Source organism: Manis pentadactyla, chromosome 8, assembly GCF_030020395.1.
Source record: "Manis pentadactyla isolate mManPen7 chromosome 8, mManPen7.hap1, whole genome shotgun sequence".
NCBI classification, from domain to species: Eukaryota; Metazoa; Chordata; class Mammalia; order Pholidota; family Manidae; genus Manis; species Manis pentadactyla.
This window is the reverse complement of record NC_080026.1, coordinates 84442612-84514700: the sequence shown is the minus strand read 5'-3', so window position 1 is coordinate 84514700 and position 72089 is coordinate 84442612. Positions and strand designations below refer to the sequence as shown.

The following is a 72089-nucleotide window of genomic DNA, read 5'->3' as shown; positions in this document are numbered from 1 at the left end:
ACCACCTCCCACACATCAAACCCAGGCACTTGGGCTGCTTGTGTCAGGCCAGGCCAGAGCAGGGAAACACAGTTCCAGATCCAGCCAGGCCTTCTACCCAGGCTGGTGCTGAAGCCCAGAACTACACCAAGTGACCAGCAACTAGGGAATCGGCCACACCAGCTTGTTTGAATGGCTCTGTCCCCACCCCCCACCCCTGCCCCACAGACTTGACAGCCATTAATTTCTGCAAGATCTATAGCAGTAGTTCTCTAATTTTATTATGATTTTTAAAAATCCCTGGACGCTCTCTGTCTGAAGTTACTGCTATGTTTCCTTCTGTCTCATCCTCCACAGTTATACACATAAATTTAAATAGCAACAATGATAACGGCTTCAGCATCCACTTACATGGAACTTATTATACGCCAGGTACCACACTGCTCCCTTTAGTAGCTTGTCAAGCAATGATGGGGTAATGATTAATATTTCCACTCTACAGATGAAAGACTTGTGGAATAATACAGAAGTTAAGCAACTTGTCCTAAGTCACATGGCTAGGAAGTGGCAGAATGATGATTAAAACCCAGAATTAACGCCTTTAACTACTATGCTGTGCAAGAAACCAAAGACATTGAAAAGGTAAGTCTCTTGCCTGAGTTCACATGGGAGCAGAGACTGAGAACCTGAATGTGTTACTCAAAATTCTGGGTTCTTTTCTGGTGTGGCACAAATACCAGAACTGTGGGACTTTGGAGAAATTTCTCATAAAGAAGGGACAGGGGAGAGAGCCACACCAGAGTGGAGCAGCTTGGATTTTCCAGTTCCATACTGACAGAATTTGGCTAGAGGTCACAATGTGACTGGGAACTGTTTGCAAAGGACCCGGGATGTGGCCACATCGGCTCAGCCCTAACCTACAGAGGAGGCATCTGTGAGGTACGGATCAGACTGGTACCAATGCTTGGCTCCAGTAGACGGAAGGTGCTGGATGTCTTTGTCCCATCCCAACTGTTAGACAGAGGAAGACCTTAACATGGCGTGATGGACGCCAGTGGACACAGGGAATAACAAGATTAGTAAAACACATTTCAGAACTCTACTCTGAACTGATGGTTCCCAACTAAGATCCTTATGTATCTGATTCTTTTTTATAATGAAAATTTTCAAACATACACCAAAGTAGAGAAAACGATATAATAAACCCCATGTACTCATCACCCAACTTGAATAATTATCACTATTTTGTTTCGTGGATCTTTTTAAAAGTAGAAATTGTAAGGCCTTGTCCCCAGCAAGTCTCATTTAATAGTGGGGCTCCAGAATCTGTCTTTTTCAGAGCTTTCCAGGTGATTCTGAGGAGCTGGCAGGCTGGGACTGCCCAGTTCCAGTCCTGAGACTGTGGATTGCACCTGCCTGGAGGAGGTAAGAAAGCTTTGCTTCTAAGAAGGTGCTGAGGGAGTGGTGCCACAATTCACAGAAGAGATGGACATCCAGGGGTTCAACTGTCAGGGGCCCAGACAGGAAATAGTTCATTCTGGATGGTTTGAATAAGAGTAATGATGGGTCAGAGGTAAGGGCAGGGTTAAGGAAAAGTTAGGGAGGTTGAGGCACCCAGAGACCAGCATCAGCCTGGGATGCAGACCCAGGGGAGGACAAGGCATTCCTAGTGCCTAGAGAGCTAGAGCCCTAGGTTAGGAATGCTTGGTAGAGGTGGTGATTTGAAGTAATTGGACACAGCCACTTCTAGAGGCAGGCTACTGAAGCACAAGACTTGGAAGATATACAGTGACCTTACTCTCTTCCCACCCTCTTACCTGGATATTTCACTGGTCAAACTGAAGCCAGCTGGCAAACCAGGAGATACACCTGATGAGACCAGCCTGCTGGGGTCAAGAGCAGGCAGACAAATGCAGAGAACACATCCAAATAGCAGAACAAGGTGGTATATGGGAGCAGAGAATAATTCAGGCAGGAGAACAAGTCATCCTTCCTAAGAGGAAATGTTTACACTTCCCGGAGGGAATCTGATGGTTTTCAGCCCTAGAAGCCAAGTCTAAGAGCAGAGGGATTGCCTGACCCTTGGTAATATCAGCCACAAGCCCTCTGTATGGGTGGCACTGAGTGTGTTTTGGCATAACAGCCTGGCCCCCAGATTCATGTGCCCCTTCCCTCAAAGTCAAGCTGTACCCACTGGGGAGGCAGGAGGGCCGCAAAAGTTCAAGGACTGTAATCACTGCCCATTTAAGTTGTCAACAGTGAAGAACCCTGGCTTAATGTTTTTGTAAGTTAACATTATTTACTAGTCAGAGGGGCATTAGTTCTCAGTGAAAGAAAGTTAGAGGCGATTACTTTCTGGTTCCATTTATTCTTAATTTACCAACTAAAAGGACAATGTAGGGGTTCCTATCACATAATTTTTATGGAACCTGATTTTCTCTTGAAGCCTTGAACTCTATTATTTGCACGTTGCTTAAAAGCTAGCATTTCAGTGTTCAAAGCTACAATTGCATTTATTTTCCTGGTTAAAATGCAGAAGAAAAACAACTCCCTAGGTCGAAGTTAATCTTTTCAACTCCTTCTCCCCAACGGACTTATACATATGCAAGCTTGCACCTCTACACTTGGGAAATATGTCATGCAATGTAACTCCACAGATTTAGGCAACTGTAATAAGACCTGGGCATCCAAACATGGGTGGAAAAGGCCAGGAGATAGAAATTCTGAGCATCCTCCCTTAAGAAGGGCCATTGACCAAACAGAGCACACCTACAGGAAGGGGTGACCAGAGAAACAATGGGCTTTGACCCCAAGTTTCTGAAGGAATGGCCTGGCTAACTATCTGGTTTCAATGGGCAGAACTAGAGCCAGTCAGTATACGGAAACCACTTTTACTCTATAAGGAAGAAGCTGATAATTGTCCAATTGATTCACTGCTCCTGTGCCTAGCTCAGAGTTTGACATATAAAGGGCACCCAATAATATTTGTTAAATGAATGGTAATCCCTGGTACTGGACAGTGGTGAACCTTGCCACTGTCAAGCTAGTGAGCTGTTGCTAATCAAAGTCTTGTAGGGATGAGCACTTGTAGGGAACACTGTAGAGGGTATTCCTGTATCAGATAGAAAACTGTATCTATTCTATTTCTGGAATCAATTCTTAAGCTAATGCTGTTGAATTAGATTAGGACTTAGTTGGAAATGGAGAGTAAGAAAGTTATCAAGGAAAGTCCATTGCCATTCTTGAAGACAATTAGGAGTAGAAGGTAAATCACTTAAATCCCTCTAATTTGGAGTGTCAAGGTGGTCTCTGAGAACAGAGAAATAAAAAAAATCTGATGTAACTCAACAATAAGAAAACAAATAACCAAATTAAAAATACATACAGATGTCAAATTATAGTGTACACCTGAAACTTGTGTAATGTTATATTCCAACTTTACTTCAATAAAAATTGTGTTTAAATGGGCCACAGACCTTAACAGATCACTCATCAAAGAAGATGTACAGATGGCAAATAAACATATGAAATGATTCTCCCTACCATATGTCACCAGAGAAATGCACATTTAAAAAGCAACAAGTTACCACTAAAAAACTATTAAAGTGGCCCAAATCCAGAACACTGATGACACCAAATGCTGACATGGATGTGAAGCAGTAGGAACTCTCGTCTATTGCTGGTGGCAATGCAGAATGACAGAGCCATACTGGAAGACAGTTTGACCATTCCTTACAAGATTAAGCATACTCTTACCATAGAACCCAGCAGATCCAGCATTTTCGTTCCTTGGTATTTACCCAAAGGAGATGAAAATGTATGTCTACACAGAAACCTGCACACAAATGTTTATAACAAATGTATCCATAGTTTTAAAACTTGGAAGCAACCAAAATGTCCTTCAGTAGATGAGTGGATAAGTCAACTGTGGTACATCCAGATGATGGAATATTATTTAGCCCTAAAATGAAATAAGCTATCAAGCTGTGAACAGGCATGGTAGAACCTTACACATGTATTATTAAGTGATTAAAGTCAATCTGAAAAGACTATATGACTCCAACTATATGACATTCTGGAAAAGGCAAAATATGGAGACAGTACAAAGATGAGGGGTTGGGAAGTTGGGGGAAGATGAATACATGGAACACAGGATGTTGGGGGCCATGACTGTATGATACCATAATGATGGGTTCATATCCATATAGATTTGTCCAAACCCAGAGCAGGTACCCCACCAGGAATGAACTATAATGTACACTATGGGCTTTGGGTGATTGTGATGTGTCCATGTAGGTTCACTGATTCTAATAAATGTACCACTCTGGTGTGGTATTTTTATAATGGGAAAGGCTATGCACATGTGGAGACAGGAGTATACGGGAAATCTCTATACCTTCCTCTCAATTTGTGAACTTAAACCTGCTCTAAAAATAAATCCTTAATTTAAAAAAAAATGTGGAGGCTCCCTGAAAAGGCATCTGAACATTTTCATTTTGTGGAAAAGAGGAAATCAAGAATTGAGGCCACTTCAGTCCTTCCTGGGACTCAGATTTCATGAGGCAAGGCAAAAGGTGCCTTTGCAAGGTACAGGCACAGGAAAGCCAAGAGGATTATTCAGAAGTTGGTTTTTGAGCCACCAAAAACAATCGGTTCCCCAAACCTCCAAGGGTAACACACAAGAACATGAATCCATCATTGCAGCAGCAGTAATCACAACATGTGACTATAACATATCTCCCTCCACACTATACCACCCAGTCAACACCCTTAAATATCCCCCTGATTTTGCACAAAGATAATTGAAGAATGCAGTTTGATTGCTCATCTCATCTGTTCTGTAGTTGTGACTCAACGTACGGAATTTATACTCTGGCTTTGGTTCATCTCTGAGCATTCAATTTAGCAGGGAAATTTTCCTTTTCTCTTCTACTCGAGGTCCTAGCTCTTTAAATTCTATCCTTATTGGCAGGCTGTTGTCATGGAGAAAAATAACTTTAAGTAGCTCTTTGAAAAGCTTTCAGTTGCTGTTCCTTGCTATTTAAAGATCCTCCAGTACAGCAAAAAGTACACTCTGCTTCCATATAAGGCTCTGCCACTCCAAGACAAGAGTGTCACCAGGGCTTGGTTCCATGTGCTCACAGCAGAACAAGACATGTCCTGAGCATCTGGGGATCACATTTACTAAACATGTCTACCCAGCGAGGGGAGGCAAAAGAAAATCGGAAATCAGAACGCTGCTATCTGAAATCTTGGGCCAACCGGGCTCCTGAGTCACTATGAGCTGAAGAAAATGACACAAAGCAAATTCTTATAATCACTGCCTATTTTGCCTCCCACATAGAGTTTGCTCTAGGTGGCCTTGTAACTAATTGCCATAATCCAGTTCCCTGCCATCTCCTGGTCAAATGCTCAGTATCTAAAACTTCCTTCATTTCAGTATACAAGCATTGACTGGACACTTAAAATATGTCTAGCTCCTGGTCAGGCAGTGTAGGGGATACTGAAATATAGAACAAGGTATCAGTAGAGTAAGGTTTGGGAGATAAGACAACACAGAAGAAATGGATGGAACGCTAAGGGATATTGACTATTAGTGAATCCTAACTTTCCCTGAAGTTATTTTTTAAATATATATTCCCAGGTCCCTGCACTTGGCCTACTGAATCAGAAATTCTAGGATGAGGCTCCCAGAATCAGCAATGTCCTGCCTCAAGTACATGACTGAGTTCTGGAAGACCTCTGACAAGAACAGTCTCTCTGCTCTTCAATGCTCTCATCTGTAGAAGGAGGGAGGTGATCTAGGTGGCCTCTGAAATCCTTTCTGTGATACCCTATGATTTTGTTATTTAAAGCACCAATATGCATAGTTCAGATAATAATTAATATCAAAAGTCAAGTCAAAAAATTCATGGACAATGTGGGACTTGGACAAGCAAAAAGAATCCCAGTGTGTACACAGTGGTTCTAAGCATAAACTTTAGAATCCTTGGATTTGAATCTCAGTTCTGCAACATACTGGCTGGATGAACTTAGCCAAGTGCTTTAATCCCTCTGATTATCTATAAAATGGGGATAATAATACTACCCACTTTGGGAGTTGTTATGAAGATTCAAAGAGACAATGTATATAAAGCAGGTAGTAACCTCTCAATGGTTCTTATGAGGATTATTCTCCTTACTATTGGTGAAGAAAAGAGAATAAGGAATTCCAGTTGGAGCAAAATACTAGGCAAATGTATATAGGCTGTAAAGAGTGTGGTATGTTGGGCAGAGGGAAAGAACTGGCTTGACTCTGTGGGAGGAGAGAAAGAAATTTGGATAGCTAGGGTGGGGTTAAATTATCCAGTTGGTTGTGCAAACTACTTGGCTAGAGAAGACCTCTTCACTCCCTCCAAACAGATGATTCCTCACTTCCCTGAAACCACACACTATCAAAACAGATTCCCCCAACATCAACTATTCAAATAAGAGCTTTCTCTCTTCCTGCCCAGAAAGAATCCAGATGATGCTTCCTTACAGAGCTGATCTGGTGATGCCAGGGTGGATCATATGCAGCAAAACCACCCCGCAGCAGAGCAGGAAAACACAAGCCTCTGTAACCACAGTTTTAAGAGAAGCGGTGCTGTGGCTGACGTGGAGATGATCTGGACTTCCACTGGAGTCAGAAGAGCTGGGTTATAACCAGACCACCACTTCGAAGAAGAGTCTGTGCTCTCCATTTTGTTCATTGCATATGTTCTCTCCCTGTCTAGAATGTGAGTTCATTTTCACTGAATCTGTGGCCAAATCTCATTATGCCCCAGGTTCTGGGAGGAGTATGTAGGAATAAGTATCACAGAGGAGTCAGGGAATTTAAGGGGTTGGGGGCCTAGAAGGCTTTGTCTGCCTTTCTAAGTTCCCAAGTATTTTAAAAGAAATCTTGTTATTAGTTTCAATTTATTTACATTTGAGACCAAGTGAACCATTTAAATAGTTTTTCTTCTTAGTCATCAAAGAAAATATTTTGCCCACTTAAAAGGGAGGCTTTTCTACTTTTCAATAAAATATTCTGTCTCATCAAATAAATACTAAGTTAAAAAAATAAATAAATAAATACTAAGTTTTAAAGGAATGATTTTAAAGATTAGATCTGAGTTTGCGAGATTGTTCTATCTTTGCATCACTCATTTATTCTTTCTATTATTTACTAAGTATCTAACAGATATAAAGCACTTTACCAGACATTTTGCTATTCACAAGTGAGTGAAGTCATGAATTCCTGGGCCTGCTTTCAGAGATTTTCCTTCTGTAGCGGAGTGGTGCCCAGGAGTGTGAAGTTCAGCAAAGCTATCGTTGATTCTGAATGATCAGGCTATGCTTTTAGAAACACTGGTACAGAAGATGCAAAGATAAATAAGGAAATACTTCTACTTCAAGGAATTTACAGTGATCTCTCTCATACCCTTCAAGTAGTCAAATACATTTTTCTGCCTCCAATTTCCTTCCCTCCCCTCTCATCCCCCTTATTGACCCATGTCTGCATAGTCTGTTCAAGGCACAGGGTTGGCCCTGCTAGACAGAAAGATGAAAAAGAAAGATCTTTGTTCTCTAAAAGCATGTATTTATAAAGATCATAATCACCAAAATTGGCTGTGGCAAAGTGAGCATTCACTATCCTCTGACATAAATGCATCTTATATAACAGACCCATTTAGGGAAAGTTCCTTCTCCCAATTCAGCAGTCTCTTAAATAAACATATGAGATTAATTTCCAGAAATTCATTTAGTGGGAGAGAAAGTGGAGAGATGACAAAGGAAAAACATGTAGATTGCACACAGTTATTTTACCACTACTCTGTCTCTGGGTCAAGTTCTCAGGGGCATCAAAATTAAAAGTGAAATGATGTTTTTGGGGGATTTTAATATTCAGATTGTGTTGTTTAGGATCCCTTCAGCTCCCAGGAACAAAATAACAAATTAATAGTAGCATAAGTAATGAAGGCATTAAATCAAATGATAGAACAAGAACTGGAGGATGGTCACTCCACAACTGGTTCACCAGCTCCACATTTGTCAGGACTGGCTGGGTTGGCATCTCCACGAGTCTCCTGGGTTTTCCATTCTGTTCACAAGATGGTTCTGTAGATCCAGACATTACATCCCTCTTAACCTCACCCAAAGGAAGGGCAAGGGACGAGCTAGGGCCATGAAAGGGCCTCTGCATATACCATTTCCTTTTGTCATGGAGCATATATCTTTCTCACAAGATACCAGTATTTTTCCCCTTACATCTTATGGGCTAGACCTGGGTCACTGTCTCATCCCTAGCTGCAAGGAAGGCTGGGAAAGGAAGGGATTTTGGGTTAACCAAACATCACTTTTTCAACAGAAATGAAATGATTATAAAATCCTAAGAATATATATTACTTAACCAATTGCTCAATTACATGAGTGCTTCTAGAATTTTTTTTTAAAAGGAAGAAATAAACATGGCCTATAGAGTAATTTAAAGAGAAAAAGAGAAACACATTAGAAATGTGAAAGATGAGGCAGACCTAACTGACAGAGAATAAAGGCAGAGGGTCTTTCAAGCAAGAAAATAGCAAATAGCATTAAAGAGTCTGCAATGACTAGAAAACATGTGCAATATCAAGAGCACCAAGGTTATAGTCTTATCAATATGTATATCAACACTAGGATTTTCTTATATTCCATGCTAGAAAATTTAACTTTAACTGAACAATATCTTTTCTTTGCAATGTGTGTGTGTGATAATTTTGAAGAAGTGTTCTGACTATTTAGACAAAACAAATGCAAGTTAGCCAGTTACATTACAGAAGTTCCCATTCTGAAATGCAGAAAGAAAAGAGACAGGTATATTCTTTCCATTTGATGCATCTCCTAATAAAGTTTTCCAAGTATCCATGGAGGTATACTAAGGAGGGATGTTAGTGCTAGATATCAACCATTACTGATATTCCAAGCTTCAAAGGCACCAAAATGTTTAGTTATCAGAATTTTGCCAGAAACTATGCAAGTGGAAAACTGCCAAATCAAGGTATATTGTCTCTGAAATCCACTGGTTAGATAGAGAATAGCAAATCCTTAAGTAAAGTAATATTTGATCTGATGTAGTATTTCTTTTCTAACTCCAGTTGTTCCCTATCTCACTCTCATATTTTTTTTCCTTAATGTGTTTATAAGAGCTCACAATTATTTTATTGATATGTTTACCTGTTTTTTTTAAGTTTCCCCCACAGTAAACCTCCATCAGGACAGATACTACATACATGTTCATGATTGTATACCCAGTGACTGTCACAGGGCCTGTGGACTCTCAATATTTATTAAATAAATGTGTGAGTGAATAAATGTTCTGTTAACTAATTTCCCAGTTCAAATCTAAAAAGCTATGCACTAGCTGTCCTTCCACCAGACCCATGTTGTGTATCACAACAGGAATGATAGTGGGTTTGAGCATGTTCGGCAGACAAAATGCCTCAAACCAAACATTGCCAAGCAATCAATAAAAGAAGATAATTGGTCCAATACTTAACCAAACCAAGCCAGTGGTTTGTCTCCTGGTAAGGGAAGCTGATTCATTATCAGCTATCACCCCCTAGTGGTAAAGAACATACTTGTCAGGGGTCCACATGTCTGGTTTGTTTCAAAAGAATCCAGAGGTGTTTGAAGAAAAGAGCTTTTGCTACCAATCTCACAACCTTTGAATTGCATATAATGCATTCACACACACGTATACAGAGGTAAAACTAGAAGGACAAAGGTTTATGAGTTACACCTTACCTTAATGATCTGGCTGTTTGTTAACTTACTGGAAAACATAACAAGAGATGAAAATACCTTGCTTAAAATTCCCTTTGAACCTTGTTTGCTTTTGTTGTTTCACTTGCTTATAGAACCTTTTTCTAAAAAAGATTTAAAATAGCTATTTATTCTCAAAGCCTTTTAGAAAAGAATATTGACTTCCTGCTTAAAATTTGACACTTATTCTGTGACATAAGCAGACTTCCAGTAAGAACACCATGATGAAGTTATCCTAAAGCTTGATATAGATCAACTATTTTCTATGAATGTCAGCAAACCACATGTTTTTAAAAAAAATTTAAATTCAGCCAAACCGCTACTTACAAATCATTAGTTGCAAAACAGCTAGATTTCCCTGCCTCCACCCAATCCTAGCCCCCAAAACACCCACAGAGGCCTATATTTGTACCTATGGGTATAGATTGAGGATGGCTTTTAAAAATAAACCATCCAAAATGATCTCTAAAATTCTGAAAGCAAAGTGAGAGCAGAGAACAAATTTTTTTCATACATATATTTCAATTTGGTATTTGACTTTCTGTCTTGACTAGAGTTTATGATGAGTTTATAAGAGAGTTTAAACTGAGAAGATCAGCTTATAGGACTTGTTTGAAATGCTTGGTGTATCTTTCATGTACCATGCTTTGAACTCGGCATATAACCCTCCTAACTAGCCTATGAAATAGACACTATCATTTTACAGATTCACCTGCTCAGATATATTAAATTCCTGGCCAAGATTACCAACCATGGGACTAGATTTTACTGGATTCCAATTAGCTATCCTTTTAGCAATGACTTTCTTTTATTGGCACTACTCAACAAGTAGGAACTTAGTGAATGCAGTGTCACTGAGGGTGCTAGGCAGGATTCAAAAGGCTTCAGGAAATTTCTATCTCCTACCAACTAGAAACTGATGAAAATCATTCTGCCTTAAGAAGTAGTGAGCCAAACTGAAAAAAAAAGTATGTTTTTTACATGCTATTGTTGGTAAGCTGTACATATTCTAGAGTTTTCATATTTACTCAAATCTCTATTATTATTTATTTTCTTGTCAGCTACTTTTATTTCCCCTAAATACAAAGTATACTGCCCTGTACCTTCTTTCAATCACCAAAAAGGAAAGATGATTTAATTAGGGATTTTAGTTACGTTAGCACCAGTTAACCAAGATTTTACTCTATTAAATTGGTGTGGCCTCTGACACTTTCCCATCTGTCTAGAAGAAAATTCCCATGGTCTGGAAAATTAGTGGCTTGCCTGGTGGGACTGGAAGTAACATGCTAACTGTAGTATCTTCTCTAGCACACCAGATGGCGGTGGCTCCTTTATATATATATATCTAAATAATCTCACAAAGATGTTTAGACTAGTGCATCAGTTAGGCTGGTAAAGAAAGGAAAGCTATAATCTTAAAGTATTACAGTATAGAAAACCAAACACCAAAAAAAGTAAGAATTAACATGAGACTCAGCTGTCAAATTCTCCCTTCCAAGCATCAGGGGAATAAAAGCACAAAATGCTGTAAGACTGTTAGGATGTGTGTAGCTTGTCTTGGACCAAAACTGAAATCATTTTGATGCAATTAATCTTAAATAGTTTAGAAATGGCATCATACTTGAGTATGCCATTTATCCACTTGGCTTATGGGAAACAAAATAGTAGATTTTTTTTGTTTTAAAAAATAAGTTTTAAAGGAAATGAGTTTGTTTGCAGTGGAAGGATTTAATCATTGCCAGGAGTCTGGATGGATAAGTGGTAAAACCACAGTAAAAATCACTTTCATGCTATTTACAGAATGGATGAAAATTGGGACTGGTTTCACTTCTGGTGATCAAACTGAGACAGGGACCATGGGTGTAGTCAGAGTAGGGTGACGGCCTCCAGAAAAAGCAAGGCAGGATCATTACAGTCAGAGAAGTGTAACTACATGCAAGGAAACCCTCTACCAAGACTCTGTGTTAAACATTAAGCTCTAGAATCATTCTTCAGTGAGATCAGTTGATACTCCCCAGATAAAGGAAAGTAGCCCATGTTTTTAATATGCTAATTGTTTGTAATCACGTGTAAGATTCACTTTAGCATGCTAAAATGGATTTAATATCTCATCAAGGACAAACATCCTAAGGCCACTTTTAACAAGTCCACACCCTAAGCCCTTTGTTAGTTCCTCCAAATCCTCAACTGCCTATAAATCCCCTAGACAACGCACCACCCTGGACTCTCTTGTCCCCTCCTGGCCTGAGTCGGGAGCTCTCTTCTCTCACTGTATATCTAAATAAAAGCCTCTCCCCTGGCTCTCCTACCTTGGGTGTTTGCTAAATTCATTCTTCCACTCCACAAACAAGAACCCTGGCGTCAAAACCATTCCATATCTCCCATGACTGGGAACAAACCATTTTCCTATAGTCTCCGTCAGGTGAGGTTAAAAGTCCATATTGCCTCAGTATTTCTGGTCACTGTTGTTCTTTAATCTTTTGAAAACAGGGGCCACTAACTGTCCTCAGCACTTAAGCTGGAGAGCCTCGCACTGCTCCAGAACTCTAAACCCATTTCAGCACTGAACCCAATGAGCAACGTGTACAACAGGACTCATAGAAATACATCCAAGGCATTTGTGAGGCAAAAATAAAACTTCTTCATTGGAAGTAACATTCAGAAGGTTAAATTTATCAGGAAAAAATTTACCTGTGAACATTAGGGAAACTGGGCTCTGAGTAAGTCTAGGTAAATCCCTGGGTAACTCCTTTGTCCTCTCTGACCTTAGTTATTTCACCCACCAGACACAGAGATGCCTACTCATCTGAGGGTGGGGAAAGTAATTTCTAATGGTCCTTCCCAAATCTCCTCAGCAAGACCTGGAGTGGACTCCACACCTCACCACTCCCTCAGCAGTCACTCTTTAAGACCATTTATCTGTTGTGTTTAGATGATACCACTTATACCTTTTGAAATAGTCTTATTTACTTGTTCACTTATTTATTGTCTCTCTCCCCTTTGTAGAAGAAAAATAAATTCTTCACCTGCCCTCAGATTTTGTACCTGGGGTCCTGAAAATTAAACTGAGAAAAGACAGATAAACAAGAGAAGGTTTATTTAATATGCATAAGAGAGGGCCTCAAGAAATGAAGTGAAAATCCCAACGAAGTAGTTAGACTCAAGAACATATATAACATTTTAACAAAGAGCAATAAATTTGTGAAACAGTGACAAAACAAGGAAAAAGGCTCCAGACATTTAGGTGTGAGAAGACAGACCTATGTGGGGAACTAATGGAGATAAGGATTACTTTGTTGAGGTTTACTTGTACAGGTTCATCTTAGTATTGTCTGCATTTCAGGTGATAAAAGCTGTTTTTCTCCTCCTGGTATGGGAGAGGGGAAAGGGGAAACTTCTACAAAAGGAATTTTATACCCTGCCTTTTGGACAGATGGGAGAGGACAGAGAGCTTTTAACTGTATCTACTGTTCCTTATTGAGTTCAAAATAATTCTTATGCCAAAGTGGCATATTTGGGGGCACCATATTCTGATCCCCTTCACCTTCTAGAATAGAAGCTATGGAACATCTAGAATGCATTCAGGAACCCAGTTTGTTCACTGTTATATCCTGAGGACCTAGACCAGTGCCTGGTGCTCAGGGGGATCTCAATAAGTAATGTTGAATACAGAAACAAATGATTTTCCTCAATAAATATTGTTCAATACATGAAAGAATGAATTTATCGTTTATGGATTTTTGCTCTTCTAAACAATTTTTTTCCAATATCTCTTGTTAACAGATTAGTTTGTGAGAAGAGATTAAAACTGTTCAAGAAGGCTATCCAGAGTTTGTGCTCTGCAGTGGTGATATTAATGTTGTTTTGGTTTCTGGTATGCTTCCTTGCTGGGGTGATTCATGTCTTACTCCGCCATCCTTGAAGTGATGCAGACTCACCTGCTTCATGTGAGACTAGTTCAGTCAGTTTTGTGAGTGGGTGAGGTCACTGACTACTTGTGGTGCTTGCCCTGCTTGCTAACATTCTCACTGCCTCCTTTCTGTTGGCTTCAGATCTTATCACTAAGCCAGAGAGGAAATGCAAGGAGGCTCTTGAGCTCTTTCAACCCCAGAGTGAATGAATGGATCAGACCCTTCCAGGGAGGAGGTGTTAATTTGGAGCAGGAACAACATGCAGTCTTTGAGTATCAAAGGTTGAGTGCCCCCAAGACAATCTTCATAAGCATTATGACTTAGTGGCAGACCAGCCCCACCAATTCCTCTCCACCCACAACCTAACTTGATTTTGTTATCCATTTGACTCTTACCTCTCCAATTCAGAGGGAGGGGAAAAAAGTGGTTGGTGTTTTGAAGGATAGTTGAGAGATCTTAAAGCTGAAAGATATCTCACTAATCATCTAACACAGTGTTTCCCAAACTTGTGTAAACATAAGAATCACCCAAGGTGCTGATTAGAAAATCAGTTCTCAGGCCTCACCCTGCTGATTTGTATGCATTAAGCTTGGGTGAGGCAATGGATATTTGTATTTTTAACAAGTACCCCAGGTGATTCTGATAGTCAAACAAGTTTGGGAAACACCATCTCACACAACCTTTTCATGTATTAGATGAAGAAAGTGATGCTTAGAAAGGCTTGACTGTTCAGGTGGGCCACGTGCCTCAAGTTTCCACGTGGCTCATGTTCTTTGACCTGTATTCTTTCTCTAATACCAACCTGCCTCCACTAAATCTCTAACCCCTAAAAAAAAAAGTGATTAAACACACTAACAACATAACAGGAGAGCACCTAAAAATGCTTCCTCAGCATTTCCAATGAAGGTGTTACCTGACTTTCATATTCCATCATTGTGAAACATCTTTTTTCAAAAGCTCTCTTCTCATGATGTATCTATGTGGTCCCGATTAGCGCCTAGACTTTAAAAACCACCTCTGCAAATGACATCTCAGTTTGTTCTCTGCACTGGTCTTAAGGCTCTGTGGAGTTAGCCATTAGTCTCTTAAATCCCAATCTGGATCTTCAAGAATTACTTGGTTTATTTGATGAGTAAAGAATCTAGTGAGGTAGGTGTTCAGAGCAGTTTTTCATCATCAGGAACTAAAAACAATTACTAATCTGCTTTCACTAATGCAGTCCATCTGTGCATGAGCAATTTGTGTGGTTTTTCTGAAGAAGGACATCATATTCTACATATATTTAAATGCTTAATACTTGCAATCAAAGGGACAGAAATATCCACCCAGTCCCAATTCTTAATTCTTATAAAATAGAGCTGAAAGCAGGTGATTCAGCTGACTTTAGATGACTCAACCTTGCTTGATGGCCAGAGTTGGTGAGTCAACTGTCTACTCTCTAAGGGAATTCATTTTAGGAACTCAAATTCCAGAGACTTCCAAAAGCTCATTAAATTCAATAGTACCTAACTCATTTGTTGCACTTCAGTTATCCTGACCTTTTCCTTAACCCTCAATTTTTATCCCTCTTCAAATAAATCCAAACTGAACTTAGATATACCAAGCAGTAGGTCCTATAAGGAACATCCCATATTTAGCATGAATTCGTACTTCCTTTTGCTTTGATTTCCTTAGTAATCTGGTATTTCAGGGGAAACCCAAAGTGTGGAGTGATTTTACTGAGAACAGATCCTTAGATTTGCTAAGCCTCATGATGAATGAAAAGTGAGTAGAAATAAGTGCCTAGATTAATGGGAGAGCTCAATGCAAATTTTAGAACTTAAAATAAAATATTCTTAGGAATGAAAATTTTTTTGTACTATTTGAGATAAAGAAGTTATGTTTCTATTTAGATTCTCTTCCATCTTATTGAGATATTTGAAAGTCTTTCAAGTCCTGTACCTTATCTTAATAAGCTATTACAAAATCGCTCACCTTCTCTCATTATAACAGTAATAGTTGCTATTGTTTATAGAACTTTTCTTTTTTACCCAGAATTGGACTAAATTAAAAATAGGGAGGTACTAATTTATTCACAGTGGTCTAAAACAACAGTGGCCTTTCAAGGCATTTTTAACTATTAATTATTTAAGTGAGGGATTTAGAAAAGGAACCCAGAAAATATCAATGGTCAAGCTTTCTGTGTTAGACCTATGAATACCAAGGCACCTATTTCAGTGAAATATTTTATGGAACCAGACTCCAAGATAGGAGACCAAAGTTACTCAAACTATAGGAGCAACATTGACTTGAGAGCTCATTACTATGGAAGATTCTGAGGGTTGAGTCAAGCAGAGTATTGGCTTAAATTCTTCCTGGAGCTGATGAGCATGTGTCTGTGGCCAAATGACAAAGACAATACAGGAAACATGAAAAATATTCTCCTGAAATATCTTATTGCTGCCTCTCAGCACCCAGCAGAGCTAATCTAGGCAAAGGTTGAACCCCTCAACAACAAAGCCCACATTCAGAGGGCCATAGCTTCCAGGCTTGACCAGCACCTGCTCATGAGCAGTAATACTAGAAGTCCTAAATAGCAGACAAATGACAGGAAACTATTCTAAAGGATAGTTTAAAGGTCTTCTACCACTTTCTTCTTACCCATGGGAAAGCTGAAATTCCAAGAGGTGATTTGCTGAAGATCACACCGTATTTGCAGCAACTATAATATGGCATCGGGACTCCTATTCTTTCCTCTGTATTGAATCTTTATAAGTGTTGTCTTTGGATCTCAATATCATTACTGGAGTCCCTGTATGGAGTTTTCTTAAAAAAAAAACAAAGTACACTACTTATGCTTCTCTAGTTGAAATGCAGGATGGAAAATTTATCAGGTGGTTCTTTTTATGACATTCTCCTTAAAATATTTCCCATTCTTATTTCATTCTCACATCCAAAAGCTTGCAATCTGATTTGTTTTTCCTTATCATTGAATGACAGTTTTGTTGCACATACCTGTTGACCTTGAAATTCATCATAGCTAGCATTCCCAAAAGTCTATGGGGATCTACATTGTGGCAATGATTGGAACCATTAAAAACAGGATATAGTCATCACTAGGAAACTGGTTCAAAATTACATTAGAGAGATACATACAAACTATGTTGCTGTTAAAAAAAAAAGAGAGAGAGAAGATCTCTACTTACTGATATAAAGAGATGTTCAGGACATGAGGTAGTGAGCCAAGAACAATATACCAGTATACAGATGATTCCATGTGGGTTTTTTGTTAAGTGTGCATACCTTTTTATACATAGAAAATTCTGGAAGGATATCCAAGAGCCATACTATTTTCACTATTGGCATTATTACTTGATAGTAATTTCATAGGCATTAAAGAAAAACAGGTTGAGGGAAAGCAATTGTGTTTTCTAGCTCTGAAGCTGTTGGCCAAAAATCAATGGATTTGACTGATCTGTAAGAAGAGGTTAGTTAGTCCCTTCCAGGCAGGGCTGCTGGAACTGAAAGGAGAGAAACAGGATAGAAACAAATGGTAAAACACTTGACTTCTAACAACTGCTTTGTTTTTTCCCCTTTGGCCAAATGCATTAAGAGCCATTTAAGAAGGAAACACTATAATTACACCCTACATGGTAAATAAAAACAGCAGCAAAATGATAGGATTAGACTCTTAAGCCTTATTACCACCTCCTTAGAAGATGGGTGTGACAGCTACTCATTCAGGAATATACCTGAGGCCACACCTTGCCTGTCATATTACATCTTATTTGTCAGATACCTTATGCTTGGTGTTACAGCTGAAAGGAAAATAACCAAAGAAATCCCACCCAACAAGCTATCCAGGTTAGCTGAGCATTTCCATAGGCCCAGAAACTTTGCTGGCATTTTTTTTCTCCTCCCTATTTTGGCACCTTGCACTTTGGTGTTGAGTGATGAATGATTGTAAAGTCACCAAACTAGCATTTCCTGTTTTCTCCAGAATTTTAGCTTATGGCAGGTAAAACTTAAGGTAAACACTTTGTAAGTGTCCATTCCATTCTATTATATTATACTACTTATCTGAAAATGAGGAGGGCTTTTGCCCCCCTCTTTTTAGGAAAATAGGAATTTCATGGAAATACAAGTTTTTTAAACCTTTCTCAAGAGCAATTTCCAGTCTATTAAACAAGAACCTTAAAAAAAGTCTCTACTTTTCTTTTCTAACAATTATACATCTATAATTCCATCCTAACCTCATAATCAAAGAAGTAAACAGGATTTAGGCACAAATATGTTCTTCAAATTACCATTATCATAGTGGAATTATGCTTATGTTGAATAATAAGAGTTAAATCATCTATGGTATATTCATATAATAGAATAGTACAGTGTCATTAAGGATATTAAGGACAAAATTCATATAAATTGTGCATATATAATATAATTCTAATTTTACTATCTATAATCTTACGTGATGCCCTGAGATTTGGGTGATTTTATGCTTTTCTTTACTTTCTAAGCTTCCTGCAATGACTATTTCTTTCATTACTAGAAAAACATACATGTAAAAATGTCATAGATCTTCATAAGCACTCACTCAATGTACAGTAACTGCCACCTGCCCAGTGAGAACTGGTGACCAGCTCCCATCAGCCCTTTCCCCAGGAGCCGGCCCACACATCCCACAGCGCCAGTATCACTGCCATCGTTGCTAGTAGGCTACCAGAGCTGGGATGGGCCTGAGTGGGCTTCTGGGGTGAGCAGTGCTTGTGCGAGAAAACCAGAGCTTTTACTTTTCCCCAGTTCCAGCTGTGACTCCCAGGGACAGGCAAACATTGGTCTGTTTTAGCTTTGATAAGCAAAAGAGAGACAGGATCTCCAAGCCCATCACAAAGAAAGAAGCTCATTTTGCCTCAATATTATAAGCCAATTACATACACTTGTAATTGAAATTAAAAGAATGACACATTTGATGTTACTATGTCCTCAATAAAGTGAACTGTGGAAAAGTAAATTATGGGCATCCAGGGAGTTCTGTGGCACACACACAGAGCTTAAGAGTAATAGATTGATTCCACTATCAGGTTAATTTATTCATCCTCTAGTTAATCTGAAAGGTCAAAATCTATTTCTACTTGGAGCTGAAAGTAGTTGACCCTAAAGCAGATGTGAAGGGAGACTCAGCAATCTCTTTAAATGGCAAACATACTTGTAACAACAATTCAGCCTTCAATATCACCAAGGTGACTTTGAGTTCCTCAAGGCGAGGTGCTAACAGCAATCAGGACTCACTCTGTCAACACCAACATTAGGGGAAAGGGATTTCTCAAGTGGGCTGCAGTTGAGACGGGGACACATGCCATGGACAGGCATGATAGGCAGCAATGCCCACTGCTCCCACTTCTCACGTTTCGCACCCACTGGTGTATATGGAGGCTGGGGAACATCCTGGGTGTTCATTTTACACTATGAACTCAGTGTCCATAATTAGAGTTGACACACAGAGGCATTTCCAGTTAGAGAAATAATCATTCTCACAGGGAGATGGAGAACACAGAGGTGTGCTAGAGCTGCTTCCTACCAGCTAGAGCGAGCACCCTGGGCACCTCTCTTCCCAGCTCTGTGTTCAGTGACTGCACATTGGCAGCTTGAATGTGCCCACGGTGTTAACACTGACACCACGGAAAGCAGCAAATGCTGCAAAGAAGGGAACTTCTGCACCCCACACCCTAATCCAGGTGTTAAACACTTCCTAGCACACCACTGGGAGAGTCTCTCAAAGAGAACACATCTAAGCAATGAGGTGTCTGGAGGGACAAGCTACATTCCGCAACATGATGTGAGGCTATTACTTGAATGAGTTGCACCCCACCAATCCTGGAGGCCACCGTGTGTCCTGGGAGGGCATCTCTAATGTTGGGCTGTAAAGACAGGGCATAAGATCCAGCAGGTGTCTCTGAGTACATCTCTACCTCCCCAAGGCTTTAAAAATCTATTATTTCTAACCTTACAGTACTCTTGCTGAAGAGCTGTGGGAGGAAAGGCCACATGACGTGAGTATCATAATATTCAGGTCCTGAAATGTTGCTGTTAAGTCCTACCTCCAGAAAGACCAAGCAGGGAACTGATCTCATAGGACCAATCACAGAGGAAGCCAGGTGAGGGAAGGTTTGAACTGGTTTTCTGTCTTAACCTGTGGTTGAATCCACAGAGTTTCTATACCACTCTTGCTTTTCCACCACACTGGCCTCTGTTATATTCAAATAATGTGAATACAGAATTTTCCTATTCATTTAAATTCCCATGGCTATTTCTCTGCAACTCTGAAGACTGTCTTGCAAGAGGCAGGCAGCTCCAATCTACAGCTCTGGCTCCTACTGCAGCACCAGGACCAAAGATCCCCAGAACAGGAGCTGCCTTCTAGCTTCTGTAAGAATGTTAACAGAGAGGGACAGGAGCCATGTCCTTCTCCATTTCATAGACTGGACATTAGTAAAGGTAGAGGGTGATGAGTAGGGGTCAGCACTGCTCTGGGTTAATACTGAGAAGTGAAGTGACCAAGTATACTCATTACCAAGGCAGAATGTAAAAGGAAAATCACAAAGTGTTATGGGAGCACACTGGGAAATAGTATTTCCTGCTGGGAGAAATCAGAAAACTTCCCAGGGAAAAACTTACATTTGAAACTGGGACTTAAAGTCTAAGTAGGCTTTCAGTAATAGATATGGAGGAAGGGGTGTGTTTGGCAAAATGTACCCTAGGTTATGAAAACAGCATAGGCAGAAATATTGTATTGTTCATATTGTTTATTTTTGGTGTATTATATTTTCACATCTTAAAAACATTTTGGCTAGGGAGAGACTGCCCCTCCTGGGTCAAATCGGTTCTTAGAGATAGCAAGTGGCCCAGCCGGAGCATGCTCTTGATATGTAAACCAATCAGTCCAGAACCCCACCACCACTATCTGGTCTGTGTAACCCAGGAGGCAATACTCCTCTACCTTAATCATCCAAGGGTGAGATGCCAGGCAACTAGGGACCACCCCAAAGGCTTAGAGCCTTCTGTCTCTAAGACTTGTGATTATAACACACTTCATTTACCTGAACTTTTCCTGTGTTCCCTCTTGCGGCCACACCTGATTGACCATCTCATAAGAGAACACAAAACAACTATAAAGGAAGAAAGTTCTGGTATATTAAGGAGATTGGAACTTGGGCTGAACATGGATAGATGGGGAAACTGAAGGGCGGTTGACAGGCTCATGGAGGACCTGGAAGGCCATGGTAAGAAACAGACCACAGAGCCTTCTGAACAAGGGAGTAGCAGGTGCAGAGCTGAGTTTTCAGTTAATGTGCCACTGGGTGAGGCTGCAGGTGGGGAACCAAAAGATGTTGCTGGAGCCAGCCAGATGAGCTGGCATCAAGACACTGAGAGGAAGAGGAGGAGTCAAGGACAAGAAGACGGTGACATCGTTAATAAAGAAAGTAAGCCACATAATGAGGTTTGGAGGTAAAGATGAAGAGTTTGGTTCTTGAGTTACAAGAATAAAATCTCTGGTATAGGCTTGAGCATAAAAAGAAGGATTCATAACATTTTGACTAATTGTTGACAAGTTACCATTATAGAGTCAAAATGAAAACGTGTTATAACACAGTTGTTTTGACTTGCATGTCTTGAATTATGACAGATTTTGACCATCTTTTCATTCATTCATCCTTTGGTGAATTCCTGCGATGTGTCAGGTACCAGTCTAAGTCTGAGGGATAGAGCAATAAGCACAAGAAACAAAATTCCCTGACCTCGTGGACCTTGCCCCTGAGTGGAGAGACATGAACAATAACAAAATAAAGAAGAAAATACGCAGTAAATTTAACGGCGATAAATGCAATGAAGAAAAGTGAGGTAGGAAAGAGGAGTAGGAAAAGCTGGCAGTTTGTAGTCCAGTTTTAAATAGAAAAGGCCTCATAAGAAAGTAACTTTTGAGCAAAAACTTCACAGGTAAGGGTGTGGGGCAAGAGGATATCTGAGGAAAGAGTGATTTAGTCAGTAATAACAGTACACGTAAAGGTCTTCCACTGGACCAGATCGGGCTCCCTCTTTTCAAATATCTATTGGGAATTTGTTGTTAGTACTCTGTGAACTATCTGTCTTTTCTTTATTGAATTATAGGAGAGTTCTTTGCATGTTAACGAAATCAGCCCTTGCCTAGCATATATGTTATAAATATTTTCTTCATTTGTATTGTGAGTCTATCACCATAGATATACACATATGAGTGTGTCATATTAAGATATAATTGCTGTTCAGATGCAATACATTTTAATAAATGTATGTAACTCTGGGGGGAAAATCCTGGGGCAAAACACCTTTGAAACTGAAATCAGTCAAAGGGAGAAATAAAGTTTAAGAAACCTATTTCTTACAAGCAGTTGCCCTGTCTCTCTCTTGACCTGGCTGCAGCAGAAGAGAGCTCCATCCAACCTCTCTGGTCCAGATAAGCCCTCCCATACCCTAAAAAAAATTGCCTATTGATATGAGATGGACCACTTCTTTCCACCTTTTGGAAACACCTATTGATATGCAGATGCACTAATACCAGGGAGAGATTCTGGAAATATTGCAATTTTACCCACAATGTATTAACCCTTTACTAATGTACTTAATACATTAATAAATGAATTAAATAAAATATATCAACCCTTTATTTATTGTTTCTAGGTTTTATGTCTTATGTAGGAAGGTCATCTCCACTCCAAGAATAAAGAAAATTTTATTCCTTTATTTCTTCTTTTAATTTTATGGTTAAATAAAAAGAAAAACATTTAGAACTTAAGTTCTTTGGAACTTATTTTTTGATAAATAAGGTAGGGTTTACTGTTTAAAAAAGAAGGGACTCTTGAAATTGAGTAACTTCCAAAATTCAAAAGAATGGGTTTCTAAATGGGATATAATAGGAAGGTTGGTTTGAAATTAATTGGAAATATCCTTCTATATCTGACATTCTCAAATCCCACCAGCAGTCAAGTCTAGTGTCTTATTTCTTAAAACGCTTCTGTGGGCACTCAAGATGACTACCAGTGTTCAGCAAAAAGTTCTCCATGTTAAAATAAGTTTGGAAAATCTGGTAAAATTATTTTTTAACTAGTGGACAATTGAGAGTCTTTAATAGGTTAATATCATCGGGAGTCTTAACAGAAGTATTTTTGGCCATGGAACCCTTGTTCCAAAAGGCATTTTGAGAACCAATGTTCTCTATCTGAAGTAGGGTTCCTAGACTTGGTTCCATCAGAAATGCCTACAGAGGTTTTTATAACACAGACTGTTGCATCTCATTCCTAATCAACTGAATCAGAATCAGTAAGGATGACTTGCTGGAATTTTTAAAGCCCTCATTGACTGGTGTTTTGGAATCAATAGTCCAGAACAGCCTCTACAGCCTCTATGGAATGAACAAGGTCCCACTAGAGAATTAGCCCTATAGAAAATCATTTGAATGAATGACTATTTTCTCAGTTTTCCCAAGAATGGCACATAGTTATCACTGTTCTTGATGCATAGGAGGGAAGTTAATTCATTGCATACAATGGATTCCTCAGGGCATTATGGTTTAATTCTCTCCCCAAACCCTGGTTGATAGCTGGCCTAAAATATCATGTGATAGCTGCAGTAGAACTAGATAGGATGCTTTCAAAAAGAAAAAAATCTACCCCCTATACCTCAGCACCTCTTCATCTCATCTCCCGTACAAATAACATTAAATGGTGCATTTGGAACCAAGGATAGGTAATAGGAGCAAAGTTAAATTAAGCTTCATTGGACAGGCACATTCACTGTGGGCTGCTCAAATTAATTGAGTTCTCAGAAATTTGGCCTGATCAAACATTTTTTTGTTCTTCCTACACATAATAATGTTTGATATGGTCTGTAATGAAAGCTCATTAGTAACACAAAATCATTTGTAATGAGATCTAACTTTCATCTTTATCCTAACCTCATGCCTCTATCTTGTTTACAATTCTTTCCTCCACCAGAATCTCAAAAGAAAGTGTGATATACTTCGGACTCCATGAACTTCTATGCAATGTGTAAAACTAGGTACATTCAATTTTGAAAGTAAGAATGATTTTAACAATTTGAATGACCTAACGTGTAACCATAGTGCCAAATATCATGCTTATTATTATAACTATTTCTATTTCTTAATCAATTGGTTTGTAAGCTCAAAGAGTGCATTTCATTATATCTTAATTGGATTCACAGAGCTGTGATCTCCTAACCCTAATCCCTACTATAAAATGGAAAAACTGTCATTAAATTTGATTTATACATTCCTTTTGAGTAGTGCCACTTACCCTCATGGCAAGGATTTTCTATTAAAATCTCTTTCTGAACTAATAATTCTAGTCATTCAGAACAACCAAGATGAGCACATCTTACATTCTAGTCAGTTAGTATAAAAATTTAACACTTTTGTTCCTGGCTATCAAAAACTAATATTCTGTCAAAGCCTGAATCATTGAAAACCACAAGTACCAAAGCAATTCTGAAAGGCATAATTCCTGCTTAATGCTCTGTGAAGAAGGGGCTTAGGGTCAAATTGGTTTAGGATACGCTGAAATTCAAAATATATTTCAGTATCTTATCTCCTTTAGAACTCCTGCAGGCTTTTTTTAAGTTTCTATTTAAAATTTTTCACTTATTAGGCCAGAAATTCCTTTTGAGTATCTGATTTAGTGCCATCCCACAGAACGTAGTTTGGAAATTGTTAAGCTAGACTAACACTTATGGAACATCTATTATATATGTTAATTCTCAACAATAAATTAATTTAACATTTCAATAAACCTCTTCATAGACAGCTCTTTCATTTCTTGTGATCACGGAGTGCTCTATGAACACTCAATTTTGTGATTTGGTGGGTGTAGCAACATCTAATGCCTCGTGGACTACTTACACTGCATGATCATAAGCTGACCTGTTTCAGCTCCCAATCTTCACTAGGACCCAGAGGGCCACTAAGAATTATTTGATAAATGGAGAATGATTATTTTCAGAAGAGGGCAGACTGTATTCTAAAATCTTAGGGATCTGCTCTGTGATTCTACAACTGGGTTTCTCAAAGCCCCGTATAGTATCCGAAGCTGCTGGGTCTGCTGGGTCATATGGCTCAAACAGAGCTGCTTGCATAGCAGTTACACAAGCTGCTGGGCCTCTTTTAGTCCAGGTCCATTCAAAATTGGAAAACTGATATGTCATTACCTGGTAAATGGGTCAGAGCAGCACATTCAGATGTGGTATATGTTGCCTTTAAAATCCAAAGAAACCCACCAAATGTTGCACCCCCCCTAGTGATAAGGGCGTAAGATACAGCAACTTGTTTTCCATTTTTTAGTTGATACTACACTTCCCAGGTCACCCAACCCCTAGACATTTCACCAAGAAGACATGCCTTGAATCTTCATGTGGTGTTTCTCCCACCTCCAGTGCTCAAGTATTTTACCAAGACATGTCAAGTACTTGTCACTTCCTACTCACTTGGTCCAATCAGCGTGGACTAACATCCTGTAGTGTAGAATGGGGAGACAATCTTGGTCTCTATGGACTAGATCATTGCCAAAAACCAGAATGTGACATAGCTCTGAACAAAGATGATGAAGGTATACTGCAGTCCCTGGCAGGTAAGAATGAAACTCCTTTTGATGTTGCTATTAAAGAGGGGAAAAAACATTATCCAGATCAATGGCTGAGTACCAGCATTTGTTCCAGCAAGGAGTCCATGCCTGTAAATCCGCAGTTGTAATTGCAATAGTCTACTGTCATTATTCCAGGCTCACCTGTACTCTGCATGGACTGAGCAGATGAGTTAACGTTGATGTGAAATCAATCAAAAGTCCTGTAGCTTTCAAGAGTTTGATGGCAATACTGATCTTTGTCACTCTCTCAGGGAAGTAGTATTAATTATTGTTTGCTATTTGTGAGAAGCAAAAAGTAAAGAAGGACTTCCCCTTGGCCTTTCCTAGCATAAAAGCCCATACTTCAGTAGTGAGGAGGTCAATGTGGGGATGTTGCCAATAGCTAATTAAATCTATTTCAACCATGCTTTCAGAGATTAGTGCAGTATGATTTTATAGACCTTCTAGGCTGTGATATGGGCTTAGGTTAATATTCCATTTTCTACCTAAACTCCGAAACCCCCACTCTAGCTGATGGACCACAGGGGCATTCTGGGTCTGCAGGGAATTGTATCAGCTCTGGGCCAGTGATAAGCAATTCCTGAAAATCTTGGATACTTTACTTTATGTAATATGGGAAAGGCTAGGTATGGCATATAACTGTGTCAACACTGTAGGATCCTTCACCAAGTTGACTAAACTCCCCTCCATTCACAGGGCCTTATGAACTGGCTTAGGTTGCAAATGGGATGAGAATGTGATTGTCTATGACTTAGGTTTCTTGTTTTCAAAGCAAAGGCTACCTATCTATTTCAGTTCAGGGGACATAATAATTAGGTGCTACCCAAGATGTCTGCAGGTAAAACCATTCTGAGCACTGCTCTGGCCCACTTACCACAGTAAACCACATCTACTTAGTCTCTGGAACTTAACTGTTACCACTTGATTGCTGCCATTCCAGGGCCCCATCATCTTTGTTACAATTGAAGAGCCCTTTTCAGTGATGGCATTTCCCACCATCATCTCTGAATTGCAGAGGACAGCTACTGCAGAGCTTTCCAAGGATACTTATTCTTTTTCTGATTGCTTTGGTCATGAAAGTATCCAGTGGACCTCCTGAGAGAATACAGTGAAAGTGTGGGAAACAGGACACACATGATGTATCCACTCTTATTTCCTATCCTCCCAAACCTCTGTATTATATCAAGAATGTTCTACCAACTAAACTTCCTTTGTTGATTCCAATTTCAGTTAAGTGAATAAATTGTAAGGCCACTCCCAGTTGCTTGAATTAAAACAATGAAACAGATTTTTGTTCAGTACCTCATTAGAAAATGTTTGCCTATTCCTAACTGGTTTAAGACACTTGTAACCCATTCCCACACATATTTTCCAAGTTTCTGCCAATATATATCAGCCACATCATGCAATTCTTTTGTTATTTAACTATCCCCAATGGGCTAGACTTGGTAGTTTTCCCTTATAGCATGTTAGGGAATCTCACTCTGGTTACCAGTCTAGAGACAGTGTGGGTTTTAAGAAAAATCAGCATCCCTTTTCAAAGTAACTTCTTAATGTAAAGTAAGAGTAGAGTCATTAAACAAGGAGAAACCAGCCTCTTCCAACAGCAAGAAGGAACACTCAGTGGATTTGAGGAACTTACCCAAATTGCCCTATTCCAAATCTCAGAATCACAATGTAAGCTCTAATTTTTATAAAAGATATCTATACTCACACTACAATTCAGCAGCCTGCATAATCAAACTTTGTAGTTTTAAGATATATAAACCCCATAACTATAAAATAATGTATTCTTTTAGGACAGTCATAATTATGATTTTTCAACCATGTCCAAAACCAAGATTTAAAACTGAATTTTTAAGTTCAGTTAGAATTTGCCATAGTCCTTTTTATCATCATTCCTACCATAATAATTGATTGTAGCAGCCAGTTGATTTCCCAAAGACTTCCGATCAGTAAACATTTCTTTCCAAATGAAAATATATAAACAGATATTTTGCCACTTTATGTCATGAACACTACTATCAGTTATCAATGCCTTTAAACCTAAGTAGGTTAGATTCCCATCTTTCAGAGTTCATTTCCTGGCACTGCTCCTGGTACAAAATGCTTTCCAAATAAGAGTTCAATATGAAAAACAGAAGCCACTGTAGAAGGGATTAGGTGCTTACAAAACCTAATGAGGGAATTAGCTCTTATAAAAACCAGTGGAAGAGCTGGAAGAGAAAAAGTCAGGGAAGGCCATCACTTGTTTCCAAGTTCACTGCCAACTTGCAGAGAATCAAGATATTACTTCTGCACTGCAGGCCAAGAACTCAAAAAGCTGCCAAAGACAGAAAAGGTTGCCAAGTGTTCTATTTGTTTTCCCTTATTTCTCAGCTTCCTTGCAGTTATGTGGGGCCATTAAAATGTGAAAAGTTATGTGCATCATTTCTGGGTTAAAAAAGAGAAAAATCCCACATGCAGTTCTCTAGTCTCTTATTTTTGTAGCACGTTTATCTAGAATGATCAAGTTTCAGTTTGTGCAATTATGAAGATGGTGGAGGCTCACCAGCCTGTCCTTAAGTGACTATGTGGAGCAGAGTACCTATCAACCACAGTGGACATCAAGTATTCAAAAGAAAAAAGTCCTTTTGTGTTAGGCTGGTTAGATTGTGGGGTTAATTTATTGCTGAAGAATAACCTAAGTTTGCTGACTAAGAGAAAGGCCAGTGGTCACAGCTGCTTGTAAGACTAAAGTAACAGATTGCAGGTAATCTGGAGGTTGCTACAAAATTCTGTATCTGCAAAAACTAATGCACCTGCTTACTGTTACAAAAAGGATAACAGCTTCTGCTTCCCTTTGCCTTCCAAACTGTATATGAGTGCCTCTCACTGGCAGATCTAAATCAGATTTGATTGGTAAAGGATTCTGGGAAATAGTTTCAAGGCTTCCAGTCCCTGATGTATGGGAATAATAAAGAAGGTAGGCAAGGTTGTGCTGACTGCCAATAGACAATCCAAAAAAATATATAAGGAAAAAACCCCAGAAACTTAAAGATATAAATGTGAAACGAATAAAGAATGACAAAGATATTCAAAGTAAGAAAAACAAGTAAAATGTGGAAAAATTTAAAAATATAAGAATTTAAATGTGAAATTCCCAGGTAGATTAAATAGCAGATTAGATACAGCTGAAGGAATTGTTATTGAATGGGAATACAGTAACAGAGAGTTTATCCAAAGCCTAACTCAGAGACACAAAGAGATGGAATATATGAATGTTAAGAAGAAAAGAAAACAGAGAAGGGCTAACATACGTTTATTCAAGTTTCCAGAAATAGATCATTTTTTTTAAAAAAGAAAGTCAATTCTAAAGGTAATATTTGTTGATATTTTCCAAGAATTGTTGAAAGAAGCCAGTTCTCAAATTCAAGAAGCCCAATAAGCCCCCAAATATATAAAATACAAGGAAATCTGTAACTAGAACGATTGTTGTAATATTTCAGAATGCTATATCAAAAGCAAAACAAAACAAAAAGATCTTAAAAACAGCCTTAGAGAAAAGGAAGATCATCTACAAAGAAAGAAAAATCACGGTGACAACAAGCTTCTCAACAGTAACAATGTAAACTAGAAAAGAATGGAATATCTTCAAAAAAGCAGAGAGAAAGTATCTGTCAACTTACTATTCTATATGCAATAAAACGATCTCTCATGAGTGAGAAAGGATAAAGACCATTAAGATACACAAAAACTAAGTTTACTGAAGAATGGAAATAGAGTGTATAACCTCCAAACAAATAACAGAGGAAATAAGAATAAGAAAGAAAAAGTTAATTAATCCAAAATAAAGGGCAAAAAGAGGGAAAATTTTAAAAGTAAGACAAGTAGAAAGCACATTAAAAAGATGCTGGTACTAAAATCAAATGCATACATCATCACAATCATTATAAATAGTTTAAACTCTCAGTTATCAGGCCAGAAAAAAATTCAGCATTATGTTATTTACAAAAGACATATCCATACCTTAAGGCCAAGGAGGACTGAAAGTAATAGGATAGAAAGAGAGCCAGGCAAACAGCAACTGAAACTAGCTGCTGTAGCTATATAAACATCAGAGAAAATTGACTTTAAGACAAAATAAACTTTACAGAGATAAGGAGGGTCATAATATAACAATAAAAGATTCGATTTTTCAGGAAGGCAAAAAAAATGCCAAATTTTTATACCTAAAAACATAGCCTAAAATACATAAAGTAGACATTGACAGAACTAATAGGTTAAATTGATAAACACGTTATATAGTAAGATATCTTAGCACAGTTTTCTCAACAGTTGATAGATCATAGAGGCAAAATAAAATGAGTGAGGATATAGATATAATGAACAGCCAAATAAATGAGTATGATTTTATCTGTATCTCTGATACATATATGGAGTCAACATTAGGAGAATCCATATTTTTTAAACGTGTAAACTATTGTTCTTGTAATAAGTCATAAAGCTAGCATCAACAAATGGCAATATTCTAACTACTATGCAATAAATTTACAATTGATTACAAAAAAAGATAAACAGGAGGAAAATCCCTACAGCTGGAAATTTAAAAAAATACACTTTCAAGTATTTATGGGTTATAAAGGAAAACATAATCAAATTAGGAAATACTTAGAAGTGGAAATTTTTTAAAAATTTCATACTGCAATTTGTGGGATATAACTAAAGAGATAATAAAAGGGAAAATTATAGCCTTGAATGCTTCTGCTAGAAAAGAAGAAACCCTAAAACAATGAGCTTAATTTCCAGTTTAAGAAATTAGAAAAACAGCACAATCAATTCAAATAAAATAGAAGATAAAAAGCATAACAAAGGTGAAATAAATTAATGAAATAAAAAGGGAAATAGTAATAGGAAGAAACAAAAAGACAGGACTTTATTCCTTGAAAGATTAATAAAACAGTAAACTTCTGGCAAGATTAACCAAGAACAAGAGAGAGAAGATGAAAATAATACTGGGAAAGAAAAGAAGAAAATAAGGCATATGTCCTAGAGACTAAAAATAGATAGAATACTGTGAACAAGTCTATTGTTCATTAAATTTCTTGAATTCTTAAATTTTCACTTCAAGTCTAAAATTCTCAAGAAACTTGAAATTTTTATTCAATGAGTAAATTAGTAGGGAAAAAAATGTGGCAAGCCAAATTGCCCTCACTAGATAGCTGAGATTGTGCTAAAGTTATTATGTAGCTTACCTATATTAACCCTCACAGCAAGGCCTTGAAAATAACTATGTGAATTTTATGTATAGGCAAACAGAAGCTCAGAGAAGTTAAGCCATTCCTTCAAGGTGACAAAAGTAGGAAATAGTGGATCTGAGATTAATCTGACTATACAGCTCAAATTAGAGCCAGTACATACTCTTTAAGAATGACACACTCCTGAGATTGGCCATGAAACCTGTGTCGTACAGTCTTTGGGAACAGGCTGCATCAAAGCAGAGTGCATACGTCTGCACTTTCCTTTCATGAGAAATATTGATCAGAACTCAGTCATTCAGTGTTGTGTTTCAAATGATCGCTTCTGGAAGGCAGACAACTTGAAATCATTCCTGACTGTAATCATGTTGGACTCTATTTTTTATTCCTTTAGTTATTTGTGCATTTTTGTCATTGTTCTTGACTTTAACACATTTAAATTGGTTCTTTATTCTGTAAAACATTTACATGAGTCAAAAATAAGAATCACAAACCAGAGAAGTCTTAGTTGTACCCTTGTTCCCTCCTTCCTTCTCTCTCTCTCCCCTTAGAAGTGAAACCAATTTTTATCAGTTTTTATTTATTGTTTCCTTTTGCAGATACACATTTCCTTTTCTTCCCTTTCCCTTTTTATACAGAGGTAGCATACAATACACAATATACACACTGATTCTGATTTAGGTATTCTTACAGAGCGATGTATTATAAGAAGAAGGTAAGTTTCTCTTAAAGAAAAGTAAATTTGTTGCTTGCTTGTAAGGAGCCTCAAGCTGAAGAAAATTAAGAGACTCTGGCTGTTGTTTTCTCTACTACTAACTTCTTAAGTGATTCTTGGAAAGCCATACTATCAATCCACATCTCAGTTTCCCCAGGTATAAAACAGGAAAGAGATTAAAAATCTCTAAAGTCCTGTCCACCTTACCCAAAAATGTCTCAACAATGTCTGCATTGTGGATGATGAAGCACATCTAGCTTGAGTTAGCTAAATAACATAGTGGTTCAGAATATGCAACCCCAAAATATGCCACTTTGGCATACTGATTATTTTGAATTAAATGTACTTGAGAGATAGGTGGTGCAAAAAGGATACTGTGGCCCTCTTTTGTCCTCCTAAAAGCAGGAGATAAATCTCCCATGTGAAGGTACCCTCCTGTACCAGGAAGGTAAAAGGCGTCCTTATCACCAGAGACAGGCCAGCAAGGCTATATAAACAAACCTTGCTAATTCTTTACCGTTTATTGTCCCTAGCTCAAACTTCTTTGTCTTGTCAATTCTTCACAAATTTATTGTTTCTTTGTCTAAAATCAATAAAAGCTTCCTTTTTTGGTCACTTCTATGAGTCTCATATCTTTGTGGGGATCCTGCATATATCTATGTGCATGCATAATTAAAATAGTTTTTCTCTTGTTAATCTGCCCTTTTTTTACAGGAGTTGGGGGGTGGTCTCAACCAAAAACCTAGGATAGAGAGAAAATTATTTTTCTTCTCCTACAATAGATCTGAGGAATACTAGCAAATACCCCAAGGTCTTTATTAAGACTATCTTGTTTTCATTTTTTTCTCACTTACTATGCCAACCCTTTAGAGGTAAGGCTGCAAGAAGGAACTTCAGCTGACTCAAGCATGGCATTAGAAAAAGAAATTAGAATGGACATTTTGTACATGTTTAGAGCAGGTTCTATTTATGGAAGACCATTGAATGTTTTATCCACTGAAATCATTGTTGGTATTTTAAAAGATGACTACAAAGGCACAAAATACTAAAATAATCTACTCCAAGCACTTCAGACAGGATGCCCAGCAATAATCACCATTGGGCTGAAGTATAAATAAACATGATAATGACGTAAAACAGGGAGAAAGGATAGCATGTTTAGCTCAAGTAGATTCAAGGAGCTGATGACCCAGGCTGAAAATTTTTAGGAAGAATGTAAGTGGTCATTTGGTAAGGAAAGTGCATTTATTGTTGATTCTCTTGAATAAAAATAGATATTGTGATACTATTTTCAACAACTCTTTTGCTAACAAAATTGGCCTGCTAGATCTGAAATCATCTGAAATTCTCTGGGTTATAGGACTACAGAGGGACCTTACCTTCAAGGGTTATTAGTTGGTCTAGAGAACCACATCAAATTATAGTAATAACCTCATGCTGCGTGGTTACATGTCTGCTCAGCTTCCTTTTCTCTCTCTATCACTTGTAAGATCTCAATGTGAATAGGAAAACTTCATTTTGACTGTAAATTGCCTCCTAATATTTCAGGAGCCGTAGCCTTCAAAAATCTTTAATCCATTATTTTTCCTATTTCTATCATCAAGAGATTGGAAATAATAAGTTCTCTCATCAGGATATCAAACGTGTTTTTTGGATTCAGTATTAGAAAAATATGGGAATATTCCAGAAAAAAAGAATTCTTCAGAGAATGAATATCTAGAAAAAATACTTCCCTTGCTTTTGTTAGGAGAATATTACTTGAATACAAAAAAATCATTCTTCCGTCACAAGTTCTTGCATTTTGCTCATTCTGTATTCAGCTTATACTGTTTTTGTTTCATAGTTTTGCCTGGGACTCTTCCATCTGAGCAGGTGGAAGCCTAACCCTTGACCTGTGTTTGGAGAGGGATGGAGAGATTCGCATGATTCAGAGCTGAGGGTGATCCAAGAAATAACATTTAGAGCGAAACAAAAATGAAAAATCAGAGAAATTATGTGATTAAAGTGCCAATCCAAAAGGCAAGAGAAGAACATCCAGTTCTGGATAGAATGGAGTAATTTGAGGCTGACCAACACACACTGGATAAGATATAGATGCACTTGTTTAAAGACATCAGACAGCTGCTTAATCAAAGAAGACAAGAATGGCTACATTTCTCAAGAGGAGAGGATTTCAGCTCTGGCAGTCTGCTGTCAGTTTTTCCTGGTGGCAGATTCAGATTCTGAGAGACAGGCAATCTGAGATCTTCCTGAACTATTGTGGAGAAGAAAAACCAGCAGAGACTTTAATGGCTTTGTGGAGCTGTAGAGATATAATTAAAGGCTTGAGGGACCTCAAACACTCAACCCCTCAAGACATTTTCCAATTTCTGAAGCTATAAAGGCAGATGATTAAAAAGCTAAGCAGAAAACTTTTGAAACACAAAGTAACAATTTTTCATCAACTCATGGTATTGGGCAAACAAAGAGTAGGACTTGTAAAATAAGCCAAAAACCTCTGAAAATCAGAGAGGATTTTTCCACTGTCTCATAATACTGAAGAGACAAAGATTAGATCCTGCTAGGAGAAGGGAGAGCAGGGACCACCCCAGGTATTCAGCTGAAAACCCTGGAGGACGACACCTCAGTAACAAATAGATCAGAAGAAGACCGAACCTTACCAGAACCAAGACGCAGCCTCAATCTTCAGTTCCATCCTTTATTGGCTTAAAATAATCAATTTCAATGTCATCTGTCTAGCAGAGAAAAGGGTAAACCCACTGTGAAGGAAGAAAATGTCATTTAGAGCTACATAATTTTTATATACAATGACCAGCACTCAATAAAAAAATTTTAGACACACTGTGAGTCAGGACCATATTACTGTGAACCACAAGAACAAACACCCAGTAGAAATAAAACCACAGGTGACATAGATGATGTTGGAGTTAGCAGATAAGGACTTTAAAATGACTATAATTAGTATATTCAAGAAAATTAAGTCAATTTTAAATGGAGACCATTTCAGAGAATTTTAATCTCTAAAAAGGAATCAACTAGAAACTTTAGAATTAAAAAATATAATAATATCTGATATTATAGCTTTAATTAGACACTGAAGACAGGATTAATGAACTGGAAGAAGGGCCAATAGTAAATATCCAAACTGAAGCAGAGAGAAAATAGGAATGGAAAATACAGAAAAGTATACAAACTATGTGGGACACAGTGGGAAGATGTAATGTAATATGAGCCCCAGAATGATAGGAGAGAATGAGGCAGAAGTAATATTTGAAGATATAATGGCCAAGAATTTTCCAAATTTGAAGAATGGTATCAACACACAAGTTCATGAAACTGCCACAGTTTGAAGAAGCAACCATTAGCGACATAAATACAAAGAAAACCACATTTAGTCATATCATGCTACAACTGCTAACAACGAAAAGGCAAGGCAAAGGAGAGCCTGTCCAGAAACTGGGGAAAGGCCCTATGAAAAGAAAAATAGAGAGAAAAAAAAATTAATGAGAATGTTTGATTTGGACAATGGCTACATGAGTATATACACATGACAAAATTCATCAAGCTGTACACTATGATTTGTGCATTTTATTGTATGTACTCCAATATAAAAAATTAAAATTAGTTAATTGTTTTAGAAAGTGAAAAGAAAGAGGATGGACTGATTGGTACACTTGGCAGAGTATTTCAGGGATGGAGGTGAAAAGCTCTTAAGAATAGGCAGGATGACCTTGAGCTTTGCTAGTAGTTCACTTGCGTTAAGAAACCTTAAACAATAATAAAATCCCAAGCAATTTTTGCACTAATTGAGTTATAGGCGGGGTTTTTTCTATTATAGCCAATAAAGTAGTTTATATAATTTATTGTTGGAGGAGAACTCTAAGTTTCAGGAAGGGTTTGCTTTTTGCTGGGTATCCTGTCTGTGAGGCTGCTCTGACTTTCAGCCAGGAGGCCAGTCTTGGGAAAACTGAGCCAAAGAAGAGAAGATCCAGAGAGTATAGCAATATTACCTAGGGGCACTTTTTACCCTTTCTCTTTACACAAGTGAATCAAAAGCTCTGATAAGGGATGGCAAAAAGGGAACCAATAATGGCATATTGAATGGCTTCCACTGTACTTATATATCCCAATTAATAACCCCTTCCCTAATTGGCACAAATGAAGCATCCAGGGAGCCTATTAAAATGCAGATTCCAATTCAATAGCTCAAAGAGTTCTATGGTGAAATAAATTTGTGAGCACTGTATACCTTTCCCCTCTGGATTCATAATGCACAGTAACATTTTCATGGTTCTGAACCATCTGCAACAGGGAAACATGTTTAACTTGATAATTTACTTATGTATGTATTACTATACTGAGGAACTAGTGTTCAGTGGAAGTGACTTTGGGAAATGCAGCCATAAAGAGCAGTAATTTTCAAACTTTGGAATGTATCAGAATTAGCCAGAGGGCTAATAGAGAACACAGATGCCAGGGCTTGCTGAAGTAGTACACGTCCTAGGCCTTTGCATTTTCACCCAATTCACCAAGTGAGTGTGATTCCCACAGAGGTTTGAGAATCACTACCGTGGAATAATCCCAGAACAGTTCATGTTACCATCTGGGGAGGCCGGGTTGCCTGGTAGCTCAGCTTCCCTACTGTAGAAACCTATGCTACCCCTGGGAGGACCAGCATCAGTTATGAATGGCCTTCATCTAAGGAAGAACATTCGGACCAGATGGAGTACCCCAAGGATTCCTCTCTGTTCTGCATGCTGCAGGAGTTCCTCCAAGTCTTTCACAATGACCTCCCACTCAACAGTGGCTACCCCTCAGCCCCGCTCCAAATCAGAAATCATGAGGATGTTCTCACCAGAACCAATTCACTGATTCATTGAACAAATCTTCGTGAATCAGGATGCTGGAGGTATGAAATGAGCAAGATGGACAGGGCATTCCCATGAGGCCGGGGACAGATAATAAACACTTCAAGTAAATGAATAAATGATTTCAGACAGTAATCAATGCTGTGAAGAAAATAGTATCACGGGACAGAAAATGACTGAGTTAGAAATTCCATTTACATACTGTAGGCTGAAAGACTGCAAAAGCCTTAGGCCCAGTAAGGGTAATGTGAGGCCAACAGTGCCTGGGATTGGCCTTGATGATTCAGAAATCTTACCAGCAACCCCAAATATATCTGGTCAGGAGAGATCCTATATACCTTGAACCTACTATGATGACTGGCCCAAACAGAGCTCCCAAAGAATACTGGTGAATGGTTGCTTGGCTGGGTTGTTAGATATGTTAATTCTAGTGATTTTGACAGACAGGCAAATACATGGCCACACGAGATGAAATAACATTAGTTCCTGGGTCTCACTGGTCCTGTTCTTCCTACCTCCATGGCTGTGCTCAGACCACCTAAAATGTTCCACCCCTAATCCTACTCATCCTTCAAATACCACTTCTTTGATTCTTCCCAGGTGGAGGAAAATCCATTTTCTCACTGTTTTGTCCTTCTTAAACATATCTGAAGCTACTAATGCTCACATGCTCCACAAATACCCATTTATTGGAGACCCACTCTGTGCTGGGTACTGCGCCGGCACTGGGACGTAGGGGGGTAAACTATATAGACATTGCCCCTTGTTCATGGAATGACGGGCTAGTGAGGGAGACAGATATGCACCAAGGAATCACACTATTAGGTCTAAAGGGGCACCGGGTATCAGTTCTACAGGGGAAAAGTTTTAAGAGTTATGAGGGTACCTTGGGAAAGTGACTAAAGACTGGTAGAAATCAGCCAGGTGGAGAAGAAAGAGTGCTCCAGGCAGATGGCATAACCCAGCATAACTGTAGAGGTGGCAGGAAGCAGAGTATTCTCAAGGCTCTGAAAGGAAGCCAGTGGCTAGAGAGGGGCAAGTCAGAGGTGTGAGGCTAGAGGAGGTGGGGAAGGCAGGCCAGAGCCAGGGCGGGCAGGCTTTGTTCTGCATCCCAGTGACCAGCTGTGTGTCTACCCATTTAGCATCACTGTAAGCTCTTTGTGGTTATGCTAGGGTATCACCCAATACCTCCACCAGCCCTCTGTGTTTAGGATTCTATCAGAAATTTTAGCTATGGTCTAAGTTACAAGTAGACTTAAATAGGGATAAAAACAAAGTGTTGCATTCTTAAGAATGAGGGGAGGATACTCTGCCTTGAACAAAAAGCAGGGATTGAGATACAGAATCAGCTTTTTGTTTCTCTGTGATATATCCAACCAAGGTAAATACAGTACCCCTCTCAATGGTCAGCAAATTACCAATTTAAAGTGTCCAAAAAGGTGTGCAGTAAATTTTAAGACTTAGGTCTGAACCTCTGAAATTCCTTAGCAAGTTTAGGTGGCTCTAAGCGGGGCAGGGAGTTATCTAGAAATTACTGAGTGTTGATACTTAAATCCCCCACAGTAGCTTGCATTCAGTAGGTACAAGAATTGATAGTAAATATTAAACTGGATTTGGGGACATTGAGAACCATCGTATAATCAACAAATGCACACACTTAGGACTGATTTCTGGGACTCTTGTCAAGGAGGTAGCACAATGTGAAAAGAGCCCTGGCTGAGATTCAGGAAGACAATATTCTGGTTCTCCCCTTGGCTCTTTCATGGAGCTCTTGGGCCCTGGACAAATCTTTCAAACCACTATAACCCACACCCTCATTGTAAAATATGGTGAAGTCATGCTCTTAAGTAGCATCAGAAGAAAGGCAAAAGCCTGAAAAAACCTGAGGGAGGCACAACATGGGAATTTGAGAAACCCTGCACCATTTCTTACCAAGTCCAGTGTCGCCAATTTCTGCCCCCTGTGTTGGAGAGAATTACTGTTGACTCAAAATGAACACCAGATGAAGTGGCTGGCTTGCATTCAGGAGCCAGGTTGTAATAAAAAATGTACCTTCTTTTAAAACAGCAAAATCACAGTGACGTGAGCTGCTTCCCAAGAAGCACATGGTCCTGAAGGAGGTAACAGTACCAGGTGTACATTCCCCATTTCCCCAACTGCTGTTTCTGCACCCGTTAAGAGAAGAAAATATCTCCTTATCCCTACCTACCTCAGATGTGTGCTAGGATAACTGGATACGCGTGACAGAAAACATTACAACACCTAAGTCTGTGAAATAAAATCTCCAAAATCAATTTGTCATGTCAATACTAAGTTTTATGCAGCCAACATTTACAATAATGTAGTATCAATACCTATGATAGAAGCCCTGGGCTACACCTGTTCTTTGAATCGCCAGTCCAAGTCTCTACTCCAAGTAGAAGCCACCATCTAGCACAAAAGGAAGAAGAGCACAGAGGAGCTCACTTTCCAACAAGGAGACCTATTTTGTATTGCACTGAAGACATTTTTCATCTAATGACTTAATTTCTACTTCTTTAGAACTTTCACTCACTGATTTTAGTAATGTCTTTTGCGTCACACAAAATGAGTGTTCTAGCATGTGACAGCACTACAGACATTCAAGGACAATGATCATGACTCCTCTTCTCCCAGGACAAGGGTACCAAAGCTCTCATTCACCATCTCAGACATGTGCCTCCACATGTACAGAATTTGCCAGTGTCCCCATTACAGTATGGGCAGAAAAGCAGGGCCTGCATGGATGTGATGTTCCTCTAATGGAAAAACTAATTTATCTTTCAGAATAATGGCTGCAAATCCAGAGTAAATGTACAATAGGGCTCTAGGCTGAAGATCAGTTTCTTAAGTGAAAATTTCAGATGTGTCCATTTTATAGATACAGAACATGGCCAAAAAAAGAAAAAGAAAATCACCACCTTAATGCCACAAAAAGGAATCCAACTTCTAAAATTCCTATCATTTAAATATTTGAAATGGTTCCAGGGCATGTGTTTGGGACCCTGTATGCATGCCCTCTCTGGAATTCATTTTTCAAGGATCCAGACTGTGCAGAACTGAGATACTGGAATTTATTTATGTTTCCTATTGCCTAGAGATAATTAAGAATGCCACAGTTATTTCCCAAGAACATTATGACCTGGTGAACTCATTAACCTTAATACGATTAAGTGTAAGAACAGGCTGAAGTTCTCTAATAGCTCTAACGGTTCCTAAACAAATGGAATCCCCTAAATTTCCCTAATTTCATGATTCTTAAAAGACCAATGACTAAGTAATTCTACCAGTGGTATACTTTTCTCTGTTATCTATCCTGATCACTCTCCAGGCCTTGCAATGACTAAGATGCACAGCGTACACAGGCTGAGACATACACTGAGAGATCTGTTCATGGTTTTTGCTAAGAGTTGACACATTTAAAAATACAGGGTATGACAATTACTCATAGTTGTGGAGGAAGATGAGAGAAAAGAATCAAGGGGGCTTTTAATGAGGACTTCTCAGTGTGAACATATGTAAAAAAGAACTTTTAGAGATGGGCACTATGATAAACAAAAAGCATCAAGCTAAGCTCTCAAGAAAGCTTATAGGCACAAGATCATGGGGATAATAAACAGTAAAATTTGTAAGTACAATAAACAGCTTATTCATGAAGGACCATTTTGTTCACTATTAATGGAACAGTATACTTGACTCCCCAGAAACATTTTGACTAGACAAAACATGCCAATACATTAGTCAGAAATATAGCTTTATTGTTACAGTATTTCATAATCTAAAAATTTTTTTAAATTCTGGGAACAGAATATTGCAACTTCCACACAAATGACTGACTCTGCAGAATACTGGAAAACAGCAATCTGAACTTTGTGATTAAGAATCTGTAACCTAGTTTGGGAAGAAAGAAGTAATCAACAATTCAAATAAAGATTTCTTCCTTATGAAACAAATAATAATACTAGATCCATTCTTCAGTTTAACCTTGAACATGTTTTCCAAGAAACTTTGGTCATTTCTTTAAAAACAGCAGCTCTAAGGTTTGACTGCTCATGTGCCTGGAGAAAATACTTAAAAAGAAGACCCAAATGGGTCACATGGCTCAGGCCATGGCACATAAGTAGGACATCACTCAGAAAGACCCTGCTCCCATGTTTCAACAGTAAATTTATGTCTAAAATGAAGCACAACATATGTAATGCATTTCCTTGTAAGAGGGTCAGAATTTGCTAGGAACTAAAACATCTTTTAATGTAATAAAATCTTGAAGTCATTTGTCTTGTGTAATGTACAGAGTAGATATGACATTGTGGTATTTTCTGAAGATCACTGGGTACCACTGTCAGAGAGCCGTTATACCCTCTAGGTATATTAAATGAAAACTGAAAATGTAGATTACATTAACTAAAATGGAAAAATCTGGCTATCCCACCTTTAAAAACAAGTTGCTGTCATTGCACACACACATTACAAGACAAGAGCATGCAATACAACAAGTCAATTTTTTAGTATGTAAAAGGCTAAAGTGCATTTGTGGTATAAACATCAATAATAAATAACTTTGGAGGAGGTTAATTCCCCAAATAAATAATAATTATAACATTACAATTTTTACAATATTAGCCTAAACAGCAATATTTACAGCAATGTGTTTTTCCCACCACTGTTTTGTACACCAAATGAATGGTGACCCACATGGGCCAAAAATCAAAATGAAGATTCAAAAATCAACATTTTCACTATGATAGGTTCAAAATATTTGTATAATGATAAGTTACACTTTTCAATTTACTGGCATTTTAAGTAATGGCTTTATTACCTATTTTTAATTCACTGCTTATTGCGATAGCAATCAAAATTCTACTAATGTTAATTAGGTTACAGTTTTAATTTTTTATAGAAAAGAATTCAATTGACATGAACTAGCATATATAGTTTAAAAACCACCCATCACAAACACATACTTTTTCATGAGTATTTAAAAATAAATTATTAATACTTAACATATATTTTATGAGTTTTATATATATATATGTATATGTATATGTATATATTTGTGGACACAATTATTCTTGTTTACAGAAGAATGTCAGCACTTGTAAACTCTGTGGGAGACCTGGTGATATTGCCAAGATTAAAAAATATATATATCATGGAAATTCATTCTTGAAGAAAAGCAGGATGTTCTTAACAGCTGATTCTTTGTGGAAACAAAGGCTATTGGGGGAGGGAGAGGACAATCTCTGATTCTGGATCCCACATGCACTGTTTACTTCAGAAACTGCTTTAGAAAGTAGTATACAATGAACACTTCAGATACCCGGCTGAACAGTAAGAATGTATATTTTATCATGAGAGGACACAGAAGCAGCAGGAGGTGTAAGAGTTAGGCCAGCAAGGAGACAGTCATGCCCTCAGCTAACACAGAGGCTGCTGATGCCGCCAGGTAAGCAGATCTCGGGAAAAGGCATCTGCAGTTTCCAGGATGGCTCACAATGCACCAAACATGCAGTCTGTGCCGGCCTTCCAGTCACCCAGGCCCTGAGCGGGTGACAGGTGCCAACCACAGGGCTTTATGTCCTGCCCAACCACAGCAATAGAAACAGCCAGTGAGACAGAGGCTGGCAGCATGGTCTTAGACTGCAAAATACTCAGCCACAGAAGGGAGCAGAGGTGTGCCAAAATCTGAAAAAACATTCATCCAGGGAAACAAAAACTCTGAAACCAAACCAGGAAACAGTCCGTTGAAATGAGAACTAAAGTCTAACTGAGCAAGTCCCTGAAGCAACCCAAACACTGAAATCTTGATTAACCAGAATACTGAGGGGAACAGGAATCCTTATTTTGGAGGCTTTCAAATTGAAGAGAAGGTTTAAAAAAATCTTTCTATTCCTTAGTGGGCAGTGGGCACAGATGCATTTTTTTCAGTGCCTGACATCTTGTGCAGCCTTAGGTATGAGAATTAGTCACCACTGTACAGACCCCCAGAAGCGGAAATAATTGGAGACTGGGCTTAGTTATTCTAGAAGTTGTAGCTTTGCTTTTCTAAAATTTTGGGGTATTTCAATTTTTTATCCTTTCTGTAATTTGCTTCTTGCTTATAAAAATAGGCCTGTCATAAAATTCTGATTCTCCAAGATTCTAGTTTATTAGATTCTGGTGAATCCAGGTGCTTGTATGGACACCAAATAAATATGGTATGGTTTGTCCTTTTCTTTCCCAATGTGTCTTACTGTGGGGTGTACCCAAAAGGACATTATTGTTGGCCCCTAGAACAACACTCCCCAAAGCCTCGTGATTGTGGCCCTAAGCCACCCACTATTTTAAATGATGTTCACAATCGCTGTTGGCTTTTTTTTGGTCATTTTGGGTCTGATGTTGCCTTTGCGGCTGAGCCCCAGAAGGTCCCCTTTCTTTGGTGGCCTGCAGAGTTCCCTCGGGGACTCGGCCTGCTCGTGCATGGACTTGGCAGGCTGAGCGCTGGCTCTGTCGTCCTTGGCCTTCTTAAGGTGGCTTCTTCCCTTTGGATGAAAATGGGCCTTGAGATCAGGGTGGTTACATACATGATGTGGGTGCCCTCGGCTTCTGCAAATGGTCAGGCAGGAGGAGGGAGATGGGCAGAAAGAAAGATTTCTTTAAAACCTTAAAAGAATAAAAGCTACCCGTGGCATAATCACTCCTACATGCTAGAGCCATGATAATGCTCTCAGTAAAACAAATAATATATATATTGGTGTTTTTCTTCCAAAAATTCCTGGGGCATTCATGAAATGATCTCATGATACTAAATTCCTAGGAATTACTGGTGAATCCAGGTGCTTGTATGGACACCAAATAAATATGGTATGATTTGTCCTTTTCTTTCCCAATGTGTCTTACTGTGGGGTGTACCCAAAAGGACATTATTGTTGGCCCCTAGAACAACATTCCCCAAAGCCTCGTGATTGTGGCCCTGAGCCACCCACTATTTACCAGTCTTAAAACTGAGGCATAGAAAACTCAAGTAACTAGCTAAGATAATATATACAGCTGGTCTATGGCGAAGATGGAACCAGACCTTTATCTCTTGACTCTTTAAGTGACTACCAGGGGACTCAGACAAATCCGTAGTACTATAGCTATTACAGAGTATATAATTCAGAGTATAAATTATATATATCTAATATAGTACACATACTACATTACTATAGAGCTATTATGATTACCTTATAACTCAATGAGAAAGTTATACTATATAATACTATCAAAATACTCCTCTAGTACTATCATACTGACATATACTAATAGGCTGTTAGCCTAGTTGAAAGTCATATTCACAATTTGCAAAATTAGGTACACAAGCAGGTCAATTTTCACCTGAAACTTTCAAATTATTTATATCATAGATACTATATAACATGCAACCAGAAAACATATATTATGCAAACATTATCAAATGGCCGAAGTATAGAAAGATATACATACAGGCATTTGGGTTTCCTATTTGAGGAGATATCTGTAAGCTGAGGGAAAACAAGAAAAAAAATTACTTCGTTTGAAGGTTGGATTGGTTTTAAAAATCTTTCTTGCTTATATATCTAAGACATTGTACTCCTATAAGGGAGCCAGTAACTACTGATCACAGCAGTGAACAAGACTGTCTCGTGCTCAGCCTCTGCGCCTCCCTGTTCTCTGATTTCCAAGAAGACAGTATCAGTAGATCTCAAAATTCTCAAGAAACGTCAAAGAGCTCCCCAGTAGAGCAACATTTAAAGAAACATGTTTTTTAAAAACTGGAATGATGTTCCATTATTTCTTGATTGATTCAGGCTGTATTTTCAGCTAATTTACTACAGCTGTGGCTGCTAACAGTGTATCAACTAAGGGGAAAATTGGCCTAAGATGTTTATTGCCTAAAATACATCATTTCTAAAGTGAAAGCATATGAAGACCAACTCCACAACTGTCCCTGAGGCCATCTATCATTGAGATTATTTCCCACTCCCAATAAAATATCTGCAGGCACTTTGTGGCTGGGCCCAGAATATCATTTATAGAACAAATTGATAATTATCACTTTGTGATCCAGATGTTACTATCCACTTCACAGTCAAACTCAGAGTAGTCCCAACCTTCCTCATGTAGACGTCACAAAAAGAAGTGGTGTCCATCAGTGGGCAGACCGACAGAAGTGGATGACAAAAAAAATATGGAGAAAGGGCCATCTTGGTGTTGGGGCCCAGTGTGGCCAAGACACATCTCCCTACTACACTCAAATACTCCAAGAAACCAAACTCAGCATAACAAAATCACGTCCCTGGTTCTTCTGCCTGCAGCTTGAGCTTTAGTCAGGAGCAAATTAGAAAGTTTTCTTTTATTTTTGAGAGTCATGTCTCCAAGAAGGCAAGATGGAGTTCTCAGCTTCTGCTTTTCAACAACCCAGAGTCAGCATTATCACTGACCCTGTTCACACTGGCTGGGTTTGGTATGGATTAGTAAATGCAAACAGAAAAAGGCACCTTTCTTGTATGAAGGCTGGGAGGTTCTGCAATATACAAGGAAGGTAAGACAGATGGCTCAGCAAATACCAGGCTGCAGCTCCTGGGAACCCAGAAGGAATCAACATCTTCTTGCTGCAGCCCCAGTCCTGCCAATAGGGTTTCTCAACTGGGCTCTTTGAATGGACTTCAGTGCATGTCTAAACTATAAAAAACTTACAGGGTTTTCTTCCTTTAATCTTTCTTACTTTTTAAATTACTACTAAAGCATAAAAGAAGTTTTCACTTTATTGTATGTATGTATATAAGCATATAGTTTGATGATTTGCTACATATGTATACATAATACCCTTTGGAATTTTATGCAAAATTAAGTGTGTGTTATGTACACACACACACACACACACACACACACACACACACAGACACCTTCTCTGCCTGGGGAAAAAGGCAACAGTGTTATCAAATGCTTAAAGGAGGCTCTGACTTCCAAAATGTTTTAAGAACAAAAATCTTAGTGCCTAAGAAAAGTCATAATGGACTCTGCTGGGACCTCAATAAATGACAATAATTTATTGTGCCTTACAGAAAGGTAAATGCATAAATAAAGATGGGTAAAGATAAGCCACAAACCTCACATATTCACATATATACAGGTATGATTAATTGTGCATGGTGTATGTCACACACTGAGTAAAATATGATCATAATACAACCACAGTTAACCCTCAAAATCACCCTATGAGGTAAGCATTACAGATATGGAACTAAGGCAGAAAAGTTGAGTAGCTTGTTTGAAGCCTTAATGTTTTACCAGTGTTGGGGCTGGGCTTCAAACCCCAAATTAGCCTGGCAATCCTTCACTCTGCACTGCTTCCCTAAAAAGTACGCGTTTGTGTATAAAAGCATAAGGGTAAGGGAGTGTGTACATAAAAAGTTAAGTGGATTCCATGGCTGGATCAGAATTTTTTCCAGGGATCCTACAGATTGTAAGGTTTGGGGTGGAGGTGGGGCCTGTTATCAAAATGCCAACAGAATTTCACATGTTCTCCTTCCTGTGAACACCAGAGGCCACTGTTGCTTCTGGCCCCTACAGTCTCAGGCAGATGGAGATGCTCTTCTCCCTTATTCGTCTATCTACACCCTAGTCCTACAACCCAGTCAGTCTTCTTTTTGTTTAGGGAGAGGAGCATATAACGATGGGGATCAAGAGAATCCCTGACTGAGGTTCCAGGTTGGAAAAATATAAATAATCCTGCACCAAGAGCCAATCTAAGTACTTCTAAAGCACAAACATGGTGTTTCAGGTAATAGATTTGGGGAAAGTGGGCACCCTACACGCAGCCCTTTAAATTCCCGTGTAAACAGTAGCACTGTATGTTCAACTGTTCCAGCCCAGACCTTTGATTCCTCTCTTTCCCTTACCTGCTAAGTCTAATCCTCCATCAAGGCCAACTGGTTTTATCAATTCTACTTCCAGAATAGATCCTATACCCATCATTTGTCTCCACCTCTGCTCTGAGTTGCCCTCCCTTCTCACCTGCCAAACCATAATAGCCTTCCAACCCACGTCTCATTCTTGCACGCCTCCAGTCTATTCTCCACAGAGTAGCCAGAGTGATTCTGCTAAAACACAGATTGCCTCCTGCTTAACACCTTCTGATGGCTTCCCTGCCTGCTCTGGAATAGATGCAGACTCCTTATATGACTGTAGCTCCAGGGGAAGGGTGTTCTTGGCCCTGGGTGAATCCCTCATGAAACTGGTGAAATGAAATAAGTAAAAAAAAAAGGGTAGGTTGGGAGAAAACATTTTTTATTGCTTACAGCTTGCTTGAATTTGTTGGCTAGGCCTGGCCCATCTGCCTCCTCTGGCTGCCACTCACGCTCTGCCTCCACAGTGTGCTCTCTACTTCCTGCCTGCCCCTGGGAGGTGGGAAGGAACTCCATTGCCCGGTCCTTGGTGACTGGCAGACGCCAGGCCAATTATATACCGGGAACAGAGGGGAGGACAGATTGGCCATCTTCTACCCACCCCTTGCCTCAGATCAAAGGGAGGCTCTGCAGTGGTAAACACCTATTGATATGTAAATGCACTAAGGGTAAGCAGGAGATTCTGGAAATTGTTCAATTTACTTCACAATGACTTAGAAGCCCTGGCATGATCTGGATCCTTCCTGCCTCTCTGACTTCACAACCCCTACTACTCAAATGTGCCAAGCTTGTTCCCTCCTAAGTCACTTCCAAATTTTCCCAGAGCGGCCTACTTACTACTCAGGTCACAGTACAAGTATTGCACCCTCAGCAAGGCTTTTCCTGACCACGAAAGCTACAGTGGGCATCTGAAACATGTCATCTTACTTTTTCTTTACAGTAGTTATCAGCACTACCCTTGTTGAATTATCCTTGTTGTTTATAGTATCCCCCTTCTCACTGAGCACAGTAACCTCATCTATCTTGTTCACAGCACTTTCTTAAGCACCCAGTAAGTGCTGCATCCCCCATAAGTGTGTATAAAATGAATTTCTGCTAATCCTCTTTTAGTTACCTGCAGGAAATAAACGTAATGCTTAAAATAAGATTATCCAAGCTGTTTCATGACCTTCCATTTGAGCAGTTCTGTGAGTGATTTTGGCAGATGGGCTATCAGGTCACTTTGTGTCTCATTTGACAGCATTTTTCAGAGCATAAAGACAAAATATTTGAGTAAGCATATTACATTTTTAGAAATGATCCAGGTGAAAAAGAACAGGAATGCTCAAAGGAATTAAGGGAAAGGTTAAAGATGCTGAAACATTTCAGAAACAGGACTAAATGTTGAGGGTGAAGAAATTCTCTCTACAGCACAAAGGAATCTTTAAGGCTAGAAGATACCTTAGAAAGGAACAACTTTTACACCAATCTTGAAATTTCACTGCTGTCTGGAGGTGGTAATGAGGACAACAGGAAAGAGGAAAGAGGAAAGACAGATGGAAATGGGGGTGAATGTGACAAAAGGGAGATGAAGAGGACTGACACTGTTTTTGTAGCATAGTCTTAGTGGTGATGGAAAGCCAGGCCTATGCAGCCCCCATCAGGGCTCTGTGACCGCATGCCACAACCCTCTCCTGAGACAGGACAAAATGGGAGGAGAGAGGAAAGGGTTCAGAGTGTCCCTCCAGCCACAGTTAATTATGACTGGACTCTCTCAGTTTCCCTAGGGGGTGACAAGGAATGGAAGAGTAAAGGTTCCTTCTCAGGAGGCCACAGACCCCCACTTGGAAAATAATAAATACGTCACACAGCTGAAACTGCTTTGACAACAGTTACTGAAACCTCGCAGATATAACGATTCCCTTCCTTCCAGTCTACTTTTGCTCCTGACTGGAAGGTTCTGGAGCTTGCATTACTGCACTGCTCTAAGGCTGAATGTGCATTACAGTAAGCAGCACTGTGCTAATTTCTTTGTTTCTTTCCTTCCTCCCTCTTTTTCTGTTGTTTCTCTCCTGACTTCTTTTATCCACCTACCTTTCATTTCTTTTATTATTTAATCATGTTTCTTTTTAATCTTAGCTAGAATGCTCAAACTAAACTTTTCAATAAAAAATGGCACCTTTATTGACATTTGGTTAGCATAAATGCTACCCATTTTTCTTTTCCATATATATATAGTCCATTTGGGGGAAAGTAAAATAAATAATCTTATAGGAAGGAGGTAAGCATAAATAAAGTTGAATAGATAATGAAATGTTAAAAATAAACCACTCCGGGTTTCAAAAATCCTTTCTTTGACTTTGTTTATACCATTAAGGAAACTGTTTGGAGTGCAAATATGACCACGAGCCTCCCTCTCCTACAGCACGGTTATCTGTACCTCCCCCTACCCTCCAAAGACAAGGAATCTTGATCAAGGCACTATGAGAGTGTGGACCTTCATCCATATCCAGGGTTCTCATCTGAGCTCTGGGATTTCTAAAGTCCCTGAAACGATATATAAAATTACACACAAAAATCTATATATAACTATCACTTGTGAAATTTTCTAAGTCTTTTTGAAAATCTACTTAAAGAACATTTCACCTATAGAGACTATCAAATAGTGTTTTCCTTCCTATTAAGGAAAAAAAAAGGTATGTGGCTAATTCTTGCTCCACTGAGAAGGGCCAAAGCTTTCCTAAGATTCTCTTGAAGAGCTCCAAAATAGGATAATATCTCCCAATCTACTGGAACACCAAGGTTGGGACAGATGATTTCTTCAGATACCTCAAACCCTGCTATTCTATAAATATAAAAATATGTCTCCCTATTCAGCTTGGCGTGGTGTGGCAGGGTGCAAGAACAGAGACTGTGCACCCAGGTTTTTGCTTTCTTCCAGGTGGCTTGAGTCACCGGTGTACTTTCATAACACAGGCATGATCAGTGTAGTGCTTCCAATTATCCACAAAGTTCCTGCAAGTCACTTCCCAGCCCCTCTTTCCTCTGTCCTTGACCCAATCTCACGATACCCAAGCGCTCATACTTGATGGCTGGACCTGTGTGACTTACCACATGCTCACTTATGTCTCGGCAGAGGCTGGTGGCCTGCTGGCGTTGGTAGTATTCTAGCTGCTTTTCGGCCAGTTCTACCCGTTGCAACAGATTCTCAATAAAGTCTTGGAGCCGAGCTTTCCCCTGAACCTCCTTCTCAGCTGCTGCTTCCAGGAAATGGTTGAATGTAACAACTTCTCTGCAAGGCAAAAATGTCAGAACACAAAACGGAGAAATGAGACAGGGATTCATTCAACACATATTTATTAAGTGCCTACTATGCAATACGTCAACAGCAATGATGAGGCAAAATTTTATTTTAGTGATTACATTTAGAGGTTACATGTTAGTAGAGGGAAAAAGTCACCATAAAACATAAATAAATATCTGTCAGATGGTGCTAAGTGCTAAGGAGAAAACTGAAACTGGGTACAAGGGTATAGAGAGTGACAGAGTGAGTAATACTTTAGAAAGCAAACTCAGGGACGATCTTTTCATGGCGTAACATTTGCACAGACAACTGAAGGAAGGGAGGCACAGGACAGGCAGATAACCTGGAAAGAGCTAGCTGGGCTTGGTGGGAACGTTCATGTGGGTCTGAGGTACAGCAAGGAGGCCTGCGTGGCTGGAGCAGAGTGGGAGAAGGGGAAGACAGTGGGAGCAGAGAGCTGGGTAGGGCCTAACAGTCACTGCGAAGATTCCAGGTTTTATTATAAATGAGGTAGGAAACCACTGGATGCTTTTGAGGAAGTTCTGACTTGTATTTTTAAAGTCCCGCTGTTGGGGGAGAAAAGACTACAGGTAGGGAAGGTATGGAAACAAGAGGCCATGCTGAGCACCGAAGTGTGTAAAATAAGTCACCTTGTTCAATAGTATAGTTTTGAGCTAAGAATAAAACAATCCAAGAAATGCTATCTCGAGGCAGATCCAAGGTCTGCAGGAAAAGCTAACCTAGGACATAGGACAGGCAATGTGCAGGTTGCCCTTCCCTAAAAAGTTATGCAAATCAGCTCAAACAACACTCCTTTATCCACAAAATTCACTGTGGTTTATAAATCCTGAATAATTTTAATGACTTTATTACTATTTTATATCTTCTTTTTATTTCTAATACAAGTATATGAAAATAACACTTTCCTGGTTTATAACTAAGCTCTTTATAAATATTCAAAACACATTAAAAACATAAAGAAGAAAATATCACCTGAAACCCCATTATCCTGAGACCAACAACATTAACATTTTGGTAACCATCCTGGTAAGCATCTCTACAAATACATGCACATGCACACATGCATGCACACACACCCCCACACACACATACACAGACAGGGGTTCCTGGCCTTTTTCTAAAGCCAACCACGAGATCATCAGCACTAATAGGAGTGTATTATCACAAATCTCTTCATCTGAATTGCCTCACTTTGTAAGAAATTATGACAATCCTTTAAATCATCCCCACTGTATGCCCTGCCACACCCACAGGTGCTAATGAATTTCGTGATGTTACTACCTATTGGATATAGTCACCTCTTCTATGTGTCTTCAAAATCTCTCTTCAACCTTCATTTTTCTGGCCATGTCCAACTTCTGCAGAACCAAGATTCTAAAGACTCTGATCAGTGTTCCTCCAGCCTCTTTCACTTTAGATTAATGAACCCTGTTTATTTCAATCTAGCCTCATGCAGTTTTAGACAGTCCATTAAATTCATTGCCTGCTCTAAACCTTCTCAGCTTCCACTTGAGCTCTATTTTCCAACAAGCTCCAGAATTTCTTGAAAGTAGAAGTTCAGGGAAGTCTGCCCCAGCAAGTCACAGCCTTGTAGGTTTTTGCAAAGCAGCTGATAGTGGCTTCCTTTATTCTGTACAATGGGTCAGTGAGCCACTTTTGCAATTAGTCATGACTTTTCTCTCACAAATATATCACGTCACATTTGGCCATAGTGAAACAAACACTTCTGACACTTCTTACAAAGTCAAATGTCTCTGCAAAACTTTGGGAATTATATATTTATAGAAATAGAAAAGAGACTAGTTCTAACGATGACTTACTCAAAGAACTGCTTGTTATACAACCCCCCTTTTTTCCAGTTTCCTACCCAGGATCAAACATAAACCCTACCCCCATAATAATTCCATTAGCTTTCAGTAGCTAAGAAATACGTAAGAGGAAGAAGTGTCCTTTAGGAAAGCTTTTGTTTAATCATCAAACTTCAGGTTTATTTCCAGATGTTTCCATTTGAGCCCTGAATAAAAGTGCACTTTCCAAGCTGTTCAGGCCACAGACACAGCCAATTTTCAAGCGCTACCGTCATTCAGCTTTGATCTGCCTCCTAAGTCACAAACTTTAACTAGCAGCAAAATGGTGAAAGGTCCATCCAGGAGCTACATCCAGGCCTTTCATGATTCCAAGTTATGGTTGAGATCCTTTGCATGCAGTATCTTCACAGCTCATAAATACCACTAAAAACACAGCCCAGGAAATGGCTACTGTTTCCTCTTTCCAACATTGAGGCTTCAATTCATTCAGAGTCAAAAGCACTGAAGAGACTTCCTGGGTGATAATTAGAATAACTGAATCATGAAACAGTCTCCCAATTATACTTACAGGGAAAACAACCAAAACCCACAATTCTCTCCTTCACCAAAAACAAAAACAGGGAAAAAAGAGCCAGTGTATTTCTTTCAATTAATTTTGGCTTATAATATTTACTATATTATCTCATTACAGAACTATTTCACAATATAGGAAATATGAAAATTGACCTATTGGAAAAATCTAACTGAGCAGGGGCTGAATGAGCTTTTTGTTCTCTGCTCAAAACCCATTACTCAATACAATACATGACACATAATAAATAATCAATAAATATTTTCTGTAACTAATGTTTAAAAAGGACAAGAAACAAAAAATGACTTGTAATCCAACCTCCCTGCAGTAACTACTGTCAACATCCTGTTACATTTTTTCCAGTCTTTTTTTCTCTGTGTGTATTTACTGTTCTTGGGCTCTCAGCCTGTACAGTTTAGAATATGAAAGAGCAACATTTGACAGCTTAATCCCACAGGATTAACATCACAAAAGCAAGAGAACAAATCTGAATGCAATACAGTTTATGATTGTGTCTGCACTTTTAAATCACGTAATAGTTTGCTACTGGTTCTATATAAAACATTTACAAATTAACATTAATATTCCCAACTAATGGAGTGTTATGTCACTTCATAGAAGACTAGCATCCTTTTCTAATTTCCTCCTCATGCAATTATCTGGTGCCCTGAAGCTGAGAAGTTAATACCCTTTGTATTTTTCAACCGATCTGGCGCCAATGCTAACCTAATTTTGGTTTATGGATGTTCCACATCAACTAAAAAAAAAAAAAAAACAGTTAAAACAAGCCTGATGATTTAATTTTAAAAGAGAAGTTACACAAGACAAAGACTAGAGAAGTTCCTCATACTGAGATTATGTTTGGGTATCTGTATTAGATGAAAACAGTAACAAAACCCAATGACTAATTGTGATAGCATGTGTGGACAACTTAAGATCCTTCTTTCACATCCTGTTCAGTCTGGATTAACAATATCCAGAAACACCTCTCATTTCCCCAAGGAATCTTGGGAATTTCCTGAATGGAAAAGAAAGAAGTTTAGCCACATTGCATTTATAACCTCTTGAATAATTAGACTCCAAACAGTAAACTATCTGTTCACAGTGCAAGACAGACCAATGGATTTCAGTGTAGGGGAGAATGAAATATTCATTGATATGATTCAGATTCCATGTCATGATTAACCTTTAAGAAACTACCCATTGTCAAGTTTTGGCATAGTACCAAAGCAGAAGAGCCACTATTCTATGGAAAGGCATTACAGTACCTCTCCATTTTTCCTGTTACATATCCACGAAGGATTGGATTTCCTTCACCTACTTCAACCAACACAACAAATCCGTAACAGATTAAATGCAGAACTACCAAGCTCTGGCTACCTTTCATTAAGTCTCATATTAAAATTATTTGTAAAACTTATAACCAATGTCATTCAATCTTCACTAGATGATTTTTGGGAAGTTAGTTACTTTTCATAGAAATATGTTATCTATGTTAACAAATAGTAGATTTCTTATTGCTATTTTAAGCAAATTAATAAATTTTTTTAAAATTTCTAATACATAAATATTAATAGAGAAAAGCCACATGAACAAAAGCTTCGTGAGGTCCTCAGATTCTTTAAGGAGTGTAAAGGAAAGTGAGGCCAAAATGCTTGCGAGCTGTTGCCATACTGTGGACCAGAGTGATCCTGAACCTCAGAACTCTGGGGAGCATAGACATCCTGGGCTAGAACACTAGTCAGATGCAGCCACAATCCGTGGCTTATCCCATTATTCAGTCACTCAACATTTACTGAATGCTAGCAGGTAGTGGGGTTAGTGTGTGGGCATTCATGAACGTTGGCTGTTCTCAGGGAGCTTACTGACTAACCCAGGAATCAGCCAACTTCTCCTGCAAAGGGCCAGGGAGAGTAAGTATTGAGGTTCTGCAGGCCATATGATTCTCTGCTGCAAATACTCAACTGTGCCTACAGCAAGAGCCACAGAAGCTATATATCAACAAAACTTTATCTAGGGGCATTGAAATTTGAATTTCATATCATTTCCATATGTCATGAATTATTTTTTTTTCACTTTTTTCAACCATTAAGAAATTCTTGGCTACAGGCTCCACAAAACAGGCAGCAGGCTGGATCTGGATTGTGGGGCACTTGACCTCTTATGTAGGGGTAGAAGCAGACATTAAAAGAAACAAATACTGAAAGACATAATTACAAACTTGAGTGGAATGTGGCTAAGGAAAAAATAATAATATGATGCTATCAGACAGAGGAGCAAGGACTTGTGGGGTTTTATTTTAGTTCTCAATCCTGTGACTCAGAACACAGTGTGAAAGCTGGGAGGCCAGATGAGAAGATAAAGACAGTCCTGAGTGAAATTCAACCAGGATGTGGGTTCAGACCAGCTTTAGGGAAATTAACTAACTGAATCTAGGCCACTTTCAGCCCCATCTCTGACTTCTTAGTTATTATTTTTTTAAAAAGTTAAATATGATGGAATGTAAGGGTTTAAGCTTCAGTGGAAAATTTGCTTATTTAAAGCAATATTTGATACTAAATGAAAAAAAAAACAGTATAGTGTAAGAAACTGGCCTGAAGTTCATTATTATGCAGATTGATTTGAAGACCTAGAAATCTGTCAGTATCCTGAAATTCAGAAACAGAGGGGGGCGACATGAAAAAAAAACCCTTTCAGTGCAATCAAAGCTTTATTTAGAAAAAATTTTTATTCACTCCCACACTCAATCATTTACAGGGTGGCCAAAGGGTCTGAAACACTGATAGTATTTCATTTTTTACAGATTGAACCCCCTCAATCACTTCTGCAGTGGGTTAAAGACAGGTTAATTCAGAAAAATCAAAGACGTACTATCATGTGAACCACACACTCTAGAAAAAGTAGGCAGAGGGAAGAGGAAAATGCACATTAGTGCACCATGGTGTATTTTACATGGGCATTGAACCACACACTGTGAACAAGGGGTCAGCACACCGATCCTATCACATATTGTGGTCTCCTACCAACAGGCCATCCATTATATCTATTTCCCTAAGTGTCTAGCTTTCATAGCCATCCTGCAGCCATACAATCCCCTCAGGCCTCATCGGTGCACATCACCTTCATCTCTCCTCCAGCATCAGTGACCTCTCTTCATTCAGCCTCCAAGCCAGATTCTTACTTATGCACATGCTGGTCCTCTACCAGGGGCCCTCCCTCCAGCCCCCCTCGAAATGATCCCTCTAACCTCAGGTCTCTGCTGCTAGGAAGCTTTCCCCAACAGTCTGCTTAGCTGTGGGTTACGTGTCCTGCTGTATTGTCCCACCAGAGCCTTGCACCCTACCACAGCGCACACTGCAGAGGACTAGTCATGCCATTTACCCCAGCCCTCTGCAAAATCATGGAGTTCAGGGACCTTGCCTGCTCTTTCACTGTGCTACCCCCAGCATCAAACATGAGCACAGTACACAATAGGGACTCAAAAAATTTCTGCTGAATGCATAAAATGTGCAACTACATTTCTACCTGAAAATCTTTAACTGACAAAAGATGTGTTTCTTTTTATCTTTTGCCAGACAAGCAATAGGGCATGAAACCAATAAGTACAGGAGTGTGGGTGAGATCCAAAACTGATACCTCTCTTCTCTTCTATTCTTAAACAGCACTTTACCATCAGTTTCTCCTCCCAAAGGCAAAGCTCTACCAAGTTATTTAAATTTCATTTTACATTACTGATTTATGAACCTCTTCAGAGGTATGTGAAATGGTAAAAATACCTCTAGCTAAAAATAGTCTAGCTATTGATCACAGAGCACCTCAGACAGACCATAATGTCAGCCACGAGGCAAATCCTGAAGCTGGAGTCAACCACACTGAGCACCGGGAGCCTGGCTGCAAACATGGGGCTGGGCTCGGTTCCCGGGTACCCCACGGGGTGGGATCTACACCTGCTGCATGTCTGGGCCCGTGTCATATCTCTACTCTTGTCAGCCCTTTGCCTCATTGTTCCTTTTGGCTCCTTTCAATAAACCAAAAACCATCTAGTTTCTCATTATGAACTTTAAAAATAACTCTATGATGAAAAGTAAAATTATTCTTATTGGTTCTAAGTAGATCAATACTACATTCTAAGTCTCTCAGTCCAGAGTGAGAAAGAGGGGTGGACAGACATGAGAAAGAGAAAAACAGAATATTTTCTTGAGTCTCCAAATTTTACCACATCATCCCTAAGAAGGCATGTTTGGCATTTGGAATTTCCTAAATTGGTCTGCATGGAATACAGCCTGGAAAGAGAAGACCGTATTTATACAAATCAATTAAAATGTGAAGCGAGCAGACCCTCCTGTCCTATTGAACTCTACATCTAATATGTTTTTTCTGGGCCTGCTTTCTGGCTATGGATCAGTCAAGAGATCAAGTTGTCTACTGAGGGCATTAGCTGATCAAAAACGGAAATGCCATAATTAAGAGAGTTTAGTTGTGCAAAGCAGGTTACCAAGTCAAACTTACTTTTTAAAAGCTAGGATTCCACAGCCAGGTTTGGGCAGAAACCTAAATGGACATTACCAGGCTCAGGTTATCCTTTTATGCCTCTTTTATGATACCCCTAATAATCTGTTTAAATGCTGTTCTACCTTCTGGTCTAGTCCAGCCATGAAAGGAGGAACTGGACTCATTTGGTTCACCACTGTATGACCACCAGGACCCAGAACAGTACCTGGCACTTGGCAGGCACTCAATAGATTTATAGTCTGGCTGACTCCGGGCTGGGAACAGGGCAAATGATGAAGGAAGAAGGGAAAGATTATACCTATCATAGCTTACAAGGGAGTAGGATGGAAATTGGCGGTGGAATTACAGAGGCCTCTCAGTGCAGTCAAAGGCTGGTGGTGACACATGCGCCACCCTGACTGGGCGTGGACATGGACATCCAGAGAGTCAGGTTAAAGCCCTCCCTGGAAGTTCAAAGCCCCGGGCTACTATTCCAGAAGCTTAATATCATAATCACTCTTATGACGCCACTATTTCTTTATTTCCCAACACCTTTGATGCCAGCTGACATTTTCTTTAATCTCATCAGAAAAATAAATGATGTCACCATTGCAGACTTCTCAAAATAGCAAAGAAGCAAGCCCATTCCAAAATGGGCCGGATTCAATATTACATAAGTCTTGACGCTCTGGGCAAATATCGTATTTTCCGAAATCTGGCTGAGAGACAGTGAATTAATAGAAAAAGCACTCAGCAGAGAGACAGGAATTTGGGTTTCAGTTTCAGCTCTGATACTAAATTTCTGTCTTTGGGCAAGTCATGCCACTGCTCTGGATGTAATTTTCTGCATTTCTATAAAATGAAGGTTTTATCCCAAAGGAGGCAGAGCACCTTCCAGTTCTAAACCTGCACGATTACCTCAGGGGCTACCTCTGATAGCTTCCCCCTGCAGTCCCTTCAGTGTCACTCTCCTTTGGCCAACGATGCAAATCCTGCCTTTCTTCCTTACTCTGTCAGTGTGGCATCTCCATATATAAAAATCTGTTCTCTGCCATTTTATCAGCTTGAAACCATGGCTTGTAGTGGCTTGAATATGGCATGTTCACAAGTGTGTTTACCCTTCCTATGTAGAGTGTAAGCTCTTTAGGGAACAATAACAAGAACTGTATGTTCCCTGCACACACCTAGCACAATGCTGGGTACATTAAACACACTTAATCAACCTGGTAAGTGTACAGGTAAAGTTGGGGTTACTGTTGTTACACCAATGTTCTCCAAACCCAGGGGACCAAATCCAAACCCAGGCAGTGAGTCAGCTACTAGTTGAGTCCATCCATTCTTAAGGGATACCTTACTCCAGGTTGGCTGGGCCTGATTCATCTGATTACAGGCAGTGCTCCCCTACAGCTCTGAATGCTTTTGAATAAGTAAATACCTGTCTCAATAGTACTTTTAAAGTTGCAGAGACTTTGTGAAGATGATGAGTAACTTCTTTCTCAGATTTGCACTCCAGAAACATATGGATACCTCTACAGAGGTTCAGTGATATTCACCAGCACAAAAGTACAAAATGTTGCCTCTGTCATAGAACATACATATGACTTCTACAATTCCAGATGATTCACCTATAGATGGCCTCAGGACAGGATCAGTCCTTGAAGTCTTTTAATTCCATTTGAAAGAAAGGATTTTAAAGTTGAAGGAAAAATCCATACTCCAGGGAGCCTCATATGAACATTAAATACTAGGTTTTGCATCTGAATCTCCCATCTATACCTCAAAGGTTCCCCAGAACTCAGGTCAATTTCAGATAGGGCTGTGCCCACCTTTCTCTCACACTGGGCCTTGAGTGCTCATCTGGAAGGGTTTAGCAGGGGAGCATCATTCCTGGTTTGTTCCCTGGCCCAACAGGTGTTCCCATGTTAGAAAGGTCACCTCTCTGGTGGAAGGCACTGCTCTCTGAGGGACGGTGAGGAGGGAAGGGGCACGGCCTGGCCACGCAGATCTGGTTGAATTAACCTGGTTTCAGTGGCTGCAGATGGGCAGCTGGCTCCCCATGTCCCCACGTGGGGGTGGGGTGCAGAGGCTGGACACTGCACACACTGAGGGCGAGGATCACAGTCACTCTTTCAGACCAAGAGCTCCAGTGTCCTTCCAAGAAACAAGACTCTTTCAGTCCTATTTTATGTGCAGAAAGAGTGATTATTTGAGGCTTGAATACAGAAACTTGATGGGACAGGCCAAATGAAGGCTTTATAAAAATGAAGCCTTGAAAAAAAATGAAGCTTTGTTTATTTTCTGTTTCAAAGTATACGGCAATTGTACTGTATTTTCATTTAAAGTGTTTTTTTTTAAATATCATTGCCTTTTTTCTGTTTTCTACTGGTCCCAAAATGACATACTAAAAATCAATTCATAATTTACCTTCAGATATATCTACAAAACCATAAACAAAGATACATGTGCAAAATATATAAAACCCACAAGACTATGAAGAAAGATATATGCATATATGTATATAAGGGTGTAAACTGAGGCACTATTTTTAGTAATAGAAAAATAGAACAAAGCCATGTATTTATCAATAGCAAACTGATCAAATCAGCCATGATGTATCCACACCACAAAACCATGCAACAGCCAAAAGAAATGGCGTAATCCTGTATTTAATGCAAGAAAAGGTGTCTACAACACACTACGTTAAAACGAAAACTAACTCCACACACCACTGACAGAATAGAATGGTGCCATGATTCCATCTGGGAAAACACAGTAATTGTATATGTGTGTATAAAGTACACATGACTGTATGTACATGGAAAAGGTCTGGAAGGACAGTCACAGAACCACAGCTCTCTTGGGAAGGTGCGGTGGGGTATAGTTGGAGAGGAGGGGTGGCTTTTAACACATAACAATTCTACCCTGTTAAATAGGTTTGTTTGTTTTTACAAGTACATACTCATTTTTCAAATGATCCATAGGTGATGGTACTGGATTAACTGTAACACATTTTCATTACTGATCTCTGCATGATCCACTTTTATGTAAGTTTACCAGTTATTTTTAATAATAACGCACTGTGGAACCCACCACGCAAGATGAAGTTAGATCCTTGACAATAACCTAGACCTAACACATAATCCTCCCTGCCGTCCTATTGTCCTCCGATACTCCAGGCAACCACCACAACAAACTCATTATTACTTGTGTAGTTAATAAATAAAATATAACAAATACATAAATGCAAACAATTAGCTTGGTTGCCCTTTAAGTTCGCTGCTTAGGATCACATGGAAATACCACAAATTTACTTATAGGATTTTCTCTGTACACAGGGCAAGCCCATCTGCCATTTGCCCAGTGGTGCAGCATTAGGCACCTTTGTAGCAGTACTGGGTCAAGGCACTAACCTCCCGCCTGGAAACATCAGAAGCCAGGAGAGAAACATTTTTCATTACAGCTCATTTCCCGAAGAGCCAAGTAATCAGTGGCTAATTCAAATCCATCCGCACATGTAATTAAAAAAAAAATGTCCAGCTGGGCAGAGCAAGCTTTCCCTCGAGGTAGAATGAAAGCATACAGTGAATGGCAAGCGATGATCTCTTTAACACATAGGGCTTCTCACCCTCTTACCAAATGGAGGAAGCTTTAACTACTACATTTTAAGGGACAATACAAGATAAAAGAGTGCTAGGGGGCCAAAAAAGTATGAAATTAAGTCAATCTCTATCAAAGAACTCAAATTATTTGGAAACCTTCCTTCTAAAGAAGATGGCTTAATCTATCACTTTTTCTGACTTTTGATTCTATGAACTCTGAACTGCCATTTAAAATTAAACCCAGCATTCTGTGTTTAGGAGATGCACTGCATTATGTGCACTTTTCCAGTTCGAGCTGAGTCTATTTACTGATAAGGAAATGCTTTTTCAAGTATGAAGATATTTAATGTAATAACTTCTCTGATCACCTATAACTTGAGAAAACCAGTGCTGACTCTTAGCAAGCAGGCATGACTCATGCTAGGATCACACATCATTTTACGGAAAGGAAATTCTCAAATTTAAATCACAGAAATTCAGCAGTATCAGAAAGTTTCCTCTGGGCTTCCTAATGTCTGCTTCTTCCAAATAAAAACTATAATTGAGTGAATTATCAGCTGTCAAGATTTAATTAATATGGGCAAATAATTCAAAATGACAAAGCAGCCAAAATTATTTGTGATTAGACCGTATCTTCATACTCAAATAAGACAGTATCTCATGTTCTTGACTTTATTTCATTGAGACTGTCAAGAAGGAATGGCTCCCCCACATGCCCTCTGTGCTTTCCCGTTCAACTGCCCCAGCTCACCAGTTGGTTCTGGAAGTGGACCCCACCACAGATACACTGGGCTACTTCTCTCTCTAAAAACATTCTATGTAGCTGCCCCGGTGAGAAAAAATTAGATAATTTTGACTTTCACATTGCTGGGCTGCAGACCATACCCAGAGAGGGTCAGTAATATTAAAAACCTTGGGCCTCCAACGTTCTACTGTATCAACAAGGAATGCGGCCAAGATACCTGCAAGAAATAAAATACCAAACCTTGCTTAACATTTGCTTGTAACCTGGTAGGGAGGCACCAATGGGATTAGCATCCTGTTTCCACCACTTACTCTTCTTTCCTGAGAAGCTCCTCCTCAGACTCTGTCAGGCGCTGCCTCAGCGAGGCAATCATCTCCACAGCCACGTCCACCTGTCTATTCAGGGCCCGCTCTCGTCTCTGAACTTCCTGCTTTTTCTGAGTCAGCTGCACAAAGGCTGCCCGAACTTCCAACAGTTCAGCAGTTTTCTGGGCCAACTCTTTGGTGAGTTTATCAATTCTCTTCTCAATGGTCCTGTCCACAGCCTCCACCATCCGATTGAATTTTTCTCTGACATGTGCCTCAAAAGAAGCTTTAGTGTCTGAGGTGGGAAGTCCAGGACTTGACCGCAGCCCATCCAGGGACTCTGTACGTAGGTCCACTGCCGTGTAGGTCTGCACATACGACACGGGCCTCTCTGCCACCACCTCGAATGGCTTCCTGTCCTTGGAGTGTTCGTGCGAAATGCTGTACAAGTTAACATAGCTCGGTTTCTGCTTGACCACGTTGCCACTGCTCTGCAATTTTCCCTGTTTCAGGGGTTCTGAGGACGTGACTAGGTCTGTGTCTTTGAGGGATGGAAAGAGGCTGCATTTTGTCAAGAGGGTTCTTTCCTGGTAGCTGTGACTGAATTCCAGATGGGCCCTCAACGACGACAGGCTTCTAAATCTGGTATGGTCTCCACACCTCGGGCAGCGGAACGGCAGGCACACAGCAACATTCTCAAAGGACTCCTGCCAGGGGTATCGGCTTTCCTCAAAAGCCTTCTGTTGCATTACTCTTAAAGTCCTGGGCAGGGAAAAATAAAACAGGTAGTTTACATGTCTGTTTAAAAAATGTTACTGAAATAATTGTTGCTACTTATCTCCATGGGGGCAGAGGCTTTTTGGTTTCAGATGAGTTTTGCATATAATGTCTTCTAATAAAATTAAAACCTACAATCCATGGGCCAAATCCAGTCACATCTACTCATTTCCATATTGTCTATTGCTGCTTTTGCACCAAATGGTAGAGGGGAGTAGTTGAGACAGACTCTATCGCCTGCAAAGCCAAAATACCTACTACTTGGACTTTACAGAAAGTTTGCCAACCCCTGCCCAGGATATAAAAGGTAGGTAACATTCCCTTTTCTCCAGATGAGAAAATTGGAGCAAGGAAGTAAAGTAATCCAAGGCTAGATGGAAGGTGGAAGATTCAGAACTAGAATTCAAGCTCCTACCCTCCTGAATTTAGTACATTAATTGAAAAGCTGTGCCCTATTTTACTGATATAATCCTGATAATCATGAATCCAAAAATTGAGGAAAACTCAACACAAATTGTCAAAATAGGTCCTGAGGGAGCAAGTTCAGTGATCTTTCCTCAAATATGGGAAAGGCATTACTCAAGTTAGGTGGGGTGGCGTTAAGCATGTAATTGTCTGGAAATTTTTCACCCTGCGATTTTGCCTTTAATTTTGTCCAATTATTGCTGTGATGACTAAAATGAAAGTGTTATCATAGAAATAATAGCCCCCATATTCCAGATTTACTGAAATGTGGGAACTCAATGTGTCAGGTGTCACTTGACCCAAGTGGGGCCATGGTCATGGCCAAGACTTTATTAAAAGATAGTGTCCTGGATGGATTTATCTTGTCTCTCACCATTTTAACACGACAACCCCTAGAGATGCCAGTGTTTGAACCAGGTAGGCATCAGCATAACTCTGTTAATAATAGCAAGTTCTTATTCCTTGTAAGAATTTATTATCTTAACCTTAGCAACAGATGACTGCTAGCAACCCTATTCTGCAAGAGGGACATATCTATCCCCTCCAGGACCCGTTTCTACTTAAATGTACCAAACATTGGGCCCCCAAAAAAGGGAGCTGAACTAAGGGTCTGGGGTGAGAAGTGTTCTATTGGGCCCTCAACCTCCTCCAAAAGAGTGGTGCAAATGGTCCCCAGACAGTGAGACAAAGCTTCCAGGTTTATAAGCCCCAAGGCCCCCAAAGAGGGAAACCTCTTCCGGTGCTACATGGCTGTTTAACGACCGGTTTTGTGGGAAGAGGACGTAAACCCTGGCCAGAAGGGCTGACGAGGGCTGAAGGAAGGGGTGGTCAGGACTCCAGGGGGACAGGGGCTGTGGGAAGGGGCAGTGGGGACTCCAGGGGACAGGCTGGGGGAAGTCAGGACTCCAGGGGACAGGGGCTGGGGGAAGGGGAAGTCAGGACTCCAGGGGACAGGGGCTGGGGGAAGTCAGGACTCCAGGGGTCAGGGACTGGGGGAAGTCAGGACTCCAGGGGACAGAGGCTGGGGGAAGTCAGGACTCCAGGGGACAGGGGCTGGGGGAAGGGGCAGTGGGGACTCCAGGGGACAGGCTGGGGGAAGTCAGGACTCCAGGGGACAGGGGCTGTGGGAAGGGGCAGTGGGGACTCCAGGGGGGAAGGAGCTGGGGGAAGGGGCAGTCAGGACTCCAGGGGACAGGGGCTGGGGGAAGGGGCAGTCAGGACTCCAGAGGGGAAGGAGCTGGGGGAAGTCAGGACTCCAGGGGGGAAGGAGCTGGGGGAAGGGGCATTCAGGGCTCCAGGGGACTGGGGCTGGGGGTAGCATCCCTGCGTGGGGGACGTGGGTAATCACGCGCTTCGTGAGTGCGCAAGCTTTCAGGGCCCGGCGGAAACCCCAGTCCACCAGCCTGGCGGAAACGCCCTGATTCCCCGAACGGGGCAGGGCAGGCGGGCAGCGACCCCGCCTCAGGGGTCCCGGCTCAGGCCGCCCCGCTCCGCCGCGCCCGCCCCCGGTGTCAAGGCGGAGGCGTGCGAGCACGAGTTCCTGGAGTTGCGGCCGAGAAGCCCAAGCCCCCGCCGTGGTGAGGGGCCGGGGTCCGCGCCCCCGCCCGGCTGGCTCCGCCGTGCCCCCACTGCCCGCCGGGCCGCAGGTGCCCAGGCGCCGCTTACCCGACTTGTTGCTGCGGTGCGGCTGCTACCGCGGCCGGTGCTGCGGCGGGAGCGAAGCGGTTTTCAGCAGCGCCGTAAATCAGGCTGAGCCGGGATCGCTCCCACCCCCCGCGCACCGCCGCGCCGGGACCCGCGGCTTCCAGGGCGGAGCGCGGCGCCGGCCGGCGCGGGCGGCGCGTGTGGCTGCCGGAGACCCCGTTTGCCGGGAGCGAACCACCCGGGGGTCCTGGGGCGCCGCGCCTCCCCCAGCGGTGGAGCGGGATCCGGCTCAGGATCCCACTGACATCACCCGGAGAACTGCCGGGATCGCTCTCGGGGGAGGGATGGGGGGAAGCCTGCCAGCCTCGGAGTGGTTGCGCTTTCTGCAGGCCCTGGCAAGCTTTTTCGCACTTTACAGTTATTGGGGAGCGAGAGGGTGTGTATGAGGATAAAGCATGACATGGCAGGAAGGTCCGGGCATTTATGTTAGGAACTTTTCATCCTAAGTAGAGGCCAAGAATGTCCCCAAATAACTAAACTGGAGAGTCTACTCTAGCCTTCCTAGTCGAGTATCTTGGTGCTAAGGTAACCCGTAAAACTGTGAAGTAAAAGGGTTCTGTATAAATAAAGTACCAAGATCCCACAGCCACACTCCCATCTCTGGGGGCACCCCGCCTTCCCCTACAAAAGCAAAGAATCATATCCTAAAGAGAGGTTTCTTCCTTTCTGAAGGACCCTGATGGCTCAGCTTAAAACGAACAAACAAACAAAAACTTGTTTGGGGGCAAAAAAAACTAATCTAACTTGAAATATGAAACCAGGGTAAAAGTTACTCTTGAATTTTCATTTCAAAAGGAGAGCTTCTGTTCATCTGTACACAGTTATTTAAATGCATCTTCTTGACTCCTCAGGGTGTCTGTTCTCAGAGCTTACTGTTACTCATTACAACATTGATTTTATTTTCATTGTAAATATCTCAATAATTGGCTTGTGTTTTTATTTACTTATTATTTATTTTGGGCAAATTTATCATCAGCTCGATGCTATTAGGAGCCCAGGCTCAGACTTGATTCAAATCCTGGCTCTAGGACCTCCACCAAGTTACAGGACTTCTCTGTGCTTTGGGTTCCTCATCTATGAAATGGAGATAATCAGGACTCACCTCTTAATGTGCTGGTCAAGTCAAATGAGATGATGAGGGTAAAGAACACTCCATGCCCCTGACATACACTGGTAAAATCAGGTATCCGTCTTTATTTCAGTTATTATTATTAATACGATTACCACAAGAGAGGGGCCTATTGCCTATAAAAGAAAAGGGAAGGGGAAATAATATGTACACATTTCCACATAAAGTGTGATAGGCAATTGTGCTGGGGGATATTGTCTTTGAAAGATTGTATTTCATTAAATTTTTCTCATGACTCTCTCTCAAAAATGTTTACTCCAAAAATCAATTCATTTAGTAAAAAAAATATTTAAGTGTGAAAGATACACCTAATGGAGGAGCAGGTCATCTTGGTCACCTAGCCAATGTGAGGAGTGTTCAGGGTAACTACCCGGCAGGGCTTCCTTGCACCTGCCTTAGAGCAAAATACACCAAAATGACGCTCTTGAAAAAAAAACTCTTGGGCCCAGACTTCTCCCATTTCTGTCCCTTCCTCACTTTCTCTGGTCCGTGAGATCCTCCCCTATAAAAAATGAAAAGATGAGGATTCTTCTCATCCTAAAAGTATCAAGAATATTATCAAACACTTGTGGAGAGGTGGGTCTGTGCAGGGTCTACAGCTGAGCATTGTAGGAGATTCAAATTTGATTGACAGGTATTTAAGACCTACAGTTATACTAGTTGTTCTCAGAATGTATCCCACAACCTCCAATCAGCAGCATGAGCACTATCTGCCAACTTGTTAGAAATAAAAACTATCTGCCTTACCACAGACCTACTGAATCACAAACTCTGGAGGTTGGAACTAGGAATCTTCAGCTTAACAAGCCCTTCAGATCATTCTGATGAATGGCAGTTTGAAAACCTCTGGTTTACAGAGTATTTCTTCACACACTGTCTACAGCAAACCAGAGGTGTATTATCAACATGATCATTATGTTCCTCTGTGCTGGGCACCGTGCCAAGCTCTCTATTATCTCATTTACTCCTTCTAGCAGGTGAGAGGTAGGGGAGGCCTTGGGGGCTTGGTTTCAGCTACTTTGGTATTCCTTTACTTTGTCAGAAGAGTCCAGCTTCTTCCCATCTCAGGTCCTATTTCTCTGAGTAATGCCTACTCAACCTTCAGGGCTAAGCTTAAGGATTTCTCTCCAACGAGGCTTTCTCTGACACTTCTTAGCTTGATTAGCTCCTGCTTATAACATTTATTGCAACAAAATTTATCACAATGTAGTTGATTGTTTGGGTAGTTACCTATTTAATATTTGTGTCCACTATTAAATTGTAAGCTACATGAGTCACGGACTCTGTCTGTCTTACTCCCTAGTGTATTCTCAGTACCCTAGCACACTGCTGGTCACCTAGAGAGTGCTCAGTAACTATTTGTTGAAGGAATGAATGTGGAACAAATGAATTCCCTTTCTACATAAGAGGAAGCTAATGCTGAAAGAAGTTAACTTGCCCAAGATCACACACCTAGAAAGTATTAGAGCTAGGACTCCAAACTAGATTTTTAACTGCTATACTCATTGCCTTTCCAATTCTTGATGAAGAAAATAAAGTTCTGAGATAAAATGACCTACCTAAAGTCATATACGTAGTAATGTCTTCTAATATGTCTTCTAACATTTATGTTCTTCTATACACATTATGCTGCTTTATCCTGCCCTCCACAAACTTAGAAATAGTGGGATGAGACAAAGCATATGTATAAGAAAAATTAAAGTCATAATAAAAGAAATGAAGTGGGACATATTTACACTGGTATCATGCTTGGTACATAATAGATGTTCAGTAAATGTTTACTGAAGGAACAATGATCGTACCTTTCACCTTTAGAATATTTTCATAATGTCTCATTCTACTGAACATTTATGAACACATCCAGTGTTTCTCCATTGGAAGCTTGTTAAAATGCAGATGCCTGGGACTTTGACCTAATAAGTTGGAATCCATGGATGTGCTCTTCAGAATCTGTTTTTTCACCCATCTTCCTGGGTGATGTTCATGCCCACTAAAGTTTAAGAAACAGTCCATTGTCACAATAACCTTCCAAGGCAGGCACTGGTAGCCCTTGTGCACATGAAGAAATGCTACTCTAGGTGGAAGGAAACTTGCTGAACATCATACTAATAAGTATCAGAGATAGTAAGGATTTAAATCTAGTTTTGACTCCAAAAGCCTGTGGGCTTTCCCTTGCCACTGGAAGGAAGCAGAATGGGGCAGAAGAAAAGAGGATGGGCAGAACTGAAGAATAGGCAGAAAAGGAGAAAGGAGGGGAAAGGCCAAATGATTAATAGAGAAAATAGATTTCATTAAGAGCCCATCAGGCAGGGTTGTCAGTGTATCTTTGCTGGAAGAACTGGGAACTGAATAGAGATTTATAAGCACCCTTGTCCCTCTGCTTACCTAGTAACATTCATTCATTGTGGCCAGAAGGATAAGTTTCTTTACAAACCCAGGTTTCTTGAATGGGAGAGTCTATTTAAATAAAAATGCATTTTATTAAATACGGTGATTGTTTGTCACAAAGCAACCTCAGAAGGACTGAGCATAGACCCTTTCAGACGTGAATGGGCTTCCCAGATAAAAGACCTGCAAGAGGAGCCCCAGGTTGGATTCCTGCTACCTTTTCCACATCTGCAACAAACATCTGCATGCAGTTAGAGCTCCTGTGTTACAGAGCTAGTAAGTGGCCTGAAGATCACAGGCAGTCCCTGGGAATCAGGCAGATCATTTCACACACAGAGTGTCAGGTAATTATGAAAATCCAAGAAGGGGCCAGTAAATTTGCTCCAGACTGACTTTACATAGCAGATCATTTCTCTGCTGCTACATCTTCATTTCCCTAATGCTACTAACTGAATTCACATACTGTTCTTCAACAAGTGATAGGGAGTGCCTACTATGTACCAGTACTAATCACTTGCATCATTTAAGCTTCAGAATCAGCACTGCAATCTGGCTTTAAAGCCTCCACCAGAATAATCTACTGGAAAACTATTTCCGTTAAATTTCGTTGGCATGGCAACCACCAAGCAACACCATGGAGAGTGCTCTAAACCCCACAGCAGTCTGTTAGGGAAAGTCTGAAGACAGCAGGCCATATAAAGAGGCTAAAAAAAGGCAACGTACAGCAAGGTGTTCCCCACCCCCACTTCCCTGTTGCCCACCAATTACATAGAGTATGACTTGCTTGCTCCCCTTGGTGGGGCCAAACATGAGCCAGGAGAGAAGGTGCTCATCTTCTAGTTTGCAGGTTTCACTAGCCCAGTGCCTGGAATAGGAATGTGGAGACTCAAGATCTAATATCAGTGTCACCCCCTAATTAGCTCTGTGAAATTTGATTCAAGCTGGGCAACATCTCTGGGGTTTACTGTCCTCATTTGTAAAAGTCAGGAGCTAGAATGGACTAAGGACTTTCTAATGCTACAGTCCTAGGTGCTACTTCAATTAATGTTTGTCACAAGGAAGTTAGTATGGGTGAGATGGCTAGGGAGAAGACATGGAGAAGTTTGTCAACAGGCAGTTTGGCAAAAAGCATTACATGTCATCTCTTCTGTTATAACAGTGGACATGTATTGAGCACTTGCCATGTGCCAAGGATGGTTCTAAGTGATTTTCACATAATATGCCATTTAACCTTCCTAACATGGCTGAAGGGCTTTACTGAGATCCCAACTTCACAAATGAGTAAACTGAGTCATAGAGAGGGAAGGTAAATAGATCATTTTTACAGAGGTAATAAATTATATTATATATATACTACATTATATTATATATATATATATAAAATAAATTATATATATATTACAGAGGTAATAAATTATAAAGCTAGGATTTGAACTCAGAACTACCTAAATTCCAAACCTACATGCTTGGCCATTATTCCTCTGTATCTCTAGTTCCTAGATCATTGGCTGGCAACCTAAGGGCCCTCAAAAACTAATTGTTGAATATGAAATGAATGACTGCCATGCTAGAAGGTTCTCAGTGTCTATTATTGCCAAAGCTTCAAGCCCTTTTCTTTCTTGGTAGTTTATAATGTGAAGAGAAATCTTTGAGGCATCTCCCCTAAGCAACATGGTTGTGGGAGAGCTAGAAAGCATTTGCTATAGAATAAAGTATACAGAAAAAGATACAGTTGAAATGGGGGAATTGTTAATGAGTTTGAATTATGTAATTATGTGAAGAAAGAATTATGGAACTGATGTTCTGTCAAAACAAGGCCAGTTTTCTGGACCTAGAATACATAGGCAATTTTATTCTATTTTAGGTGAAAATTATATTTGTTTTTAGAAACAGAAAGGAAAATGAGAGCACTTATACCTATAAGCAAGAGAGAACTGGACTTGAAAATAAGACATAGGCTATAGAAATAATTCTTCTTATTGTGAAGGATTCCCCCCAACCCCACCTGACCTCCCCCACAGCAGTACAGGAATGATTTCCTAGGTTATGCTAAGTGATGCATTGGCCGCTGATGGCTAAGATCATAAGTCATGTTAACTATATAATTATTATTATAAGAGGAAAGTAGGTAGTGTTCTTCAGTCTCTACCTTCTAGTCTAATTCCTCTCTAAAAATAAATTGAGAAAGTATCAAGTATCTTAAACTTTTTATTGGAAATGAATATACATATAATAATCTTTCATATCATAAATGTAAATTCTAATGAATTTGCACTTCATACACTCATGTGACTAGCATATCAGTCAAAAAACAGAGTATTTCCCTGCTTTCCAGAACATTCTTTCATATTCTTATCAAGTACATATCCTTCTCTACTAGGATACACATCATCTTGACTTCTAACAGCATGGATTAGGCCAGCTTCTGTGTGCTTCATATAAATGAAATCCTTTGTATGTACCCTTTTAAGTGTTGGAAGACATTGCCTAATAGTATTCAAAAATCTTATGCCAATTTACAAACCTACCAATAATGTATAAGGATTCTAAATGACACACATCCTTGCCAACTCCTTGAGTTTTCTGACCTTAATTTAGCCATTCTGGTAGGTACCTATGGTTGTCTCGCTGTGGTTTAATTTACAAGTCCCTAATGAGGTTAAAGCATCTTTCCACACGATCTTTGGATATTTGGACTGTCCTCTTGTTAAGTGTCTATTGAAATCTTTTGTTCATTTTTCCTTTGGGTTTTCTGTCCTGTTCTTATTGATTAGTAAAAGTTTGTAACATATTCTAGCTAAGAGTCTTTTGTCAGTTATACATACGGGCTTTTTTTTCTCTCTTGTTAGTATCTTTTATGTCTTAAGAAATCTACCTACTCCAAGGTCATGAATATGTCTTCCTACATTCTCCTCTAAAAGCTTTATTATTTTATTTTTACATTTAGGTCTGCAATCTATTTGGAATTAATTTTTGAGTAGCAGTGTAGGAAGGGGCACAGATAGATATATTTTTTTCACATACCAATTAATCCTTCAGCATTTATTGAAAATACTGTTCTTTCACTCATTGCATTGTTGCCTTTGTTATGAATCAGGTGACCACATGGGTTCCCTAGTTTGGGTCGTTGGTTAGTTTATATAATTTTGTGTTAGCCCCATGAAGTCTTTATTGCTAATGCTTTATGATGGGTTTTGGTCTCAGGTAGTATGAATCTTCCAGCTTTGCTCTTACTCTTCAGTTTCCTTGGATATTCTTGGCCCTTTGCATTTCCATATGAATTTTAGAATCAGCTTGTCAACTTCTCCAAAAATAATCCTGCTAGGATTTTGATTGGAATAGTGTTAATTTACAGATTAATTTGGGAAGAATTGATGTCTTTACAATATTGAACTTTCCAAATATTAAAAGTTAATTTCTAAACGAATTAGTTTCTCTAAGGATGTTTATAGTTGTCAAAGTTGGAGCATTGCAAAACTTTTGTTAGAATAATTCCAATGAAGTTTCTATTTTGAAACTGTTGTAAATAGTATTTGTAAAATATAAATGATTGTGTATCCAGCAACATTGCTGATTCAATTATTAGTTCAAATAGTTTATAGGTTCTTTTGGATTTCTTGGCATATAATCATGCTGTTTCTAAATAATGATAGTTTTTTTTCTTCTTGCAAATCCTAATATCATTTTTTGAAAATATTGCAATGGCTAGGACTTCCAGTAAAATATTGAATATAGGTAATAAGAGCTGGCATCTTTATCTCATCCCCAATCTTAAAAGGAAAGTTTTCACTATTTTACCATCATGTATGATGTTTACTGTTATTTTTTGTAATTCTTTATTTGCTTGTATTTATATATCACTAACTATTCACATGGTAGGTCTTCTAGATAGACAACATGCATTCTTGTCTTATAATAGACTAAAACAAATTGTTACTTCTATTACCTGTCTAACTTTGTGTCATTGTTCTATGTGTAATGTAAACCTCATGTGACATTATGATTATTGTTTTGTACAATTAATACTCATTTATATTTACCAATTTAATTTCCCTTTCTTCATTCCCTCCAGCATTTTCATGTTTCTATTTGGGATCATTTACCCTCTGTCTGAAGATATTTCTTTAATTTACTTTTAGAGAAGACCTTCTGTCAACAAATTCCTTTAAGTTTGTTTGTCTGAAAATGTAGTTATTTCACCATCATTGTTAAAGGATATTTTCAGTAAATATGGAATTGTAGGTTAGAAATTATTTTACTTCAGTTCTCTAAAGATTTGATCAGTTATCTTCTACTTTCCATTGTGTAGGGGCTGCTGCAGTGCACTACCAAGACTCTTCGAAGGTACTTAATCCTCCTCTCGCCAGGAGTATTGCATGCTGGCAGAACATAGCTTGGTCCCACCCCAGTATTCCCCTTGGACAAAAACAGTGCCTTGCTCAAGGTTACAGCAAATATCTTGATGTGGAAGCCAGCTATGTGCTTGAGACAAGACCCCATCCAAAGTATGTAAAACTGCAGGCGATTTCACGTTGTTTTTTAGAATCATAACTCTCCAACATCCCACAAAACTCCAGAATTCACTGTTCTATTGAGACTGCTCATGTCTCCAGCTTGTTGCATCAGCCCACATGATCATTGAGTTTTTCCTGGTTTCTCTTTTCTCTGAGTAGAAACTCTCCTTTTGACTA

The 72089-nt window shown here is 39.7% G+C and overlaps 1 protein-coding gene across 1 annotated transcript; it reads right to left on the bottom strand.

Moving 5' to 3' along the window:
- Positions 1 to 39945: 39945 nt before the first annotated feature.
- On the bottom strand, positions 39946 to 64148 carry ZNF365 (zinc finger protein 365). Its single transcript, XM_036895088.2, has 5 exons — positions 63843 to 64148; positions 60942 to 61697; positions 49203 to 49383; positions 43669 to 43706; positions 39946 to 42789 (listed from the first exon to the last, which is right to left on the bottom strand). The coding sequence occupies exons 2-5, from the start codon at positions 61682 to 61684 to the stop codon at positions 42528 to 42530; spliced, it is 1224 nt and encodes a 407-aa protein (XP_036750983.1). The 5' UTR covers positions 61685 to 61697; positions 63843 to 64148; the 3' UTR covers positions 39946 to 42527.
- Between the last annotated feature and the right edge of the window lie 7941 nt (positions 64149 to 72089).

Bases quoted from the DNA above. Each gene is read 5' to 3' on its own strand.
- ZNF365 (XM_036895088.2), bottom strand. From the start codon at position 61,684: ATGCAACAGAAGGCTTTTGAGGAAAGCCGATACCCCTGGCAGGAGTCC. The intron at 49,384-60,941 runs GTAAGTGGTGGA...TTTGCCTTGCAG, and splicing joins GAGCTTCTCAGGAAAGAAGA to AGAAGTTGTTACATTCAACC. The intron at 42,790-43,668 runs GTATGTATATCT...GACCATTTGCAG, and splicing joins AATAGGAAACCCAAATGCCT to AAGCCGAGGGCACCCACATC.